The 71,364-nt window shown below is 50.0% G+C and overlaps 1 protein-coding gene and 1 long non-coding RNA gene across 2 annotated transcripts in view; one reads left to right on the top strand and one right to left on the bottom strand.

Moving 5' to 3' along the window:
• Positions 1-842, top strand: part of LOC132658829 (uncharacterized) — an 8,060-nt gene extending 7,218 nt beyond the window's left edge. The window contains exon 3 of the long non-coding RNA XR_009598896.1: positions 1-842. This exon is cut by the window's left edge and continues 1,569 nt beyond it. This is a non-coding gene — a long non-coding RNA (uncharacterized LOC132658829).
• Positions 843-41,920: 41,078 nt separating this feature from the next.
• LOC101116543 (matrix-remodeling-associated protein 5) lies at positions 41,921-71,060 on the bottom strand. Its single transcript, XM_060407623.1, has 7 exons — positions 70,933-71,060; positions 67,335-67,553; positions 64,180-64,309; positions 63,105-63,495; positions 56,739-61,733; positions 51,572-52,472; positions 41,921-45,285 (listed from the first exon to the last, which is right to left on the bottom strand). The coding sequence occupies exons 1-7, from the start codon at positions 70,977-70,979 to the stop codon at positions 43,377-43,379; spliced, it is 8,592 nt and encodes a 2,863-aa protein (XP_060263606.1). The 5' UTR covers positions 70,980-71,060; the 3' UTR covers positions 41,921-43,376.
• Between the last annotated feature and the right edge of the window lie 304 nt (positions 71,061-71,364).

The following is a 71,364-nucleotide window of genomic DNA, read 5'->3' as shown; positions in this document are numbered from 1 at the left end:
CCTAAGTGAAATAAAGGGTGATTGAGACTTTCTGCTGCTTTTCTAAACGTTCATGGAATGACTCGTTTCTGTGAATGATTACCAGCCAGTCCATCCTAAAGGAGATCAGTCCTGAATACTCACTCACTGGAAGGACTGATGCTGAAGCTGAAACTCCAATCCTTTGGCCACCTGATGTGAAGAGCTAACTCACTGGAAAAGACTCTGATGCTGGGAAAGACTGAAGGCGGGAGGAGAAGGGGACGACAGAGGATGAGATGGCTGGATGGCATCACCGACTCAATGGACATGGGTTTGAACAAACTCTGGGAGTTGGTGATGGATAAGGAGGCCTGGCGTGCTGCAGTCCATGGGGTCACAAAGAGTCAGACACAAGTGAGCCACTGAACTGACTGAAGTGAATGTTGGGTTTACAGAGCCAGGACAGGTATGTTTGGGATTTCTCCTCTCTCTGAAGGAAAAAAAAAAAGTTAATTTTTTGATCTGAAATGAAAGCATTGAGCCTTTCAGCTCAAGAGGAAAAATATACATGGAGTGAGCCAGACGTCTTTGGTGTTGGTCCGGTTCATCCTTGAGCCCTTTGCAGCAATATGGTGGCCATATTTTCCTAACTGGACGCACCCACATAGACCAGCAGGAAGCGGGGGCAGGCACAGAGAGAAGAATGGACTTTGAGGCCAGGAAAAAAACTGTCTTCAAACTGACAATTTCCGTCTTGTCCGCTCTGTGCTTACCTCACCAACCCATGTCGGCTCGTCGATGGAGTGGACACCATGCTGTCTGCTTTCTGTACTAAGGCTGCTGTGAGTTTGGCGTCAATAAATATGTGTCTCTGCTCTTGAGAGTTTGGGGTGGACACTTTTTTTTAAAGCATGTATGTGAATCGGAGACAAACTTAGGATTTAAAAATTCATTCAAAGAGATAACGGAGTTTGAGATGAACATGGACACACTGCTGTATTTAACATGGAGAACCCACAAGGATCCGCTGGACAGCATGGGGAACTCTGCTCGATACTCTGTAATAACCTTATGGTTCCCAGGGGGAAGGAAGGGGCGAAGGGATAGTCAGGGAGTCTGGGATGGACATGGACACACTGCTGGATTTAACATGGAGAACCAGCGAGGACCTGCTGGACAGCACAGGGAACTCTGCTCAATCCTCTGTAATAACCTTATGGTTTCCAGAGGGAAGGATGGGGGAAGGGATAGTCAGGGAGTCTGAGATGGACATGGACACACTGCTGTATTTAACACCGAGAACCAGCAAGAACCTGCTGCCCAGCACAGGGAACTCTGCTCAGTGTCACACGGCAGCCTGGATAGGAGGGGAGTTTCAAGGAGAATGGATACATGTGTATGGATGGCTGAGTCCCTCCGCTGTCCACCTGAAACCATCACGTTGTCAATGGGTGATATCTCAAGGCAAAATAAAGAGTCTAAATTTTGGGGGTGGGGGAAACAAGACAGACGCTATGGAATTACCATCAGGTGAAGAAAGGAAGCTGGGCCAGCCGTGCTGGCCTCTCCTCTGTGCGTCCCACCGCAGTCCATTTAAGAATATAAATAGGGTGTTGATGGTGTCGGGGCACATGGCACTCCTCACCCCACATTCCTGAGCATGTCTCCTGCTCATGTGCCCTGTTCATGGACTGAAGATTTTTTTTGGCAGATATTTGTAAAAGGACTTTGGAGATGATGCCTCTTCTTGACGCATGAAAATCCTTCCCAATGGTTTTTAATGAATATAGGCATCTTCATGGCTTTCCCTAATGGCTCAGATGGTAAAAAAGAAAGAAAAAATCTGCCTGCCGATGCAGAAAGAGCCCCTTGGAGGAGGAAATGGCAACCCACTCCACTATTCTTGCCTGGAGAATCCCATGGACAGAGGAGCCTGGTGGGCTACAGTCCAGGGGGTTACAAAGAGTCGGACAGGACTGAATGACTAACACTTAGACTTTTTGACTTGATTAAAAAAAAAAGTTGGGCACAACCGAGCGACTGAAATGAACTGAACTGAACTGAACTGAACTGTAAATTTGGTCAAACGCATCCTCTTTCGTTTTTCGATCATTTAAGTCGTGTCCGACTCTTTGCGACCCAACTCAAGGACTGCAGCACGCCAGGCTTCCCTGCCCATCACCATCTCCTGGAGCTTATTCAAACTCATATCTGTCCAGTCGGTGATGCCATCCAACCATCGCATCCTCTGTTGCCCCCTTCTCCTCCTGCCCTCAATCTTTCCCAGCATCAGGGTCTTTTCTGGTGAGTCAGGTCTACGAAGTCAGGTGGCCAACGGATTTAAAGATTCACATTTTCGTGTCTTCTTTTTTTTTTTTTTTAACAAAAATCTCCTTGGATTAGAATGAGTGAAACAAATATTTTTTTCTTGCAGAAGTTAACTTCAGACCGTCTGAAAGTATATGAGTGTGTGTGTGTATCCAGATGGTTTTCATCTTTTTTCCATATAGGAAGCCAGGGATTCCAGTGCTTTTTATCAAAAGCTCTTCGCTTACTAAGCGGTGAGTAATCTCTCCTCTCCTGATAAGTTAGCATGTGCTGACCCAACCGTTTCCAGCTGTAGGTCTTGCGTCTGTTTTCCTGGGGTCTTTATCTGACCGCCGCAGCCAGATGGACGTATTGGAGGCAGGCCACAGTGGGCTGCAGCCTGAGGGTCCCTTCAAAGCAGCCACTACGTAAAGAGTGACTAGTTTCGGTGGTCAACACTTCACCTCCCTCACCCCGCAACAGGGAAGCTTCTGGGGCATTTCCCACAGCCTCTGCAAAGCTCACAGCTGGATTAAACCCAGTCGTCCATGCTGGCTTGCTATTGTCTGTTGTTTCAGTAGCTAAGTCATGTCCATCTCTTTTGGGACCTCACGGACTGTAGCCCACCACGCTCCTCCGTCCATAGGATTCTCCAGGCAGGAATACTGGAGTGAGTTGCCATTCCCTTCTCCAGGGGATCTTCCCAATGCAAGGATCGAACCAGTGTCTCCTGCACTGGCGTGCGGATTCTTTACCACTGAGCCCAGTGGAAAGCCATGGTTGGAACATGCTTGATAAACACCCCGGTCATCGGCCTCATCATTTCCCTGCTTTTGTTTTATTGTTGACGTTTGTCTGTTTTTACATTTCATACCTGAGTGACAACCCAGAAATTCAACATTGTCTTATTAATGCTATTTTGTATTTTTGTACTTTTATTTTTTTACATGATCCTTTAAAAAAAAAACTCTATTCAATTAAATTTTTTATGAAATTAAAAGACACTTGCTCCTTGGAAGAAAAGCTATGACAAACCTAGACAGTGTATTAAAAAGCAGAGACATCACGTTTCTGGCAGAGGTCTGTATAGTCAAAACTATGCTTTTTCCACTAATCATGTATGGATGTGAGAGTTGGACCATAAAGAAGGTTAGCCCCCCAAAACTGATGCCTTCAAAGTGTGCCGGAGAAGACTCTTGAGAGTCTCTTGGACAGCAACGAGATCAAACCAGTCAATCCTAAAGGAAATCACAGCTGAATATTCATTGGAAGGACTGATGCTGAAGCTCCGATACTTTGGCCAGCTGATGTGAAGAGCCGACTCTCTGGCAAAGATTCTGATGCTGGGAAAGACTGAAGGCAAAAGGAGAAATGAGGTGAGAGAGAATGAGATGGTTGGATGACATCATTGACTCAATGGAGTTGAATGTGAGCAAGCTCTGAGAGAAAGTAATGGACAAGGAAGCCTGGCGTGCTGCAGTCCATGGGCTCGCTAAGAGCCAGACACGACTGAGCGACTTCCCTTTCACTTTTCACTCTCATGCATTGGAGAAGGAAATGGCAACCCACTCCAGTGTTCTTGCCTGGAGAATCCCAGGGACGGGGGAGCTTAGTGGGCTTCCGTCTATGGCGTCGCACAGAGTCGGACACGACTGAAGCGACTCAGCAGCAGCAGCAGCAGTGTATAGAAGAAGGCTAACCCTGGTATTGGAGTCCATCAGGTTAACCTCAATGCTGAGACCTACCACATACTTGTGTGACCAGTCGTGTCCGACTCTTTGCGGCCCCATGGACTGTAGCCTGCCAGGCTCCTCTATCCATGAGGATTCTCCAGGCAAGAAGACTGGAGTGGGATGCCATGCCCTCCAGGGGGTCTTCCCGACCCAGGGATCGAAACAAACAATGTAAACTCGGTTCCTGAGTGTGCAGAGCGGCTCAGAGCACTGGATACGCACCGAGTGAATCCGAAGCGCTTAGACCTTTTCAGACCAGCACGTGTGTGTCGCTGGAGCATGAGCTGCTTCTTGGAGTGAGTTCAAGCCCGGTTCCCAGCCAAGTCACATCCTCAGGGCTCTCGCAGACTCCACAATATCTCTTCTGTCCTCAGATCCCAGATTCCAAGACGCCCTGGCTTTGTAGACGCACAGCTGAGAGATAGGCCTGAGCCAGCTGAAATCTGGAGAGGTTGAGTGGGGGCGGGGGGTGGATTCCAGGGAGAGACGGAAAATGATGCAAGTCTTGCCCAAAAGGCTACGTCGAAAGAGAAATAAAAGACAACCTTCAGGGGACGGGGAGCTGATTAAAGGAGTCGCCTTTCGTCCAAAGTCGTCTGAGCGAGTTGAGCGGAGTCTGGGGTAACGTGCCATACGTTTGCAAATTAAAAGAGAGAGAGAGAGAGAGGAACAAAAAGTCTCAGGAGCTCCATGAACCTCTCCTGGGAGCTGTTGGCCTGGAAAAAATGGAAGCGTGTCTGCCGGAGACGGACCATCTCTTCTGGGCTTGGTGACGGTGTGGAGGAGGATGAGGATGAGACAGTGAGGAAGGCGAAAGGGTGGGTGTCAGAGGATTAGAGACTCGCACTGGACGTGGCTCCAGCTGCCTGACCTGAGTACCCGGGCGGGGTGGCTTACTCACCAGACGCTTGGGAGTTTTCCTTTCCCGCAGTCTGTTCCATCTGAGGTCAAGGGTGCCCTCACGGTTGGTTCCTGAGGACAGGGTCCTTCGCGGCGTGCAGGTGGCGTCCTCTCCCTGGGCCCGCGCATGGCGGTCCCTCTGGGCACATGCAGAGAGACAGAGTCTGGGATGGAAGGAGACACACAGCGACAGGGGCAGGTACATGGGCCTGACGACGGGGAGCCAGAAAGTAACTGAGGCCCCTGCGTGTTGCTGGTGGCAATACAGACTCTGAACACAGCTTGGCAACATCTTTAAACAAATTTATTTATTTTTTTTTTAGCATCACTGCTTTATTTACAACGCTGTGTTAGCTGCTGCTCTAAGGCACAGTGAATCCATCATATGTACCCATATGGGTGTGCCTGTGTGCTCAGGAGCTTCAGTCGTGTCTTTGTGACCCCATGGACTGTATGTAGCCCACCAGGCTCCTCTGTCCCCGGGATTCTCCAGGCAAGAATACTGGAGTGGAGTGCCATGCCCTCCCCCAGGGGATCTTCCCCACCCAGGAATGGAACCGGCGTCCCTTCTATCTCCTGCATCGGCGGGCAGTTTCTTTTTCCTCTGGGCTTCCCTGGTGGCTCAGATGGTAAAGAATCTGCCTGCAACGCAGGAGGACCTCAGTTCGATCCCTGGGTTGGGAAGGTCTCCTGGAGCAGAGGGCATGGCAACCCACTGCAGTATTCTTGCCTGGAGAATCCCGGGGACAGAGGAGCCTGGCGGGCTGTACTCCGCAGGGTCGCAGAGAGTCGGACACGACTGAGCGATTAACACACACTTCTCCACCACCAGCACCACCTGGGAAGCCCACGTGTATACATACATTCTGGTTTTTTTCTTTTTAAAATTTTCTTCCCATTTAAGTAACCACAGAGCAGTGAGTAGCCGTGAGGTACACACTAGCTTCTCATTAGTTATCCATTTTGCATGCGGTATGGATGCAGCATGGTCTCATATATACCATGCACAGTGTACCATCTATACGTGCGCAAGGCGTCACCTGTACACATACAGTGTACGCATGTCAACCCCAATTGGCCTCTTCATCTCATCCCCTTCTCTCTTGGTGTCCCTATGTTTGCTCTCTCTGTCTGTATCATTTCTTCAAATGACCGCAGACCAGCTGGATCCAAACTATGGAAATTCATCCTCGCCCAGCCCTGGAGACTAGATGTCTGAGGTCAGGGTGTCCCAGGGCTGAGCTCTCTGCAGAGGCTCCAGGGGAGGGTCCTCCCCGCCTCTTCCAGCCTCCGGGGGCTCCGGGCGTCCGTCCCTGGGCTGGTGGCCGCCTCCCTCCCGTCTCCGCCTCCACCTCCATGTGGCTTCTCCGCTGTGTCCGTGTCTCTCTTCTTCCATGTCTTATGAGCACCCTCACATTGGGTTTGGGGCCACCCCCACCCAGGAGGAACCTTATCTCAGACCCTTCACTCGGTCAGCTCTGCAGAGACCCTTTGTCCAAATAAGGTCCTGCTCTGAGGTTTTAGCTATTTGAAGTAGACACATCTTTTCCAACTCAGTCCAGTAAGTAAAAGCAGAGACAAAAACTCAAAACATTATTAATAAGGATCTGTTTGTAGCAAGTTTTTTTTTTTCTCCGCATGGAGCCTTTTCCAAAAAACAGTGCTTATAAAATACTTTCACCAGGATAAGCAGATATAGATCGTGTGTCTCATTTCTACACCCAAAACATGAGTTTGTTTGCACAAATATAACTTTGCAGGGGGAAGAACTTTTCTCAGAGTCAAATCATCAGACTTAGGGGTACTTAAGATGACTTAGCATGGTTCAGCAGTGAAGAATCCGTCTGCCAAGCAGAAGACACAGGTTTGATCCCTGGGTCGGGAAGATCCCCTGGAGGAGGAAATGGCAACCCACTGCAATATTCTTGCCTGGAGAATCTTATGGACAGAGGAGCCTGGTGGGCTACAGCCCATGGGGTCACAAAGAGTCGGATGTGACCGAAGGGACTTAGCACGCACGCACACAACTCTGAATTTTACCTATATTCTTTGCAGGGATCAAGGTATAAGGAAGGTTGGGAAGTGCTTGCAAACAAGACTCTCAACCAGGGCTGAACATTCTTGCAAACGAGTTGTTCTGCCCAGTGTAGGGAACTACGTATATTCTCAACCTTCCTTATGCCTTGTTCCCTACATTCTTAGTCTGCGTTTGTCATCCATTTATGAGGTTTGATGTTGGAGATTGTTATTCAAGGCAGCAAGCCGGTGGGTCAGGATGGTGACCTTCTCAAAAGCCCTCAATCTCCAAGAGGCTCTGAAAACAGAATCTGTATCCCATCTCACCGTGTTCCTGCTGCGTGCGTGGATGAAGTCACCACGTCATCACGACTGGGAGATGCTTCTTTGCAGACATGGGTTGCAAACAGCTTCTCCTGACAGAGAAAACCTGTGTTTGGAATTTTCCTTGCAGTACGAGGGGATGTTACTGGGCTGGCAGCTTATGGCAGCTTAAGCCACGTGAGCATGAGGTTTGCCTTTAAAGAGCTTTTGCTTCATTTGAAACAGGAGATGGAGACCCCCTCCCCCTGCCTCCCCCCTGCCTGGGGGAGTGAGAACAGGTTGTTTTTGGAGGGGTGGGGGAGATGACTCTTTATTGCAGTTGGGGAAAGAGCACCCTGTCCAAGCTTGCCCGTGAATTGGGTTTGAGCAAAAGCAAGTCAGTGAACTTGTACCAGGAGACTGGGCGTAACTGAGATATTGCCACATGAGTGGAAGGTGTTTTTAGGCATCCAGACAATCGAGAAGGAACATTTGTGCATTTCTGCAGACAGACACCCCCTTACTTCACGCCGAAGACATCATTCAGTTCAGTCCCTCAGTCGAGTTCGAACCCGTGGGCCGCAGCACGCCAGGCCTCCCTGTCCGTCACCAACTCCCGGAGCTTCTTCAAACTCATGTCCATCGAGTCGGTGATGCCATCCAACCATCTCATCCTCTGTCGCCCCCTTCTCCTCCGGCCTTCAATCTTTCCCAGCATCAGGGTGTTTTCCAATGAGTCAGCTCTTCACATCAGGGGGGCCCAAGTCTTGGACATCACATCAAGGTGCTTGCATTTATTATGTGTTCGGTTAGGGATGCCAAACGTATCCTGTGGGCGTTCAGTGTTTAAGTTTTTTGAGGAACTTCGATTCTGTTCTCCATAGGGGCTGCACCAACTTACATTCCCATCAACAGTGTAGAAGGGGTCCCTTTTCTCCACACTCTGTCCAGCATTTACTGTCTGTAGATTCTTAAATGAGCTCTCCTCCAATCAAAATTAATTTAACAGGAGGAATGCCAAATGGTTTTTCTGCCCTCGTTTTCAAATTCCTTTGTTGAATAAACATAAGTAGGATTCTCTAACTGGGTTGAACCAGAGGGATGGTTAGGAATGAAAGCAAACGATTTGGAAAAGTTCTGATACTTAACAGTGTAGGTCGCTTCATCACTCTCTTGTTCTTTGCGACCCCATGGACTGCAGCACGCCAGACTTCCCTGTCTTCCACCAACTCCCGGAGCTTGCCCAAACTCAGGTCCATCAGGTCGGTGATGCCATCCAACCATCTCATCCTCTGTCATCCCCTTCTCCTCCCGCCTTCAATCTTTCCCAGCATCAGGGTCTTTTCCAGTGAGTCAGTTCTTTGCATCAGGGGGCCAAAGGACTGGAGCTTCAGCTTCAGCATCAGTCCTTCCGATGAGCATTCAGGGTTGACTTCCCTTAGGATGGGCTGGTTTCACCATTTTCTGGAACAGAATCTTTGGAAGGAGCACACTGTTCTTACTTCATATCCTGCTAATACATCATGTCTAGATTATGAGGTTAATACATCGTCTCTAGATTATGCTAGACCGCCCACTCATCACAAAAGCGAGAGTATGTTTCTGCAATAACTCTCTCTCATCTTGTTCTACTGTTATTTTATTTTCACTGTTGAAAACAAAAATCGCACACTGTGAGAGTTGTGAGTTTAGTTTGATTTGGGGCAAAATGCAGAGCTCAGCCCAGGAGACAGGGTTTCAGACAGCTATGAGAGAGACTGGTTTGAGAAGGTGAGGGGGTCGGGGAGGGGGGCACAGTGCCATGTTACACAGAAGTTTCGCAACAAAGGGCAGGTAGTCTGAATGTCAAAATGTCCCTGTATCCTGCATCGAACATAGACTGGCGATTCGCTTCTTACATGATAGTATCCATGTTTCAGTGCCATGCGTGGGGCTGGTGCACGGGGATGATCCAGAGAGATGATATGGGGTGGGAGGTAGGAGAAGGGTTCAGGATGGGGAACTCATGTACACCCGTGGCGGATTCATGTCAAAGTATGGCAAAACCAATACAGTATTGTAAAGTAAAATAAAGTACAAATAAAAATTAAAAAAACAAATGTTCCTGTGAATTCAGGAAAACCAGGTATCCCAAGCTAAGGACTTTAGTGCTTTCCTGTGTACGGGGAAGACGCCCCCATCTGGACTTTCTGAAATCATTGCTTTCATCCTCATCTCAGCTATCTGGGGCCAGCAACCTGTGTGTCACATCCTGGATGTCCTCAGGGGTCTCCATGGGGAGTTGGCTACCGTCTGATGGCTGCAAGATGGCAGGGGTGCTTTCTTCCTGAGTTCCCCGCAGGGCTCACGAGCGCACCACCTGCCCTGGCTGCAGTCGCTGATGAGTCTAACGTCCTTTCTTTACTGATACGGCAGGAAATATTCCATTTCTTGGGCTTCCCTGGTGGCTGTCAGCTGGTAGAGAATCCGCTTGCAATGCACGAGACTCTGGTTCGATTCCTGGATCAGAAAGATCCACTGGAGAAGGGAGAGGGTACCCACTCCAGTATTCTTGGGGTTCCCTGGTGGCTCAGTTGATAAAGAATCCACCTGCAATGTGGGAGACCTGGGTTCGATCCCTGGGTTGCGAAGATCCCCTGAAGAAGGAAAAGGCTACCAACTCCAGTTTTCTGGCCTGGAGAATTCCATGGGCTGTACAGTTCATGGGGTCGATAAGAGTTGGACATAACCCAGCAACTTTCAGTTTCATTCCATGTCTCAAGACACAAATAAAGATGTACATCCTAAAAAAAGAGGGGATATACATAAACATAGCTGATTTTTCATATAGTGAAAAAGTTGGCTTAAAGCTCAACATTCAGAAAACTAAGATCATGGCATCTGGTCCCATCACTTCATGGGAAATAGATGGGCAAACAGTGGAAACAGTGGCTGACTTTATTTTTTTTGGGCTCCAAAATCACTGCAGATGGTGACTGCAGTCAGGAAATTAAAAGACACTTGCTCCTTGGGAGAAAAGCTATGTCCAACCTAGACAGCATATTAAAAAGCAAAGACATTACTTTTTCAACAAAGGTCCGTCTAGTCAAGGCTATGGTTTTCCCAGTAGTCATGTATGGATGTGAGAGCTGGACCATAAAGAAAGCTGAGCTCCAAAGAACTGATGTTTTTGAACTGTGGTGTTGGAGAAGACTCTTGAGAGTCCAATGGACTGCAAAGAGATCCAATCCATCCATCCTAAAGGAGATCAGTGTTCATTGAAAGGACTGATCTTGAAGCTGAAACTCCAATACTTTGGCCACCTGATGAGAAGAATTGACTCATTGGAAAAGACTCTGATGCTGGGAAAGATTGAGGGCAGCAGGAGAAGGGGACGACAGACGATGAGATGGTTAGATGGCATCACTCAATGGACATGGGTTTGGGTGAACTCCAGGAGTTGGTGATGGACAGGGAGGCCTGGCGTGCAGCAGTTCATGGGGTTGCAAAGAGTTGGACGCGACTGAGTGACTGAACTGAAATGAACTTATAGCTGATTCAGTTTGCTTTACAGCATAAACTAATAAATATCATAAAGCAAGTATACTCCAATAAAAATAAATTTAAAGAAATGCTAAAAACGGAGGTTAAAAAAAGAGATGGAATTAACTGGAGGGCTTCTGATCACGTGAAACACTGTTTCTGTGTTATTATGTCTGAAGAGGCTATTTCTACCCCTCAACAGGGATTGCCAGGTAGAGATTTCTTTAACTTTTGAAAAGACAAATTTCCCCCATTTTCATCCAAATATTCCATTTCTCACCACCACGTGATCCCAGGCTTATGAACAAGATTGAGAACATAGGCTGACCATGCTCTTTAAAAATTTGTATGTTAAACATCTTTTCCTATTAAGCAAGTGTACTATAGTGAGATTTGTTACTTTCAAATTGCGGTGCTGGAGAAGACTCTTGAGAGTCCCTTCGACTGACAAGGGCATCAAACCAGACCATCCTAAAGGAGATCAGTACTGAATATTCACTGGAGGGACTGATGCTGAAGCTGAAAGTCCAATCCTTTGGCCACTTGACGTGACGAGACTTCTCATTGGAAAAGACCCTGATGCTGGGAAAGACTGAGGGCAGAAGGGGACGGCAGGGGAGGAGATGGTTGGATGGCATCACCGACTCGACGGACATGAGTTTGAGCGAGCTCTGGGAGTTGGTGATGGACAGGAAAGACTGGCGCACTGCAGTTCTTGGGATCACAAACAGTCGGATATGACTGAGCGAAAGAACAGCAGAATTAGAGTGAAGCCTGCAATATGAAGAGCTGCGAGCTGACGTCTGGCTTCAAGGCAGCTCAGAAGATGAAATCTCCCTCATTTCTTGCCTCGGAGCTCAGAGGGCTGTGTCCTGCCAAATGTGTAATGTGGGCAGATAAAAATAAATTCAGTGTTTCAGACACGTGTCAACAGACTTTGGAACCAGATAAGTTAAAAAAAAAAAACAAACAAAAAAACAAAAAACAAAAACAGCAACCCACAAGAGAAGGTCAAGCAACCATTACGTGTGGGAGACCAGTTCTGAAGTCCGTCCCTCGTGTCTCTCCAAGAGGTCAGGTAACAAGCAAGGGCTCCTTTGGAAAGGGACAGAGCAAACTGAGATGGAAGGAAGGAGAAGAACAGTTCCGTAGAAGAGAGGATGATTTTTATTTTTTACTTTTTTTTTCAAGATTCAGTGGGTTTTTTTTTTCTTATTTTAATTGGAGGCAATTACTTCACAATATTGTAGTGGTTTTTGCCATACACTGACATGAATCAGCCGTGGCTGTACATGAGTTCCCAATCCTGAACCCCTCTCCCACCTCCCTCCCCATACCATCTCTCTGGGTCATCCCAGTGCACCAGCCCCAAGCATCCTGTATGCTGCATTGAACCTAGACTGGTGATTCATTTCTTACATGGTATTATACATGTTTCAATGCCATTCTCCCAGATCATCCCACCCTCTCCCTCGCCCTCTCCCACAGAGTCCAAAAGACTGTTCCATACATCTGTGTCTCTTTTGCTGTCTCACATACAGGGTTATCATTACCATCTTTCTAAATTCCATATATATGTGTTAGTATACTGTACTGGTGTTTTTCTTTCTGGCTTACTTGACTCTGTATAACAGGCTCCAGTTTCATCCACCTCATTAGAACTGATTCAAATGCATTCTTTTTAATGGCTGAGTAATATTCCATTGTGTATATGTACCACAGCTTTCTTATCCATTCGTCTGCTGATGGACACCTAGGTTGCTTCCATGTCCTGGCTATTATAATCAGTGCTGCGATGAACACTGGGGTCCACGTGTAAGAGGGTGATTTTTAACGAGGTTAGTGTTTCCACTGTCAACTTTACAAAGTGCAGGCAGAAGCCAGCATGTTCTTTCAAGCCTTGTTATATCCACTTAGGAGTCTAGGATTCTGTCTGACTCCCTTAGACTCTCAGCTACACCCTGTCATCCAGGGTGTAGGCGCCCTGGATGTGGGCACCTGCCGTCCATCTCTACAAGGATTAAATCAGCTGCTGCTGCAGCTGCTGAGCTTCAGCACCCCCTGAAGGGAGTTCTGGGTGGAGAGCAGACCTCCGGCATCTGTGTCCTGGGTTAAAAACGGGCAGGACAGGTCTTCAGGTGGTGAGATAGTCTCAGGAGCCTATTTCACGAGCCCAATTCTCGCATCTCCTAATAGCTAGAAAAGCCTGAAAATCCTTCACGGTGTTGACTTTCCCTCCTGACTAGGAAAGGCTTTAGGAGACTAGGAGGAACGTTTTCGGAAGCTTTGTTTCTTGCTGGCATGAGCTCACTGCTTCACCAAAATCGAATATTTATATTGACCTTCCCCGCTGCCGCTTTGGACGTCCCAGGTGGTTCCAGGGTAAAGAACCCACCTGCAATGCAGGAGACACTGGTTCGATCCCTGGGTCAGGAAGATCCCCCTGGAGAAGGAAAGGGCACCCCACTCCAGGACTCTTGCCCAGAGAATCCCATGGACGGAGGAGCCTGGTGGGCTGCAGCCCACGAGGTTGCGAAGAGGCTGGCATGGCGGAGTGACTAACACACACGTCTTTGGAGCAGACTCCCAGAGCCATCTGAGGTGCTGTCTCTTGGGCTCCGGTCCTCATTTTGCCCCCAAATAAAACTTGACTTGCAATTCTCACCACATGCTTCTTTTTTTTTTTTTTTTTTCCAGTTAACAGACTCTTTAAACAGTCCCAAGGAGGCCATGCCTGTTAAGGCCCCAAATGGCAAAACCAAACGCGCTGAGCGGACATGCGTGTTGAAAAATCTTTCCCACGATCTTGACTCTGATCTCACCTTACTTCAGCGGCCATTTCAGACAAGGGGCTGTCTCGGTTTCCTTGACAACCAATTACAGAAAGCACACCTTCCGGGCCTCGGTCCTGCTAGGAAGCCTGTGCTTTACGAGAAAAATGTGACTCGGTTTCCCCAAACGTGCACAGAGATGAAACATCGTGCTTTCTTTTTCTTTTTTTTTCTGTATGTCCAAGGATTTTTTTTTTTTAATTTTAATTGAAAGCTAATTACTTTACACTACTGTGGTGGTTTTTGCCATGCATTGACATGAATCCGCCACGGGTGTACACGTGTTCCCCATCCTGAACCCCCCTCTCAGCTCCCTCCCCATCCCATCTCCCAGGGTCATCCCTGTGCACCGGACCTGAGCGCCCTGTCTTATGCATCGAACCTGGACTGGCGATGTGTAATATATGATAATATATGATAATATGATAATATACATGTTTCAATGCTATTCTCTCAAATCATCCTACCCTCGCCTTCTCCCACAGAGTCCAAAAGACTATTCTTTAGCTCTGTGTCTCTTTTGCTATCTCACATACAGGGTCATTGTTACCATCTTTCTAAAGTCCGTATATGTGTGTTAATATCCTGTATTAATATCCTTTGCTCTGTATAATAGGCTCCAGTTTCATCCACATCAGTAGAACTGATTCGAATGCGTTCTTTTAGTGGCCGAGTAATATTCCATTGTGTAGAGAAGCAGCGTGCTTCCTTACAGAGACTTGTCTCAGCATCTTTGCAGATGGACGCAGGGACTGTCCTGGGGGTCCAGTGGATACGAATCTGCCTACCAATGCAGGGAACGTGGGTCCGATCCCCGGTCCAGGAAGATCCCACACGCCGCAGGCAACAAAGCCGTGCATCACCGCTACTGAGCCTGTGTGTCATAGAGCCTGGGGACCTCAACCTGAGAGGCCGCTGCAGTGAGGAGGCCCGCCTGCCACCCCCAGAGTCGCCCCCTGCTCTCTGCAATGGAGTGCAAGCAAAAATAAAATAAATAAAATTAAAAAACAAAGAAAAAGAGGGACTCAAGTTTTCTTTCTTGGTTCTTCTGAGTTCTCACGGGGCCAGGACATCTCAGCAGGCTGTGTCTCTCACTTTGGGTCTAGTGGGCACCCTCCTCTGCCCCAAGGCTGCCGGCACCAGCAGCTCAGAGGTGCTGTGGGTGCCGAACCCAGCCTCCCAACCAGCACGGCCATGGAGAACCGCAAGCCACAGAGCCTCACCGGACGCAGAGAGGGTCCCCGCCGGGCACACGTGTGCCCGAGAATGAGGTCCGGTACACCGGAGGGTAACATAGCTTGTAAATCAACTGTGTGTTAGTTGCTCAGTTGCCTCCAGCTCTTTACAACACCAGGGACTGCAGCCCGCCAGGCTCCTCTGTCCACGGGATTCTCCAGGCAAGAATCCTGGAGTGGGTTGCCATGCCTTCCTCCAAGGGATCTCCCCCAGAAAAGCCGTATATCCCCAGCAGCTCAGTTCAGTTCAGTCCCTCAGTCGTGTCCAACTCTTTGCGACCCCATGGACTGCAGCACGCCAGGCCTCCCTGTCCATCACCAACTCCCAGAGTTTATTCAAAATGAAGTCCATCAAGTCGGTGATGCCATCCAACCATCTCATCCTCTGTCGTCCCCTTCTCCTCCCACCTTCAGTCTTTCCCAGCATCAGGGTCTTTTCCAATGAGTCAGTTCTTTGAATCAGGTGGCCAGAGTATTGCAGTTTCAGCTTCAGCATCGGTCCTTCCAATGAATAGTCATGACTGATTTCCTTTAGGATGGACGTTAGCATATCCCCCTGGATTCTCATAAGATACCCAGGGGTTCCCTGAAAAGTAGATGACTATGGTGGAATCTGGGCTTCCTTGGTGGTTCAGATGGTAAAGAATCCACCTGCAATGCAGGAGACCTGGGTTCAATCCCTGGGTCAGGAAGGTCCCTTGGAGGAGGGAATGGGCACCCACCCTAGTATTCTTGCCTGGAGACGCCCATGGACAGAAGACTCATGGGATCACAAAGACTTGCATTCGACTTAGGTACTAAACTCAGCAACACACCATGGATGAATCTAACCAGTTAACCGTAAGGAGACAAGGCTTCGCTTCCTGCACATTCTTTCTTGTTTTCTTCTTAGTAAAATCCTGATTTTGGGGGGCATGTTTACACATATACAACTGATTCCAAATGGAAGGCAAGACAGTCTTTTTTATTTTTCCTTAATGATTAGCATTATTTTATATTTTAAATCGCAGATCCTACCCGGTTGTGAAATGTCGCCTCTCAACAGCGCTTTCCCTTGGCATTAGGGAAAGGTCCTTTGAAGTTTGTTTATTCTGAAAAAGACGCCCAGCATTTGGACAGAACCTCCTGTACCACAAAGGAGCTCTTTTCTTCTTTGCTGAAAAGCCTGTTTCCTGCATGGTCTCTCTTTAGCTGAAGTTGAAAGCAGTTCTGTGAACATTTGCGATTAAAAAAAAAAAGACAAAAAACCCTTTGCATCATCCTTCAGGCTGAGTCCTTGCAGACTCTGTGGTCTTGCTGGCAGGCGGGCTGAGCCTCTTGTCTCCCCTATACTCTGATAACCTCGAGCTAAGTTTCCAGGTCCGGGTGCCAGGAAACAGCTATGTTGTTCAAAGATGTCTGGGCGGACTGATTGCAAGATTCCTGACCTCTGAGTCCTGCTCTGTGTCTCTCTCCTTCTTTCAACGGGGTGACGTCTGTGTAGCATCTAAGGACAGGATACGATTAACCTAGACGTTTCTACGTGCGCTTTAAGTAACCTGAAGAGAGGTGAGTCTGATCATTGATAGACATGGTCCTGCTGAGTGAAGCAAGATGGAAAAAGAGAGACAAACATCATGTGATATCGCTTATGTGCAGAGTGTGAAAGAGAATGACGCAAATAAGCTTATTTACAAAGCAGAAACAGACTCACAGACGTAGAGAATGCAGTTATAGTTACGGAAAGGGAAGGAGTGGGGGATAAAGCCGGACTGTGGGATTAACAGATACACGTACAGCTAGATACAAAACAGACAACAAGAAGTTACTGTGCAGCACAGATGCTATGTATCTTGTAAGAACCTATAAACAACAGAGTCTAAAACATATTTACATCTACGAATTACATATATAGTCTGTATATGGGCCCAGATATAGTTTATATATAGAACTGACTCACTGGAAAAGACCCTGATGCTGGGAAAGACTGAAGGCGGGAGGAGAAGGGGGCGACAGAGGATGAGATGGTTGGATGGCATCACCGACTCAGTGGAAATGAGTTGGAGTCAACTCCAGAAGCTGGTGATGGACAGGGAGGCCTGGCGTGCTGCAGTCCATGGGGTCGCAAAGAGTCGGACACGACTGAGCGACTGAACTGATAAATGGGCTTCCCAGGTGGCTCAGTGGTAAAGAATCTGCCTGCCAATGTTGGAGACATGGGTTTGATTCCTGAGTTGGAAAGATCCCCTGGCAAAGGGCATGGCAACCCACTCCAGTCTTCTTGCCTGGAGAATCCCACGGACAGAGGAGCCTGGTGGGCTATAGTCCATAGGGGTCGCAAAGGGTTGGACATGACTGAGCAATTAACAATACCAATTTTCATATATACCTACAGACATGAATCACTTTGCTCTACACCTGAAATTAACACGCCATTGTCAATCAACTACACTTCAATACAAATAAATGCAGATCAGTTCAGTTCAGTTGCTCAGTCTTGTCCGACTCTTTGCGACCCCATGGACTGCAGCACGCCAGGCCTCCCTGTCCATCACCAACTCCCGGAGCTTGCTCAAACTCATGTCCATTGAGTCGGTGATGATTAAACACAGACTTAAGACTAGCAGTTGAGAGCTCTTTTACCGGAAAAGTGTTTAAGCTGGGGTTTCTCCCCCACACCTAACATTCCCAAGGGGAGAAATTCTTAAGCATGAACTCATTGATAATTTTTGTGACACAGAAGGCTGATCTGGCATTCTCTTTCCTGCAAAGACTGGCATTTGTTACCACCTGTTGAGGAGAGTTGTGTGAGGTTTGTGGACAGAGCGGGCTTGCATTTCTGGGGAGGGTTTCATATGCCTGGCTGAGTCCCTTCGCCGTACACCTGCAGATATCCCAACATTGTTAATCAGCTATGTGTAGCATGTGCGTGATAAGTCACTTCGGTCGGGTCTGACTCTTTGCGACCCCTTGGACTGTAGCCCACCAGGCTCCTCGGTCCATGGGATTCTCCAGGCAAGAATACTGGAGTCGGTTGCCATTCCCTTCTGCAGGGGATCGTTGCAACTCAAGAGATTGAACACCCGTCTCTTATACCTGCTGCGTTGGTAGGCGGGTTCTCTACCATTACAGCCACCTGCAAAGTAGCTTTCCATCAGCTATACCTCAATACAAAATTAAAAGTTAAAAAGCAAAATGAACATTTGAAAATATATAGAGAGATCGAACCCTTGTAAACATACAGATTGGTTTTAAGGGCGTTTTTATACATCACACAATGAAGAACAGAAGATTCCAGCAAAGAAAAAAAAAAAAAAAAACTCTTCAAAGCCTGTAAGGGTATGGAAGGAATCCCCAGGGTTTCAGTTGTGTGCGTTTAAGAGGTTTTAAAAGAATGAGATGCAAATTCCTCCAGGTGCCTGGGAAGCTCAGGGGCTCTCTTGGTCTCACACCTGCTGGGCCTTGCCCTGTGTTTAGCTGGACGACCGGGCGGGGCTGAGTTCATCGGAAGCCAGCTCAAATCCCTTGATCCCGCGGGGAAGTAAGTTGGAGTACAAATCACGTCGAAAGTGGCTGGCATTTGGCCGTCGCAGGAGGTATGTTGGTTTGCGGATGAGAACGGCTGTGTGTGTGTGTGTGCGCGTGTATGTGTGTGTGTGAGGTTGTGAGGATGCAGGAGCGGACGTACAGCCTGGGATTGTGGCATGACTGTGTCTTTAGTTTCGGGACCTTGCAAAGATATGATTCAACTGTAGAAGGTGTTAGGACGAAGAAGAAGATGAAAGAGAAAAAAAAAGCGAGCAAGAAAAAGTCAGGAGACCGCCTGCGATTCCCTCCAGATGTCTCCAAAAATCCCCCTTCTCACCCTCCGAATATATTTGAAAGGGAGGGTTGTTGTTGTACAAAGTCGTGTCGGACTCTCTGCGACACGAGACTGTAGCCCTGCCAGGCTACCCTGAACATGGCTTGCTCCAGGCAAGCATCCTGGAGTGGGTCTCCATTCTGTCCTCCAGGGGGATCGTCCCGACCCAGGAATCGAAAGCGGAGCGGATCGTCAGTATCCGCAGGCGGGTTCTTTACCTCTGAGTCTCCTGGGAAGCTCAGAAAGGCATGCTAGGAGACAAAACAGAATTGCTTTCTGCTTTCACCCCCGTGAATCATGCTCGTCCAACACGCCGGTTATGTACGCTGCCCCCAGAAGAGTCCTCAAGAAATACCAGGCGTATGCTGTAATAAGTTGGATTTCACCGAGACTGGTGTCGGGGCGGGAAAAAGGCTGGTAGAATCGTAGACTTCCCCACGCCCGACTCCCCTCCCCCCCAGGCACTGTGATGAAACGGCAGTGGTGAAAGCTTGTCTGGGAGAAAAAAAAGCGACAAGCTCAAACCTGGTGGGCTTCAGAGCCCATTTCTGTTTCATTCGGTGGGGGCAGCCTTTGCTGGGCGTGTCCCTAGTGGCTCAGCAGTGAAGAACTTGTCTGCCGTTGCAGGAGTTCCTGGGTGGGGAAGATCCCCCTGGAGGAGGACAAAGTAACCCACTGCAGTCTTCTTGCCTGGAGAATCCCACGGACAGAGGAGCCTGATGGGCTACAGAGTCAGACACGACTGAGTGATTAAACCACAACAGACCTTGCTGGGTCACCTTCGTTTGGGAGGAAACGGAAGATGCTTCAGAGATGATTTCAATCCCGTGGTGGTGGGTGTGGGTTAATGATTGGGTTCCGTTGAGGTGGTGTTCCTGCTGACTGTGGGTGGTGATTAAGGGTTTATCCCCTCGTGAAGGCCATCCAAAGGGTACAATTCATGAGATTAAGCTGGAGACAACCAGACAGGATGGTCCGCGGTCTAGCCCCGACGCTGGGCATATATCAGATTCGTGAGGAACGCGTTCAGGTGGAAGCTATGCAGGCAAGATGGCATTTTAATTACCTGTCGCAGACTAAATATAACCCAGAGGAAGCCGAACTTCCTCGGGACAGGCACCGAGAACCTAAAACCTTTGCACACCCTTCTTGTTTGACACCATTCCTTTGGACGCTGAGAGCCATTTTGCTTACGTTTCACTGAATTTTCTGATTTAGTGTATCTGAATCTGTAACATGAAGATATTACAGATGTGAACATTAGCTCTGTAACGTTAGAAGTCTGTGTCTGTAACGTTAGAAGCAATGCTTTCTCAGGGAACAGTGTTTTTTTTTTTTTTTTTTTTCAGGGCCATCTAGAGACGTTTCCCTGAACGGAAGAGTGACCCGGGAAGAGCAGGCTGCATTTCTGACGACCCGTGGTTGCTTTCAACTCTGGAGTTCACGCTGCGGTTGCTGTCTCAGACGCAGTTGAATCCGTAACCCGTCTGAGACTTCCTGTCCATAAAAGCACATTCAAGTCCCTTGCTTCCAGCTCTTGAAGCTAAGCAACCTTAACTACTACATGGCTTGTACCATACCAAGCTGGATTTTTTTCTTTTAAAAAAACAAAACCCATATTGCAATCAAGTTGTGGTTTTCAAAACAGAGAATAAGAGAGATGTGATTTTTTTTATTTGCAGTTTGAGACACCCCATCATATCCGTCATCTATGTATCATGTCTGTCTTTCCATAATCTCTGTCTATTGCCCTTATCTGTCTACCTTCCTATCTTTGTATATAGATCTATCATCTATCTTTGTGTCTATCTATCATGTATTTCTTTTTTTTTTTTTATCTATCATGTATTTCTATCTTTGTATTTTCTGCACCTTTCTACCTACGTATTTGCTGCTGCTGCTGCTAAGTCGCTTCAGTCGTGTCCGACTCTGTGCGACCCGATGTATCTACCTGCCTATTTATCTGTATCTAGCAATGCACATTCCTATTATTTATACCTTTCTACCAATCATTTATATCTACCTGTCTATCCATCCTACCATCTCTATCTATCTATCTGCCTGTCTAAATATACTGAAGTAGGCGGCCTTTCTCTTCTCCAGAGGATCTTCCCAACCCAGGGGATCGAACCCAGGTCTCCCGCATTGCAGACGGATTCTTTACCAGCTGAGCCACAAGGCAAGTCCAAGGATACTGCAGTCAGTAGCCTTTCCCTTCTCCAGGGGATCTTCCCGACCCAGGAATCGAACCGGGGTCTCCTGCACTGCAGGCAGATTCTTTACTGACTGAGCTATCAGGGAAGCCTGGACATCTATCTACTGAGTGTATATGAGTATGTATTTTTTTCTTGCATTAAAAAAAGAAAAGCATAGCAAAAGAATGGGCAGCATGATTAGGGGTAGAAAAATGATTTTATTTGATGGAATAATGACCTGCTGGGATCCTGGGCTTTTTTAAAGAAACAACACACCAGTTTTCTGAGGAACAATCGCTTTTATCAGCTTACCGAGCATCGGAGTAACCCAATGGAAAAAAAAAGGGGGGCGGTTTGTTTCCCTGTTGGGTGGATTCTCAACGGATGCTTCTTCACTTAAGCTAAATTTGTAGAGATATAATGAGGAAGGGTTGTTTCTCACCCAGAGCCCCTGAATTATCAATGCATCCATATCGTAGACTTCGTTTGTGAAAGAGTAAGTGAAAGTCACTCAGTCGTGTCCGAGTGTTTGCTAGACTATGGACTATACAGTCCATGGGATTCTCCAGGCCAGAATACTGGAGTGGGTAGCCTTTCCCTTCTCCAGGGGGATCTCCCAACCCAGCCATCAAACCCAGGTCTCCCACATTGCAGGCAGCTTCTTTACCAGCTGAGCCACCAGGGGAAGCAAAAAAAAAAAAAGAATCAGACCACTATTAAAACTCAGATTCAGATCCATAAAACGGAGATCATACACATGGGCATTTGAGAAGGAAAAGGCCAGGCTGTTAAACTGTAGCGGGGATTCCCTCTGGCCTTATTGCTCGGTTTGCTGAATCGTCCAGGTCAGTGGCCCAGGGTGGGTTACCTAGAAAATTGCCAACTCGCCAATGCCCTTGTTGGTCCATACTCAGGCTCAGGGGTTTGGTAGCAGCATTGCCCCCTGGGTTTACCCATAGGATTGAGGCAGATCCCATGCCTTTCTTTCATCCTGGCAGAAAGGAGTTCAGTTTCAGGGCTGAGCCAACATCTGGAGTTGGGTTTGTTTAGCCCTCCTGAAAGCCTGTTCTCCTGGCAGGCAAAGAGAGGAGCTATATAATGAGTCTGAAAATCTTAAGGAACTTGGATCACGCCACACGGCCGTGTCGTGCCTGTGAGCTTTGTCCGATGTGGTGAAGCAAAGCGTTCGTACTCCCCTCAGAAACACACATGCAAAGGTGGGCCCCGTTTAGATGTGTTTGTGGTCACGTGCGTGAAAGCTCAGTCGTGTCCGACTCTTTGTGACCCCCGTGGACTGTAGCCCAACAGGCTCCTCCGTCCGTGGGGATTCTCCAGACAAGAATGCTGGAGAGGGTTTGCCATTTCTTCCTTCCGAGGGGATCTTCCTGACCCAGGGATCGAACCGGCATCTCCTGCATTGGCAGCTGGATTCTTGAGCACTGAGCCCCGTCTGTGGTCACACAGAATCAAAATAGGGGACCCAGAAAACTTTAAGGAGGGGCGAGAGTTCACCCCGTATCAGCCTTAGGACGGCGGGCGTGTGAAACCCTCACGAGGACTCTGACGAGCTCCATGCAGCCCGTGGGGTTGAGCCGGTCCAGGTTGCAGTTCTGAGCAATAGAATGGAGACGGTCAGGCGGAGCGTGTCTACGGCTGCAGAAGAGTGCTCTGGCGTCTCAGAGAGCAGCCGTCAAGCAGGAGTGATTCCGCGGCATCTCCACGTCCCTGAGGCCTTTGACTGTCTGGATGCTCCCAGCTGTCACCGCTGTGGGAAGGGGCTCCCGGGGGGGGGGACCTGAGATGCCGCTCCACATCCACAAAGCATGGGACGCCCCACTTCAGAGAGTCGTCCAGCCCCGAGATGTCAGCAGTGCAGAGGCTGGGAATCCCTGGCTTAGCGTCAGAGATCACATCTGTCTGTCCATCTCTCATCCATCTATGTCTCTCTGGCTATATCATCTATCTATTATTTACCTATTTATCTGCCATGTATCTCTGTGTGTACCTATCAATGTCATCTGCCTAGCGATCACCTAACTTTTTATCATCTCTGTATGTATCATCCGAGTCACAACACTCTTATCTGTCGCTGTCTCTTTTTTTTTATCATCTATCTTCCTACGTCATCGCAGAAATAACAACAACCTCAGATACGCAGATGCCCACCACCCTTACGGCAGCAAACAAAGACGAACTAAAGAGACTCTTGATGAGGGTGAAAAGAGCAGAGTGAAGAAGCCGGCTTAAAACTCAACATTCAAAAAACAGAGATCATGGCATCCGGTCCCATCACTTCATGGCAAATAGGCGGGGAAACAGTGGAAACAGTGAGAGACTATTTTCTTGGGCTCCAAAATCACTGCAGATGGTGACTGCAGCCACGAAATTAAAAGACGCGTGCTCCTTGGGAGGAAAGCTATGATGAACCTAGACAGTCTATTAAAAAGTGGAGACATCACTTTGCCAACAAAGATTCATCTAGTCAAAGCTATGGTTTTTCCAGTAGTCATATACAGATGTGAGAGTTGGACCATAAAGAAGGCTGAGTGCTGAAGAACTGGTGCTTTTGAATTATGGTGCTGGACAAGACTCTTGAGAGTCCCTTGGACTGCAAGGAGATCCAACCAGTCCATCCTAAAGGAAATCAGTCCTGAGTGTTCATTGGAAGGACTGATGCTGAAGCTGAAACTCCAACACTTTGACCACTTGATGCAGAGCTGACTCATCAGAAAAGACCCTGATGCTGGGAAAGACTCAAGACAAAAGGAGGAGAAGGGGACGACAGAGGATGAGATGGCTGGATGGCATCACGGACTCGATGGACATGAGTTTGAGCAAGCTCTGGGAGTTGGTGATGGATAGGGAGGCCTGGCGTGCTGCAGTCCACAGGGTCACAAGGAGTCAGACTCAACTGAGCGACTGAACAAGAACAATGTGACTGATAAACAATGTCATGATAGTTTCAGGGGGACAGCAAAGGGACTCAGGCATACATAGACATCTCTTCATTCTCCCCCAAAGATGCACTGTGTTTAGAAAGCAAACAGAAAACATCTATAAACCTCCAGTCCATCAACTTCTGTAAATACACATGGTTAATTCTTTGGGTCGGTAGTCAATTCTACACCTTTGAAGTGTTGCTGTGTTTCATTATTTCCTGAGAAGCGAGTTGTCTGACAGTCGCGGTGCTGAGCGTCTTGCATGCCTTATTTTCTACGTTTCTACTACATGCCTTATTCTCTGTATTTTTACTCACTCCACACAGACCCTGTGGAAGAGTTGCTACCATTGTTTCTTTCTGTTCTTGTTTTCCCAAAGACGACGCTTGAGCGAATTAGGAAATTTTCCAGCCTTGAAAGCGGTTCTTCGGGGACTTGATTCCCAAGTCAGACAAACACAGCCAAAAGTTATTATCACCGACTCCATGGACGTGAGTGTGAGCAAGCTCCGGGAGATAGTGGTGGACAGGGAGGCCTGGCGCGCTGAGGTCCATGGGGTCCCAGAGAGTCGGACACGGCTGAGTGATCAGACTACAACTGCAACGGATGAGAGGGTCATTGACCTGCGTCTGCTTTGGCGGGTTTCCCGCCCGCTGTCTTTCCCCCTTGTCTCACGTCTACAAGTCCTCCGGGTCCATCTGCTTTTTCCCCTCATCCCCTGCCTCTCTCTGACCACACTCTCGCCTCCGACTCCCTCTCTGCCTTCTCTGGGTGACGGACTACTTCAGTGAGAAGCCCCCAGCTTCCAAAAGTCATTTTGCCCCTGACACCTTACCACGTTCCCCCGCCCCAAATGCAGCTTCCCCTCCTTCCTTCCTGCCTATGCATCACTCACGTTATTACCTGCCGTTTCCCGTTCTCTCTGTCAGTTACCTGCCTGCTAGTGACTACAGCTTCCCCATGCAAGTGTCTGCAGAGACCCTGGTTGTGTTGTCTACCCTTGGATATGTTTGCACGCATCACCATGCACCTCCAGCCCTGCACACTTGTTGCGTTAATTGAAACTGACGTGTCCGACTCTTTGTGACCCTGGGGACTGTAGCCCGCCAGGCTCCTCTCTTTGTCCACGGGGATTCTCCAGGCAAGAATACCGCAGTGGGTTGCCATTTCCTTCTCTAGGGGATCTTCCCCAACTCAGGGATCCAACCTGGGTCTCCCGCCTCGGTAAGCAGATTCTTTACTGATTGAGCTGCCAGGGAAGCCTCAGGATATGTGCAGTCTTGACAGGTTTGATTTTGATGCAACTTTTTGCCTGAATAATGCCAGTGTATTCTTTTCTTGCCCGATTTTTTTTTTTTGATGTGAATTGTTTTTTCAAGTCTTTCTTGAATTTATTACAATATCGTTTCTGTTTTGGGCTTCCCAGGTGACTCAGTGGTAACGAATACGCCTACTAATGCAGGAGACCCGGGTTCGATCCCTGGGTCTGGAAGATCCCCTGGAGGAGGAAACGGCAGCCCATTCCAATATTTTTGTCTGCAGAATGCCATGCACAGAGGAGCCTGGCCGGGCTACGGTCCACAGGGTCACAGGGAGTCAGACTCGCCTGAGCCTGCAGGCACACATTGCTCCTGTTTTATGTATTGGTTTTTTTTTTAATTTATTTTTTTTTTGCCTTGGAGGTATATGAGATCTTAGCTTCCTTACCAGGGATCAAACCTACATCCCTCGCATTGGAAGGCAGAGTCTTAACCACTGGACCCCTAGCCAAGCCCCACCCCGCCCTGCCCCAGGTAGCCCTTTAATGACAGAATTCCTTTTATGTTGCACTTAAACTCCCCACTCTGTGTCCCAGGACCTTGGTTTAAATGTTTCTGCCTCCCTGGTGTATCTGACTTCTGCTATTTTTCCACCACGTTGCTCTCAGAGTAAAACAAAACCAAACAGAATTATAATGGAGGGTTTCCCGTAACTGACGGCAGTGTTAGCAGTTGTGCCTGACCCTTCCTTCTGGGCTGCCACGGTTACAGTCAGTGAAAAAGAAAATACAAGCCTAACAGACTTAACCGCCGCTGCCCACGCACATAATTCACGCCGTTCCTCCCCCGGTGCGTTTACCGAGATTCTGGCCTCAGCGTGATTCATTCTATAGGCATGTGGCTTCAGTGAGCTCTTGGTCAAAGCCCAAGCTTTCCTAGGCACCACCCTTAGCAGAAAAGTGGTTCTCCAAGCCAGGAGGGGTCCAGCCGGCTTTATTTATCCTGGCAAATTGGCTGGCAGTCGGCGATGGTTTTGTTGGCTCGGAGATGGCATCGAAGTCGCTGAAACGTTTAGACTAATGAGATTTCCATTCGCCGCACTGAACATTCGCGCTTTGAGAGTCTTCTGTGTGTACCCACGGGGTCTTTCCAGGAGTCGTGTACAGATGTGGGAGTTGGACCATAAAGAAGGCTGAGCACCGAAGAACTGATGCTTTTGAGCGGTGGTGCTGGAGAAGACTCTTGAGAGTCCCTTGGACTGAAAGGAGGTCCAACCAGTCCATCCTAAAGGAAATCACTCCTGGGTGTTCATTGGAAGGACTGATGCTGAAGCTGAAGCTCCAGTACTCTGGCCACCTGACGAGAAGAACTGACGCATTTGAAAAGACTCTGATGCTGGGAAAGATTGAAGGTGGGAGGAGAAGGGGACGACAGAGGATGAGATGGTTGGATGGCATCACTGACCCGATGGATGTGAATTTGAGCACACTCCGAGAGTTGGTGATGGACAGGGAGGCCTGGCGTGCTGCGGTCCATGGGGTCACAGAGTTGCACGTGACGGAGTGACTGAACAACCAGAACTGGGTCTTTTCTCTTTTGCCTGGTTTTACAAAGGAAACTTGGGCCTGTTTTTTCTTTCTGCGTCTTCTGCCTGTTTCCCCTTGCCGGCTTCTGCAGTCAGGAGCAACAGCAGCAGCGTCTGAATCACTGCCCTGTTCTCTGTGCTCTAGGGTTGTCGTTTTCTGCGTCTGCGATTTTTTCTTGCTGACTCCCGGGTGGGATGTGGCGGGCCCTGTCTCTGGCTGTCCTTGGTGAAGAGCCAAGGTCCTCCCGGGCAGCCACCTCTGCGAGCAACCCCTGGGGGTCCCCCACGTCCAGACACGTAGCTTTGCAGGCCAGCCAGGACTTTGCTTCTGTATGTTCCTGGCTTTTGTAGTAAGGGACGGTTTTTCTGGGCGGGGGTCTTTATGGCCTCCAACTCGGGCCAAGTGAGAAAGATTTTATAGGAGGCTAATAAACCTTTCCCCAGTCTGCAAGCAGCGTATGTTTGGGGTTGTGACGAAGCCTCTTGAAATCAAAATAAGAATCTCCGTTTTATGACTTTGTATGTATCAGCTAGCCTGGAGGAGGGCATGGCAACCCACTGCAGTCTTCTTGCCTGGAGAATCCCATGGACAGAGGAGCCTGGAGGGCTGCAGTCCATGGGGTCCCACAGAGTCGGACACGACTGAAGAGACAGCATAACATGGCATAGCATGCTTTGGTGATCACTGGAAATTCTCACTGAGCCAGCTACAGTTTGATTTTTGCCCTCAAAATCAAACCTTTCTTTTGGAATTCCCCCCCTCCCCAATGTATGCATTTTTATTTTTTTCCATTTTATTTTATCAAGGGCATGTATCCGTTTTAGCTTCCTGATCAGTGGTAAAAGAATCCACTCGCCAAGGCAGGAGATGTGGGTTCAATCCCTGGGTCGGGAAGATCCCCTGGAGAAGAAAATGGCAACCCACTCCAGTATTCTTGCCTGGAGAATCCTACAGTCGGAGGAGCCTGGAGGGCTACAGTCCACGGGGGTCGCAGAGTCAGGCACTCCAACAGAGCATGCATAGATGTATCCATTTTATAATTGAAACTTTGTGTTTTGTTTTGTTTTTTTGCTGCACTGCAAAGCACATAGGATCCTGTCCCCCAAGCAGGGCTCAGACCCTCAGCCCGACCCCCTGCATTTGAAGTGCAGAGTCTTAACCGCTGGACCACCAGAGAAGGCCTTGAAAACATTTTTATTGTGGTAAAGTGCAGCATACAATTTACCATTTTAAGCATTTTTTTTTAAAAGCACACAGTTCGGTAACATTTAGTGTGTTCGTATTGCAAAATCATCACCACCATCCATCTCAAGAGCCTTTTCATCTTCTTAGGCTGAAACTTGGTACCCACTAAACAATCCATCCCCACTCCTCTCTACCCTCAGCCCCTGGCAACCACTGCTTGACTTTCTGTCTATGAATGTCAGCGGCATGGTTTTAAGGTGAAGTATAGTTGATTCCCGGTGGGCTGCAGTCCATGGGGTCAGGAAGACTCGGACACCACTGAGCGACTTCACTTTCACTTTTCACTTTCCAGCATTGGAGAAGGAAACGGCAACCCACTCCAGTGTTTGTGCCTGGAGAATCCCAGGGATGGGGAAGCCTGGTGGGCTGCCGTCTATGAGGTCACTAAGAGTTGGACACGACTGAGCGACTTCACTTTCCCTTCTCACTTACATGCATTGGAGAAGGAAATGGCAACCCACTCCAGTGTTCGTGCCTGGAGAATCCCAGGGATGGGGGAGCCTGGTGGGCTGCCGTCCATGGGGTCGCACAGAGTCGGACACGACTGAAGTGACTTAGCAGCAGCAGCAGCAGCATAGTTGATTCCAGCTCAGTTCAGGGACTCAGTCATGTCCGACTCTGCGACCCCATGGACTGCAGCACGCCAGGCTTACTTTACAGTGGAAATGTAACCCTATTCATTTCTACTCTATGGCAAAGTGATTCAGCTCATATATATGTATTCTTCTCAGTGATGTTTTATCATGGGGTATTAAATATAGTTCCCTATGCTCTGTAACAGGGCCTCATTGTGTATCCATTATTCTTTTGGTGTCTTTAGCTCAACTGAAAGTTGCTCAGTCGTGTCCGACTCTTTGCGACCCCATGGACTATAGCCCACCAAATTCTCCACGCCAGAATACTGGAGCGGGTAGCCTTTCCCTTCTCCAGGGGATCTTCCCAACCCAGGGGATCGAACCGAGGTCTCCCACATTGCAAGTGGATTCTTTACCAGCTGAGCCACCAGGAAAGCCCAAGATTCCTGGAGTGGGTACCTTCTCCAGGGGATCTTTCAGATCATATCGATAAGTATCTAATAGTCAAAAACGTTAAACTTTGAAATAACAGAAAAGACACATTTTTTTAAATGTAATTATTTCGGAATCTGGTGATAGTGAGCAGAATCTAGTTCATTTCTGATGAAATCGGCCTAATGGTATCAGGTCAACATCTGGGAAAAAAATAACGACTTCATCTTTCAACTTCCCCCTTCTTACTAAAGGGCGTGCCTGTGCGTACAGGCTAAGTCCATCCAGTCGTATCTCTTTGCGACTCCATAGACTGTAGCCCACCAGGCTCCTCTGTCCATGGGATTCTCCTCAAGAATCCTGGAATGGATTGCCATGCCCTTCCCCAGGGGATCTTCCCCACCCAGGGATCAAACACGTGAACCCCCATTAACTTTTCCCAACGGGAATCAATCCAATTTATCATGTTCACATCAATTTTCTTTCTTTTTTTTTAAAGATTTTTTTTTAATGTAGACGGTTTTAAATTATTTATTAAATTTTGTTACAATGGCCTTTATTGAATTTGTTACAATACTGTTTCTGTTTCCTGTTTTTTTTTTTTTTTTGTGGCCATGAGGCATGTGGGATCTTAGCTCCCTGACCAGGGAATGAACTCACACCCCCTGCTTTGGAAAGCAAAGTCTTAACCACTGGGCCATCAGGGAAGTCCCTCCCCACCCAATTAATTTCCTTGAAGGCTCTTAGTTGGCAAATAATTGATGACATGAAGTCTAAAGCAAACAGAATAGCCCGCAGCTATTCTGTGCTGACTATGCACTTCTTCCTATTGGGGCATTTCGCCAAAACTCAGCACACAGGCTCCGTCAGAGTCCTCTTCCACCCCACACTCCGTGAGACTCAGCTCTAAGCTAAATTGCACCATTCACTGTTTCTCAAAGACCCAGGATCCACATCCTGTCTCTTCCTCAGGATAATGTTCTGGCAGGGATGTTTGCCCGCCGTGTATACTTCCTGTGTTTAGTCGCTCAGCTGTCTCCAACTCTATGCAACCCCATGGAGTATAGACCACCAAGGTCCTCTGTCCATGGGATTCTCCAGGCAAGCGCACTGCAGTGGGTTGCCTTTTCCTCCTCCAGGGGAATCTTCCTACCCTGCATGGGACTGAATCTTCGTCTCTTGCATCTCGTGTGTTGGTGGATTCTTTACCACGGAGCCCGCTGGGAAGCCCCATCTCTGCCTGACCAAATCGCAACCCTCTGGGACTGACCCTTCTTCTATGAATCCTTTCTCACCCAATTTGATTCCCACTTTTAGTCTGGGGCTAGCACACGCAAACTTGCTGAAGCTGAAACCCCAATCCTTTGGCCACCTGATGCAAAGAACTGACTCACTGGAAAAGACCCTGATGCTGGGAAAGATTTAAGGCAGGAGGAGAAGGGGACGACAGAGGATGAGACGACTGGATGGCATCACTGACTTGATGGACGTGAGTTTGAGCAGACTCCAGGAGTTGGAGATGGACAGGGAAGCCTGGTGTGCTGCAGTCTATGGGGTTGCACAGAGTCAGACACAACTGAGCAATTGAACTGAACATACGCAGGATGGATAAATAGCAAGGTTCTCCTGTATAGCACTGGAGAAGGCGATGGTACCTCACTCCAGTACTCTTGCCTGGAAAATCCCATGGTCGGAGGAGCCTGAAAGGCTGCAGTCCATGCGGTCGGGAAGAGTCGGACCCGACTGAGTGACTTCCCTTTCACTTTCCACTTTCATGCATTGGAGAAGGAAATGGCAACCCACTCCAGTGTTCTTGCCTGGAGAATCCCAGGGACGGGGGAGTCTGGTGGGCTGCCGTCTCTGGGGTCACACAGAGTCGGACACGCCTGAAGCAACTTAGCAGCAGCTGCAGCCTGCATAGCACAAGGAACTCTGCCCGACATTCTGATAAACCGTCACGGATAAGAATATGAAAGAGGATGTTTATATGTGTAGAAGTGAGTCACTTTGCTGCAGGGCAGAAATGCACACAAGTGTAGATCAGCTGTACTTCAATAAAATAAAGATTAAAAATTCTCTCAGGAGAGTTTGGGGGAGAAAGGATCTGTGTATACGTATGCCTGAGTCCCTTTGCTGTCCGCTTGAAACTATCAAACAACTATCAACAACTATTTTTAACTCGCGATACTCCAGTATAAAACAAAAAGTCTTCAGAAAAAGAAAACTCAACTACTCCTCTTAATGAACACTCAGTTGGTGGTCTATTGCATCCCCGGGGTCACTGGTATATGTCTCACTCATTCTTGCCACCACATTGTGAATTGATCGCCAATAGTAAATCTTCACAAAGCATGGGAAGATGCAAATGAAGGGATTTGATGTATATGTAAGGGCACAAAATTCTCATGTCTAAGAACTCCATGCAAAGCGGACCACTGGTGGGACTCTACAGCTAAGAATTTGTAACGCAGTTCATAAACGTGCTGGCATGCCGTCTCCTCGGCTATTTTAACAGCAAACACAATAAAAACGGCACTTCGGTCGGTCGCATGAAGCTGACGTAAACAACGCTGGATAAGAGCAAAACCTATTGCTACCTTGTACCTTATAAACCCAAGCCATTTAGAGTCAGAGGAAAACAAAAGTTTCCAAGTTCCTAAGCACAGGCACATATGCAGGGTTTGGGTGGGAAGTGAGAGGCTATGAATTATTCCAAGGTTTGCTTTTATTATTTTGTTTTTTTTTTTCAAACCCATGTGGAACTCGTTAAGAGTTCTTTTCCATTGGAGTTCTCTGCTACACAGAAACAATAATATAATCTGGAAACCAAAAGGCCCGGAATTGGAGGAAAAAAAAACAGAACCTGGGAAGCTTCGACCCAGAGAATGTTTCCGATGAGATTGGTGGGTTCAGAGGCTCTAGCGTAGATTCCACTATAAATCATATATCCTGCGCTTTCATCTCAGCCTTCTCTCATCCGAGTGAATCTTTATTACTCAATTCTGAGGCTTGGCTGTTCTTCCTGAAGCGGCTTCTGTTTATTGTGGCATGCTGGCTGTTTAAAGAAAAAGTGGTCTCTCTGCATTTGCTGTGGGGAATTTCAGTTAGGAAGTAGTTGTTTATATCTTCACAGGGTCCCAGGAGAGTCCTGGGTGGGTGACTCGGTCACGGCTGAGGTTTCACGTCCTCGGGGAAATCTTGGAAACTCGGGTCTTTAGAGACAGCTCCCTTAGAGACGCTGATCCCATCTAATTCCAAACTCTCAGCCCCCTCCACGCTCCAGCTCCCACCCCCTCGGCAACCACACGTCTGTTCTGTGAGTCTGTTTCGGTTTCACAGAGAACTTTATTTGTGTCATATTTTAGTTCCACATATAAGTGATATCATATGGTATTTGTATTTTTCTGTCTGAATTATTTTGCTCGGTATGACCATCTCTAGGTCCATCCGTGTTGTGGCAGATAACATTCTCTTATTCTTTTTCATGGCTGAGTAATACTCCACGGCATATATATACCACGGCTTCGTTATCCATTCTTCCGTTGCTGGAGACTGGGTTTGGTTCCACGTCTTGGCTATTGCGAATAGTGCTGCTATGAATATTAGGGTGCATGGATCTTTTTGCATTAAGACTTGTATCTGGATATATGCCCAGGAATAGGATTGCTGAATCATAGGTTAGTTCTCTTTTTACTTTTTTTTTTTTTTTTTTGCAGAACCTTCACACTGGGCTTTCCTGGTGGCTCAGACAGTAAAGCGTCTGCCTACAGTTTGGGAGACCTGAGTTCAGTCCCCAGGTTGGGAAGATCCCCTGGAGAAGGAAATGGCAACCCAGTCCAGTGTTCTTGCCTGGAGAATTCCACGGACAGAGGAGCCTGGTGGGCTACAGTCCATGGGGTCGCAGAGAGTCGGACACGACTGAGCGATTTCACTTTCACTTTTCATAGTGTTTTCTGAAGTGGCTGCACCAATTAACATTCCCACCAGCAGTATAAGAGGGGTCCCTTCTCTCCACACTCTCTTCAGCATTTGTTATAAGTAGCCTTTAAAAAAAAAAGATGGCCATCCTGACTGGTGTGAGGTGATACGTCAGTGTAGTTCCCCCCCCCCCACATTGTAGTTTTGATTTGCATTTCTCTAATAATTAGCAAAGTTGAGCATCTTTTCCTGTGCTTATCGGCCATTTGTATTTCTAGAAAGATTCTTCTTAACGTTTGCTTTGTGGGGCCAGGGGCAAACTTTCTTGAGTAGAAAAGTCCTTGTTTCTTTGTTTTAGAGCGTCAGCCAGAATGAGAAGCAGAAGCAGAATTCTGAGCTCCACGTAGGTAATGCTCCTCCAGACACGTTATCCTCCCATTAAGCATCAGAATTTTTGTTGTCAGCCACGACTCTGGGATGAAAAGCCAGTAGTGCGTGTGTGCTAAGCTGCTTCAGTCACGTCTGTCTCTCTGTGACCTCACGGCCTTGCCCGCCAGGCTCCTCTGTCCATGGGATTCTCCAGGCAAGAGTACTGGAGTGGGTTGCATGCCCTCCTCCAGGGGATCTTCCTGACCCACGGCTCGAACCCCAGCCTATGTCTCCTGCATCAGCAGGTGGGTTCTTTACCACTAGCGCCCATCTGGGACAACCAGCGGAGTGGGACATGAAACGCACAGAAGAAGCTGAACAACTGAGGAAGAGAAGAAGCTATGTTTTGTCTCAGACCATCTGATCGATGAAGTAACTACGCTGAGAACTAGGTGTGTAAAAAAGACCTCTAGGAGAAGACTTAGCAGAAGTGTTCAAGACTTCCAGGAAGAAAAGGTTCTGGTAAATATGCCCCGCCGCTGCTGCTAAGTCGCTTCAGTCGTGTCCGACTCTGTGGGACCCCATAGACGGCAGCCCACCAGGCTCCCCCGTCCCTGGGATTCTCCAGGCAAGAACACTGGAGCGGGTTGCCATTTCCTTCTCCAACGCATGAACGTGAAAAGTGAAAGTGAAGTCGCTCAGTCGTGTCCGAGTCTTCCCGACCCCATGGACTGCAGCCTACCAGGTTCCTCCGTCTATGGGATTTTCCAGGCAAGAGTCCTGGAGTGGGGTGCCATCTGGTAGATATGAAGATGCTTGTTATCTGCTTCTATGGATACCAACACATCGAAGACATGTGATATCAACACATCACTCTACTTAAATTTTTAGCTGCTCACTTCTTTAATTAGCTCAGTGATTTTTTTTTTTCTTTGTTTATTAGACTCCATCTGGCTGTAGTTTGGGCATAAGGTATCTCTCCTTGCAGCACGCTGTCTAGCTTTGGAACACGGGTTTAGCTGCTCCACAGTATGTGAGAGCTTAGTTCCCCGATAAAACTGGCATCTCCGGCATTGCAAAATGGATCCTTAGCCACTGTGCTACCAGCAAAGTCCCTCTGATTCTCTCATAAAGAATTTTTAATTCCTTAATAAAGGAAGAATAATAAATAAATAAATGCTTTTAAAAATGTGGGAGGTGCAACTCATGTCCTGTGGAAAGATTCAACCTCAAATATATATATATGTATATATATATTGCAAAATTAATCTGCATTTTTAAAAAAATTCCAATTGAAATGCTGATGACTTTTTGTTGTGAGATCTTGGTCCTTGAAATTTATCTCCAAGCAAAATTGGGCAAGAATGCGGACGGCAGTATGGAAAATATTGGGAGACTTGCACTGCCATATTAACATATGAGATTTGCACTGCATTAAAATATGGTATAAAACACTCTACGATAAGCCAGAGAACAGACGCCTGCGGGTGTATTTAATGTGGGAAGAACTTCTGATTGCTGGGGAAATAACACATCAATACCTGATGTTAGAAAAAATGGTTTAATTGGTCAAAAAAACTAGATTTTTCATCTCATGCCTTAGAGCTATGTGAGTTACAAATGTTCTCAGTTTTGATATTTGAAAGTGAAAAATATCTTAGAAGCTCGGAGGAGAATATTTCGTCTCAGAATGAAGCACTTTCTCAACGTGGCAAAAGAATTTTTTTAAAAAATGAAAAAAATGAAAGCAAGAGGAAGAAAATGAGAGATGTTTTCTTATTTCTCAACCTACAAACAATTTAAAAATGCTGTCGTTTCAAAAACTGCTGTTCTGCAAACAAAACTGGAAAACATGAGGACTACAAGAAACACAAGTATTTGTGACGCTTAGAACAAGTATTAGTGCCTTGCTGAGTATTTGCAGTATTTAGGACATGCGGGTGCCTTGTTATGTAAATCACTGTCATTGCTCAGACAGCAACGTGTAAACAGCTCAAGAGCTCATAAATAATTCCATCGTGAAACAGACAAGTTTTGTATTTTGACTTGTTAATGAAGAAGCATGAAAGAGAGAACTACACGGGTATCTTTGAGCATGAAATTAGGGGTTCTTAAAATGGGAGAAGACTCTTGAGAGTCCCTTGGACTGCAAGGAGATCCAACCAGTCCATCCTAAAGGAAATCAGTCCTGGGATTTCTTTGGAAGGAATGATGGTAAAGCTGAAACTCCAGTACTTTGGCCACCTCATGCGAAGAGTTGACTCATTGGAAAAGACTCTGATGCTTGGAGGGGTTGGGGGCAGGAGGAGAAGGGGACGGCCGAGGATGAGATGGCTGGATGGCATCCCTGACTCGATGGGCGTGAGTCTGAGTGAATTCCGGGAGTTGGTGATGGACAGGGAGGCCTGGCGTGCTGCGATTCATGGGGTCGCAAAGAGTCGGACACGACTGAGCGACTGAACTGAACTGAAATGGGAGCAGTTCTTTGGCAGAATGTGCAGAAACATAGTATCTTTCTATGCCAGTACAGTGGCAACAGAAATTGGAAAGCCTTGTAGGGTTTTGTAAGGCACTTCCAGAATGCTTGGCAAGAACCTTACAAATGTTCACACCCTTCAGGGTTGCAGTGATCTATCTCGGGACTCAGAGATTTATGGGAGAGCCTTTGCAGAGATGGCCAAACATGGAACACACCATGAACGGCCACCAAGAGAGGATTCAACTCTTCACGGCATGTGCATTGAATGGGGTCTTAGTCTGACTGACGACATGGGGAAAAGCATTCATATTGTTAATGTGGGACATCAATGTGCCGATCACTACGCGTGCATGCTGAATCGCTTCAGGCATGTCCGACTCTCTGCGACCCCATGGACTGCAGCCCGCCAGGCTCCTTTGTCCATGGGATTCTCCAGGCAAGAATATTGGAGTGGGTTGCCATTCCCTTCTCCAGGGGAATCTTCCTGCTCTAGGGATCGAACCCAGGTCTCTTATATCTCTTGCATTGGCAGGCGGGTTCTTTACCCCTACTGCCACCCGATCCCCAGCCTCCCTGTCCATCACCAACTCCCGGAGTTCACGCAAACTCGTGTCCACTGAGTCGGTGATGCCATCCAGCCATCTCACCCTCTGTCACTCTCTTCTTGTGCCTTCAATCTTTCCCAGCATCAGGGTCTTTTCCAGTGTGTGCGTCTAATTTTTGCATACACTTACCAAAATCTGAGGCTGTTCAGAGTATTTTTTTTTTCTTGGTCCCTGGTAGCTCACACGGTGAAGAATCTGTCTGCAATGCAGGAGACCCGGGTTCATTCCCTGGGTCGGGAAGGTCCCCTGGAGGAGGGCATGGCAACCCACTCCAGTATCCTTGCCTGGAGAATCCCACGGACAGAGGAGCCTGGCGGGCTACAGCCCATGGGGTTGCAGAGTCTGACATGACTGAGCGACTAACACAGAACACAGTATGATTGGGGATTTTTGCGTTTTATGCTTTCCATTTCTTCCTATATTTGTTGTTTATAGTTATTTATACGTGAGTCTGAGTGACCTCCGGGAGTTGGCGATGGACAGGGAGGCCTGGCGTGCTGCAATTCATGGGGTTGCAAAGAGTTGGACACAAAGGACTGAGCGACTGAACTGAACTGATACAACGTTTACTACAGAATAAGGATTTAAAAACACTCAGGAGAGTACGAGCTTGCTGCCTGAAAACATTAGAAGCTTGGTATTCTCCTCCCAAAACGCCCCTCACCCCCGATTGGATCTGTGTTTCGTTGTTACTGTTGGTTAGTTGCTAAGTCCTTTCCGAGTCTTTGCGACCCCATGGACTGTAGCTCACCAGGCTCCTCTGTCTGTGGGATTTCTCTTTTCTGGCTAAATTCTTTTAGTCTCTCCAGCAACCTGGCCTCATGGTGGGTGGCCTTGTGAGCACTTTCCTGGTTTCTGCTGAAAAGATATCAAGAAAGATCACTTTTCCCCCCATTTTGAAATGGACTCAGTGTGGTATTTTCTGTAGGAAAAAATCTCGGTGGTTATTATTATTATTTTTTAATTATTAGTTTTAAATCCCGGCTTTGACAAAGAGTCTCACTTTCCAGAATCAACAAAAAGAAAATGAAACAGCGGTGGATAGTAATCCTGTCCCCTGAAAATTGTACTTTTAAGCTCCTCTTTCAAGTAGTCATTTAAAATAGACCTCTGGCTACTGCCATTGTCCAGGAAGAAAAACAGAAAAAAAAAATGCTTTTACACAGAATCTATTTTTATAATCATTGAGAGAGAGATCTTGAGGAAGTCCATAAACTCCCAGCCTTCATCCAGACTCAGAAAAAGTATCACTGAATTATCGTCACTTATTTCACAGATGCTTATATACCATAAAGCAATAAAAAAGAGAGAGAGAGACTGCAGGAACCTTTACGGTACACAGGAAGTCTCTTGGATTTGTTTTACCATTATTTTTGAAATCACGTTGCCAGATCTTAATGGAAAAAATGTGTCAGTCGCTCAGGCATGTCTGACTCTTTGCGACCTCATGGACCGTAGCCCTCCAGGCTCCTCTGTCCATGGGATGCTCCAGGCAAGAACACGAGTGGGTTGCCATTTCCTTCTCCAAATGGAGAATACTTTTTTCTTCCAAAAGCCGTGTGTGTGCGTTTGTTTTTTAAATAATGGAAAGTTGAATGAGGTTTCTCACTAACAGTGCATCTCTGCTCCCTATCTTTTTATGATTGTAAAAATAAAAATACAGTATATCCGTTGTGTTCTTTTAAAAATGTTTGTGCATCTGGCTGCACGGGGGTCTTAGCTGCGGCACACGGGATCGTGACTTGCAGTACCCACACTTAGTGGCAGCATGCAGAACCTAGTTCCCCGACCACGGATTGAACCTGGGGCCCCCTGCTTGGGGATCGTGGAGCGTCAGCCTTTCCAAGGACACTGTGGAAGTCTCAGTGGTATACAGTGCCTGAAAATGCTTTGCAAACCATAGCCATTTTAAACCGGAGGGGAATAACAGCAAGAATTCTGGAAATAGCAATGCGTACTTGCATTTGTGTGCACGTGTGTGAGTCAATTCAGTCATGTCTGACTCTTTGCGACCCGGTGGACTGTAGCCCCTACCAGGCTCCTCCGTCTCTGGGATTCTCCGGGCGAGAATACTGGAGTGGGATGCCATGCCCTTCTCCAGGGGATCGATCCTGACCCAGGGATCGAACTCACATCTCCTCTATCTCCTGCACTGCAGGCGAATTCTTTATCTGCGGATCCAGTTTTGAAGTATTTAAGTACGTCTCACTGCAACTGTCTTTACTAGAAGATTTTTAAGAGCTGAGTTTTTCAGGAATGCTATAACGAATTACACCAAACTGGGTGGCTTAAAACAAGGAATTATCCATCCTTGATCATAGATACCCATATGTAGCTAGTTAGCTAGCTGGTATCTATCTATCTACTGTATAGGTATGTATCAATCATCTGTCTACATAGCTACTTCCATAATTCATCCATGCATCCATCCACACATCGCTCTATATCTGTGTATCAGACATTGTCTATGAATCATATGTATTGTCCACTATATATTCATGTATGCCCTTTCTATACATTCTGGAGAAGGAAATGGCAACCCACTCCAGTATTCTTGCCTGGAAAATTCCATGGACAGAGAAGCCTGGTAGTCTACAGTCCATGGAGGCACACAGTCCATGGACACGACTGAGCAACTTCACTTCAGTTTCTGTACATTCATCTATCCACATACCTATTTATCTCCTCTATCATTTAGCTCTTATCTGTCCTATCTACCTATTTTCTGTCATCTCTTTTATCATCATCTAGCTAGCTAGCTATTACCTGCTATATACGTATGCATCCGAGCTTCCCCGGTGGCTCAGCTGGTAAAGAACCCGTCTGCAATGAAGGAGCCACAGGAACTGTGAGTTTGATCCGTGGGTGGGGGAAGATCCCCTGGAGGAGGGCATGGCAACCCACTCCAGTATTATTGCCTGGAGAATTCCCATGGACAGAGGAGCCTGGGAGGCTACAGACCGTAGGGTCACAAAGAGTCAGACATGAATGAAGTGACTTAGCGCGCAGGCACGCCTTTATGTATCTAGCAATGATTTGTCCACCTATCCATCCATCCATCCACACACCTCTCTATCTTGTATATCATCTATGTCTCTATGTATCATCCATCTAGGTATCTACATACTGTCTACCTATCAATCGTATCTATCTATACATACCTATCTATACATGTACCTATCAATCATCTATCCATTCGTCTATCCACATACCTGTTTATCTCACCTATCATATCGCTGAGAGGGTCAGCTCCTAGGCAGGTTGATAAGAAGTCTCGGGGTCCCCAAGGAGAGAGGGGTCTGGAATTCTCAAGGAGGAGGAAAGGACAGACTTTTTTTTTCTTCTACATTCCTTAGCATTATATCACAATACTGTATCCTACTTGAGGAGAGTTTCTGGAAAAAAACCTTCTGGCTAATTCTGTTATCTTAAAATGTAAATTATGGGAGTGGGTCTAGTAAGGTCTTTGCAACGTCCAGACATTCTTTTGATTCACTGTAACAGCTAATTAAAAAGTGTAAAACTGGATTGCTAACACTAGACTTTCTTTTGATTCACAGTTCAGTTCAGTTCAGTCGCTCAGTCGTGTCCGACTCTTTGCGACCCCATGAATTGCAGCCCACCAGTCCTCCCTGGCCATCACCAACTCCCGGAGTTCACTCAGACTAATGCCCATTGAGTCAGTGATGCCATCCAGCCATCTCATCCTCTGTCATCCCCTTCTCCTCCTGCCCCCAATCCCTCCCAGCATCAGAGTTTTTTCCAGTGAGTCAACTCTTCGAATGAGGTGGCCAAAGTACTGGAGTTTCAGCTTTAGCATCATTCCTTCCAAAGAAATCCCAGGGCTGATATCCTTTAGGATGGACTGGTTGGATCTCCTTGCAGTCCAAGGGACTCTCAAGAGTCTTCTCCAACACCACAGTTCAAAAGCATCAATTCTTCAGCGCTCAGCCTTCTTCACAGTCCAACTCTCACATCCATACATGACCACTGGAAAATAGCCTTGACTAGACGGACCTTAGATTCACTGTAATAGCCAATTAAGAAGTCTAAAACTGGATTGCTAACACTAGAGAGGGTACTCTTTCTGCCCTCTTCTGATGTCTATGTCTTTCTCTATCTCCTTTATACTTTAATGAAACTTATTACACAAAAGCTGTGAGCGATCAAGCCTCATCTCTGCCCCGGATTGAATTCTTCTCCTCCACAGGCCAAGAAACCCGGCGTCTTTCATGGTTCAGCAACAAACTTTCATCATTGAGCTATTTTCTGTCATCTGTGATATACTTATACTATATACTGACTTGATGGACATGGGTTTGAGCAGACTCCGGGAGTTGGTAATGGACAGGGAGGCCTGGTGTGCTGCAGTCCATGGGGTCGCAAAGAGGCGGATATCACTGAGCGACTGAACTGATATTTGCATATATCTATCAACGATCTATCCATCCATCCATCCATGTATGTATCATCTAGCTAGCTATGTATTATCTATCAAATTGTATCTCAACTGAACTGATATTCACATATATCTATCAACCAACCATCCACCCATCCATCATGTATGAATCATCTAGCTAGCTACCTATGTATTATCTAGCAAATTGAATCTACTTAAGATCGCTCATGGTGGTTCTCAACTAAGGGCGAGAGGGGGGCCATTGAAAACATTTAGAGCCATTACTTCACTGACACACACCTGGAGTGCAAGACGCTACTGGCGCTCCATGAGTACAGCCTACAGATGCTGCTAAACACCCCATGATGCCCACCACAGCCCCCACTCCAGAAGATGACCCAGCCCCCACTCCAGAAGATGACCCAGCCCCCACTCCAGAAGATGACCCAGCCCCCAAAGTCCATGCTGCGAATGTTGACAAACCCTGTCCGAGATAAAAGCCTTTTGTCTCCGGAGCATGAACGCCTCAAGCAGGACATGTTTCCAACATATCTGGGTACCCCCCAGTACCCCATCCTGGTACCTGGCACATCCTAAGGGCTGTGGACTTATCCTTAAGCCCATAAATGGATTCATGCCTGAGACAGCATCCACGCTTCCCAGAATGGTGGGAAGCCAAGCTCTCTTTTGCTTCAGTGACTGCTATTTCTTTCCAGACTGGTGGCATGGTGAAAACTCACCTTCTTCCCAAACACTTATCTTGCTTTTTACCCGCTTCTCGGCGCAGAAAGCCAAAAATTGTGCACGGGGCATGCACCCAGGATGTCTCTTTCCTAAAGAAAATTAACTGACACCATTATTTCAGCCTTAAATTATCTTGGTTCAGATCGGAACTGTTTCCACCCTTTCTTCCAGTCAAAGGGGTCGCCAGAACCACTCCCCTTGGACTCAAGTTTCTTTGTAATAAAAAGAGTTTCAGAGAATGGAGTAATTCCAGTGCGGTGGATAAAAGCAATTTTTAACCAATCTGATTTATTAAGATTTTTTTGTTTTGTTTTGACGTGGCCCACCATTTTTAAAGTGTTTATGGAATTTCTTACAATTCTACTTCCATTTTAGGTTTGGGTTTTTTGGCCCCGAGGCATGTGGGATCTTCACAGTCTTAACCCCTGGATCACCAGGGAAGTGAAAGCAACCCATCTGATTTAAAACTCAGATGTAATTCATGTGCTTTTGCCCTTGAAAAATATCACTGTCATGACTGCTTGGCTCTTTGGGAAATATTATTTTATTATCCAATGTACATTATATGGGTCTTAAAAATACAGGAAAGCAGTCATGGAAATAACAGATGAACTTTCAGTGGACACAAATGGACAGGAAGAAAGCGATTTCCGGGCCTGTCCAGAAGGCAGGGGCTTTATTCTCCGGGGGCACAACTTTGCTTTCTGCTCTGTCTCCTCTCATCTCCCTGCAGCTTTCATGGGATAAACTTTATTACAAGCAAGGAAATTCAATATGTCACTCCCCTCCCCCCACCACAGGACTCCCTGGGAACAGTAATGTCTTCGTGGTTCAAGAATTTGAAGGAAGTTGAGGAGGAAACTTGCTTTGAATTTCCATGCCTGCTCTAATGTATCCAAGTCTTGTAAAGACCAATAATTTATTATTTTTAAATGAGACAGAAAGTACATGTTTTGCTTTCTACTCTCATCGTCTGATTAGAAAGAAAAAATATATATATATATATAAAACACTATATAAAAAGTGAGTTCCAGGAAGAAAGCATTCTTATAAAACGAGATGTATTGTACGACACTGGTACGTGGGGGGGGGAAATTCAATCATTGTGGTTCTCAGCCCTTGTTGGGCAAAGCGGAACGTTGAAATAACAGAAAGATGGATACTCGTTCTAGAAGGTTCTATTGTGTTGAAACTGCAGCAGGTTAACTAGGGAACGCATTTTGCAGGCGGGTAGCAAGGCACGGTGAATCTCTATGATTTGTTTGCAGTGAGTGCTCCTTAGGGATCCTACAGACGCTCGTTCAAGTGGCAGGGTGGTACCAGCAACTCAGAAGTTGCGATCCGCACCCAAGTCCCGTGAAAAGCAAGACCAGAGCACTTGGCATTCTGTAAACATGTCACAAAGTCCCCCGGCAGCGGCAGACACCTCCTTACAGCGTTTGCGGTTGTTTCCCCTCATCATCAAGCATGGGTCAAGGTCAACACGAGCCTGAAACCCACCGACCTGGAGAGGGGCCGCCGCTGTGGTTTGTTGTTGGGTTGCTCGGTTGTGTCAGAGTCTCTGCAACCCCGTGGACTGCAGCTCGCCAGGCCTCCCCTGTCCTTCACCATCTCCCCGGAGTTTGCTCAAACTCATGTCCATTGAGTCTGTGATGCCATCCACCCATCTCATCCTCCGTCACCCTCTTCTTCTTTAGCCTTCAGTCTTTCCTGTCACGCCACTGTAGCAGGAGACAAACCCTTTTCGAGCTCTGACCTTCTGGCCCCAGCTGTGACCCTCCCCCCCAAAGCAGGCTTCATTTTAACTTCCTAAGCGATCACAACCCACTCCAGTATTCTCGCCTGGAGAATCCCATGCACAGAGGGGCCTGGCAGGCTACAGTCCAGGGGGCGTGGGTTGCAGAGAGTCCCGCACGACTTAAGGACGAACACTTTCGCTTTCAGGCGAGGTAGGTGGAGGCCTCGCCGCCCAGCGTGGCGGTTCAGTAGATGTGGACGTAGGTGGTCTTGGAGTCGCTGCCCAGGAGGTTTTTCGCAGTGCATTTGTAGAATCCAGCGTCTCTCTGGGTGGCCTGCTGGACGGTTAGGGACCCCTGCGGGTGCAAGAATCTGTTGCCATAGAGACGCGGCTGCGTCCCCGCGGTGAGATGAGACTTGTCCGGCAGCTCCCAGCTTATCTCGGCTTTGGGGATACCCATGGCCATGCAGTTCATCTTCACGGCGCTGCCGGGGCGGGCGTAGATGACCGGCGTGGGCTCGCTGGTGATCCGCGGAGGATAGGCGATGACGATCACCGGCACGCTCACGACGGAAGGGCCGTGTTCACCGTCCGCGTGGCACACGTAGGTGCCCCGGTCGAAGACCGAGGCATCCTGCACGGTGAGGGTGCCGTTCTCCCAGAGGGCGAAGCGTCCCCGCACCTGCGGGCCATCCAGCACCATGCCGCTGGGCAGCGTCCAGGAGGGGCGCGCCCCCCGGGCGCCCGGGGGCACGCAGGGCAGCCGCAGGGTCTCCCCATTGACGATGCTGACCAGGTTGTGGTAGCGCTTGCTCGTCTCGGGCTTCAGCCCCACCTTCAGGGACACCAGCCTCTCCGTGTGGCCCGCCGCGTTGCTGGCCACGCAGCGGTAGGCGCCGGCGTCCTCGGACGAGAGGCCGCTGACGTGCAGCCGGCCGTCCCCCTTGTGGAAGAACCTGTGTAGCCGCTGGCCGCTCCGCAGCTCCGTCCCGTTGGGCAGGGCCCACAGCAGCGCGGGCGTCGGGGTGCCCGTGGCCGAGCAGTTGAGGCTGATGGTGTGGCCGGCCATGGCTGTGATCTTCTCGCTGACCGGGTCGTGGAAGACGGGCTTCTCCAGCGGCTCCAGGACGGTGAGCTGGACCACCAGGCGGGCCTCCCCGCCCTCGTTGCGCCCGATGCACGCCAGCTGCACCGAGTCGCTCATCCGCACGCTCTTGATGTCCAGGGTTCCGTTGCGATGGATGGTGATGCGGTTTCCGTAGTAGGGGGCGGGGAGGACCACGCCCTCGGGGAAGGCCCAGAGCACGCGCGGCGCGGGCACGCCTTCCGCCCTGCAGTCGATGAGCTTGCGGCTCCCGCCGGGGGCCACCTCCCGCACCGTGGTGATGGCCTCGGGGTAGCCGTTGATGGTGGGTGGCTGCACGTGGACATGGATCCAGACGGTCTTCCGGTCCTCCCCGGCGCTGTTCCTGACCAGGCACGTGTAGTTGCCGCTGTCGGAGCGCTGGGCCTTTTGGATGAGGAGCGTGCCGTCCTCGTAGACCTGGTATTTGTCGGACGAGGCGGGGATGAGCCGGTGGGCGGGAGACAGCCAGGTTACCCTGGGCGCGGGCTCCCCTCGAGCCTCGCAGGCCACGGAGACCACGTCCCCGTAGGGCACGTGGATGACCGAGTACGTCTTGTTGCGGATGGCGGCCGGCTCGCTCACCACCTTGACGCGCACGCGCATCTCGTCCTTGCCGACCTGGTTTTCGGCAAAGCACGTGTAGTCGCCTTCCTCCCGCGGGCCCACCTCGTTGAAGTAGAGCGTCCCGTTGTGGAAGACCACGTAACGCTTGGCCCGCCCGCCGCTGTCGTCCGCCTGCATGAAGGAGTTGACCAGGCTCCCGTCCGGGAGGCTCCAGGAGATCTCGGGGTTGGGGAGCCCCGTGGCCAGGCAGTCCACCTTGAGGTCGCCCCCGTACAGGACCTGGTGGTCGTTGGCTTCCTTGCGCTGGATCTTGGCGGCTTTCATGACCACGTTCACCTTGAGCGCCACGAAGTCGTCGCCCACCTTGTTCCGGGCGACGCACAGGTAATCCCCCGCGTCTTTGTCGGTGACCGATTTCACCACCAGTGTCCCGTTGGTGAACGCCTTGATCCTGGTGTCGAAGCTGATTGGGAGGGAGAAGAAAAGGAGGAAGAAAGTCAGTCTCCCAAATGCTCCCTCTCGCCTGGCTTGAGAGCATCAAAGCCTGACAAAAACTTGGGGTTCTGAGAATTACCGATGCTCAGGCTGGTTGTTTATAGTCACTGAGTCATGTCCAACTATTTGCGACCCTGTGGACTGTCACCTGCCAGCCTCTTCTGTCCATGGGATTCTCCAGGCAAGAAGACTGCAGGGGGCTGCCATGCCCCTTCTCCAGGGGATCTTCCCCACCCAGGAATCGAACCTGCCTCTCCTGCATTGCAGGCGGGTTCTTTACCTCTGAGTCGCCTACTCTGTGGGGTTCTCCAGGCAAGAATACTGGAGCGGGTTGCCATGCCCTTTCTCCAGGGATCTTCCCCACCCAGGGATCCAACTCGCATCTCCTTCACTGGAAGGCGGATTCTCTACTGCTGAGTCACCAGGGAAACTCCATCAGTACACAAGGCTGCCACTCAAAACGTCAGATGGTTTTTGCAGCCGAGAGGGGACACGACCCAAACACAGAAGCAATTTATTTACCATGAATAAGAACTTCCCGGTGGAGCCTGCCCTCTGGCTGGCCCAGCCACGGATTCAAAGATGTGAAATGCAGCCTACGACATCAACCCTATTAGTGTGTGTGTGTGGATCAAATATTTGCATGCTGGCCAGTGTGGTGCTTAGGGTAATGATAAAATCAGATCAAATGCTACAATCACAGACAGAACGAATATGCATTAACCTTAGGAAGAGGTGAAATTTTTCCTAAAGAAAGCACTTTACGGACGATTTCTACCGTTGACAATTCTTATGCTGCTGGACTGAACTGTGAGGCAAACGGGGAAGCAAGGCCGCAACACCATGGATCACGGAGGTGTGGTGATCTGAAGAGTTTCGACGCTAAGGTAGGATGCTTCAGCACTTGATGCTGTTGGTCTGTGGTTTCTTCTCTACAATGTGTCAGTGTGAAGTGTGCTCAGCGGTTCAGTCATGTCTGACTATTTGCAACCCCCAAAGACTGTAGCCCGCCAGGCTCCTCTGTCCATGGGATCTTCCGGGCAAGACTACTGGAGTGGGTTGCCATTTCCTTCTCCATAAAGCTTACAGACCCTCACCAGCTCTCACTCCCCTATATTGACATGCCATTTCTCCACGCAGTAGGCCTACATTCACACGCTGCTGAGTTATTATGCAAGAAAAAAATTTTTTTCAGCATAAAGGGGCAACATGGAAAGAAAGACGGAAATAGTTACCCTAGGTACAGGACATTTTTATAAACATATATTGGCATCTCCGCCAGCAGTGCAAAGCTAATGCTACGAATAACGGGTTAAGACATTTGGGAAGTTGCTACTTTAAAAGTGTCCAGCATCCGAATTACTTATAAATGACCATTCTGGCTTCTGTAGGGGGAACTTGTACATTCATCCTTAAATATTTCCTGTACACTGCCTCATTCTCATAGCATGTATGGAATGGTTCATTTAAAAAAAAAAATGCCTATGATGGAATTCAACCTGATAACCTCATTGGTGCTGTTGTTAAGTCACGGCTGACTCCTTAGAGACACCAGGGACTGCAGCCCGCCGGGCTCTTCTCTCCATGGGATTTCCCACGGCAAGTATACTGGAGTGGGTTGCCACGCCCCTTCTCCAGGGGATCTTCCCAACCCAGGGATCAAACCCAGCTCTTCCTGCACTGCAGAGAGATTCTTTACCAACTGAGCTAGAAGCACCTATTGACAAGGACCGAAACAACTGTTTTTTTCTGGCCATGAGAAAGAGAGTCAAGTCTCCGTGAATTCGTCGGTCACTGGAGAGCAGTGAAGACAGAGATGTTTTAATGTGTCTTGGAGTCAGACTCCAGAAATGTATACAGTAGCACATGGCTGAAAAACATTTAGAAATGCCTATGGCAGCAAATCCTAGCCTTGGTCACAATCAGAATTAACAGGGCAAGCCTGAAAAAGGCGCCTGGCTCCACCGCACAGGAGACTTGGCTTCAAGACGCCAAAGTCCAATATCTCTCTTTTTTTTTTTTTTTTAAACAATCCCAGTGTGTAGGCAGGGCAGAGAGCCTGCTCCTTTCTAAAACTCCCATGGGCTGTTTAATGACACTTTTTTTTTTCTTCTGAGAATGTAATTAGCCAGAAGCTGGGAATAATGAAGCTACAGAGACCGCCGTTTATGATTTACAGCGAGAAGCTCCAGAACGGCCCCCGTCGACGTTGGAATGACCATCCTTCATCTCAGCGTCCGTTCCACACTTGCCTCAGCCTTGCCAATGTCAATGGAAAACAGGCCTCCGCGTGGCAGGACACCGGCCCAGCTGGAAGATGTTCTGCAGAAAACTGGGTACGTGGTATTCCGGATTGACTGCAAAAGTTCGCGAGGTACCACCCAGCTGCCTGAAGTTAAAATATACAGGCTGGGAGAACGCGATGGCAACATTTTCCTGCACTGGAAGGAGACTGGATGGCTGCACAGAACCCTGCATGCTGCTTTTTTTTGGTCCTGTCCCCGGGGAGGAACCCACACCGAGCTGCCCGGCTCTGCAGGCTGAAGAGCCGGGGAAGGGGGGGGTTTCAACACGGTGTCATGGGCGTGGCTTTGCCTCCCTGCTGCCAACCACTGTCTCTCTCCTCTGCAGCTTGAAACACTGAACAAAGAGACGGTGGCTTTGGGAGGAGCTAGCCCAGGACTTTGCAGCTTCGGCACTACTGATATCGGGGCCGGGTGCCTGCCCACGGCAGGTGTCCTGCGCACGGCGGGGTTTGGGGCAGCTCTCCTGATCTACACTAATTAAACAGCAGCATGGATGGATGGATGGATGGGTGGAAGGATGGATGGATGGATGGATGGATGGATGGAGGGATAGATGGATGGATGGATGGATGAATAGATGGATGGAAGGATGGAGGGATAGATGTATGCGTGTATGCATTGATGGACAGATAGATGTATGCATGGATGGATGGATGGATGATGGATGGATGGATGGATGGATGGATGGATAGATGGAGGGATGGATGATGGATGGATAGATGGAGGGATGGATGATGGATGGATGGATAGATGGTGGGATGGATGATGGATGGATGGATAGATGGAGGGATGGATAGATGGATAAATGGAGGGATGGATAGATGGATGGATGGATAGATGGGTGGATGGATGTATGCATGTCTGTATGGATAGATAGCTGCATGGATGGGTGGATGCATAGATGGATGTATGTATGCATTGATGGACAGATAGATAGATGTATGCATGGATGGAGGGATGGATAGATAGATAATTAGACAGCCACTTAAGCTAGGTCAGGGTTTCTTAGCCTGGTTTTCTCCCCACTCTCTGATGTGGGGCATCCTCTGCACTGTGGGGCGTGGAAGAACATCCCTGGTCTCTACTCAGCAGGTCCAGGAGCACCCCCGGCAAGTTGTGACAACCAGAAATGTCTCCGGATATTGTCAGATGTCCCTTCAGGGCCACAGTATCCCTGGTTGAGAACCACCGCTAGTGATGGATGGGTGGATGGGTGGGTGGGTGGATGATGGATGGATAGACAGATGGGTGGATGGGTAGATGCATGTATGTGTGTATGTACGGATGGATGGATAGATGGATGGATGGACAGATGTATGGATGGATGGACAGATGGATGGATGGACAGATGTATGTATGGACGGATAGATGGATGTATATATATATATGCATGTATGGATAGATGGATGGATGTATGGAAAGATGGATGGATGGGTGGATGGGTGGATGCATAGATGTATGCGTGTATGCATTGATGGACAGATAGGTGCATGCATGGATGGATGGATGGATGATGCATGGATGGATGGATGGATGATGCATGGATGGATGGATGGATGGATGGCTGGTTGGGTGGTTGGATGGATGGATGGATGGGTAGACACACATATGGATGGATGGATGGATAGATTATGTATGGATGGATGGATATATGTATGGATAGATGGATATATGTATGGATAGATGGATAGATATATGTATCCATATATATAGATAGATGTATGTTTGTATATATGTATGGATAGATGGATGGATGGACAGATGTATGTATGGATGGATGTATATATGTATGCATGTATGGATGGATAGATGGATGGATGTATGGATGGATGGATGGATGGATGGATGGATGGATGGATGGGTAGACAGACATATGGATGGATGGACGGATGGATGGATAGATGGATGGATGGATGGACAGATAGATAGATAGATGTATGTATGTTTGTATGTATGTATGGATAGATGGATGGATGGATGGATAGATGGATGGATGTATAGAGGGATGGATGGATGGATGGATGGATGGATGGATGGGTAGACAGACATATGGATGGATGGACGGATGGATGGATAGATGGATGGATGGATGGACAGATAGATAGATAGATGTATGTATGTTTGTATGTATGTATGGATAGATGGATGGATGGATGGATAGATGGATGGATGTATAGAGGGATGGATGGATGGATGGATGGATGGATGGATGGGTAGACAGACATATGGATGGATGGACGGATGGATGGATAGATGGATGGATGGATGGACAGATAGATAGATAGATGTATGTATGTTTGTATGTATGTATGGATAGATGGATGGATGGATGGTTGGATGGATGGATGGGTAGACAGGCATATGGATGGATGGACGGATGGATGGATAGATGGATGGATGGATGGACAGATAGATAGATAGATGTATGTATGGTTGTATGTATGTATGGATAGATGGACAGATGTATGTATGTATGGATAGATGGATGTATATATGTGTGCATTATGGATGGATAGAGAGATGGATGGATATATGGATAGATGGATGGATGGATGGTTGGACGGATGGATGGGTAGACAGGCATATGTATGTATGTATGTATGATTGTATGTATGTATGGATAGATGGATGGATGTGTGGATAGACGGATGGATGTGTGGATGTATAGATGGATGGATGGATGGATGGATGGTTGGACAGAGAGATGTACGGATGGATAATTAGACAGTCTCTCGTGCCAGCTGAGGGTTTCTCAGCCTCAGCCCACCTGACACCTGGACTGGACAGCTCTCTGATGTGGGGCATCCTGGGCACTATGGGGTGTGGAGGAACGCCCCTGGTCTCCACCCACCCTGTGCCGGGAGCCCCGCTTCCCCGCTGCTGAAGTCACATCAACCAAAAATGGCTCCCCAAATTGCCCAGAGTTCCCCGGGGGCACAAAATCCCCCTTGGGTTCAGACTCATCTCTCCAGATTCGTACATCTGGGGCTCGAAGACAGGGCAACAAGGCACGGTGCGTTTCCCTGTAGCCAAAATGAACTTTAAGGATTTCAAAGGCGTGACCTTTGTGCTGACACGATGCCTTTCAATCTTTCTTCCCCTCCTTTCCTTCTGTTGATACATTTTAACATAACATCTAGCGCTTCTATGTTTTGTTGAAATTCGATTATAGAAAAAAGAAGGCAAACTGTTTTTTATCTGTTCTTGGGTGGTTGCTATTTAGTCGATCAGTTGTGCCCAACTCTGGAACCCCATGGACTGAAACTCGCCAGGCTCTTCTGTCTGTGGGATTCTCCAGGCAAGAAGACTGAACTGGGTTGTCACGCCCTTCTAGGGGGAATCTTCCCGACCTAGGCATTGAGCCCAGGTCCCCTGCATTGCAGACGGATTCTTTACCAGCTGAGCCACCAGGGAAGCTCAAGGATACTGGAGTGGGTAGCCTGTCCCTTCTCCAGCGGATCTTCCTCACCCAGGAATCGAATCCGGGTCTCTCCTGCATTGCAGGCAGATTTTTCACCAACTGAGCTACCAGCGAAGCCCATTCATTCCAGACAAGGAGTTGTTCGTTTTTCTGTCCGACCCCACAAAAAGGTGTCTCCCCAGATCCCAATCATTGAAAGAGACCCTGATGCTGGGAAAGACTGAGGGTGGGAGGACAAGGGGACGGCAGAAGATGAGATGGCTGGACGGCATAACCGACTCAATGGACTTGAGTTTGAGTAAATTCCGGGAGTTGGTGATGGACAGGGAGGCCTGGCGTGCTGCGGTCCATGGGGTCGCAAACAGTCGGACACGACTGACCGACTGAACAACCAAATTCCAACTGGAGATGGAGGGAGGCGTCCCAAGAAGAAAACTGCAAGGAAAGCTGCGCGTAGCTGTTCCCGGGAGCGCGCGGAGGTGCCCGGGGAATGATGGCGAGCCCGGAGCGCCCCCGTACGTACGTACCTGAAAAGTGCGTCGATCATCCGCTTGGATGGCAGCCTCCAGACGATGCGCGGCCAGGGGTCCCCGGAGGCGCTGCAATCCAGGCGGAGGGTGCCGCCGTAGCGCACGTCGGTCCTCTGCGGGGAGGTGCCGGTGATGCGCGCGTTGGCGGCCGCACGCTGCACCAAGAGCTGCACGGTCCGGCGCGCCGAGCCCACCAGGTTGGCGGCCACGCACTCGTAGCGCCCGCTGTCCTGCGGCGCCAGGTTGCGGATGTAGAGGGTCCCGTTGGGGAAGACGAAGAGGTTGCCGTGGACGAACTGCGAGGGGCGGATCTGGGTGCCGTCGCGGAGCACCCAGCGCACGCTGGGCAGGGGCGCGGCGCGGGCGGTGCAGTGGATATGGATACTAAGGCCGGGCGGGAGCGAAATGTTCTCGGCCTTCTCCTGGTGGATGACCGGGGGCAGGGCCGCCACGTGCAGGCGGATGGCCAGGCTGTCGGCGCCCGCCGCGTTGCTCGCCACGCACTTGTAGACGCCCCTGTCTTGGAAGGACGCCTCCTTGATGCTCAGCGTCCGGTTCTCGTGCAGCGTGACCCTGCCCTCCACGGGAGACACGGTCTGCCACACGCGCCCGTCGGGGAAGACCCAGGAGATCTGCGGCGCCGGCGTCCCCTTGGCCAGACACTCCATGGCGATGGTGTCGCCCAGGTAGACGGTGACGTCCTTGTAGTGGGAGGCCAGGATCTGGGGCTGCTGCACCGTGACCGACAGGAGGACCACCCTGCGGTCGGCGCCATGCAGGTTTTTGGCCGTGCACATGTACTGCCCGCGGTCCTGCACCTGGACGCCCCGGATGACGAAAGTGCCGTTCTTCAGGACCTCGAACCGCTGCAGTCTGGTGTTGGGCGTCATCAGAGCGCCTGGAATTCAAACAATAGCTGCCGTCACATGCCATGTACAGCCAGCCCTTTCCACAAGGATGGAACAGAGTGTTAGTTAACGGATCTGTGCGTTGCAGCTGCCCAGGCGCTAAGTCGTGTCCAACCCTTTGCGACGCCCCCACTGGACTGTAGCCCGCCAGGTTCCTCCGTCCCTGGGATTCTTCCAGGTAGGAACACTGGAGAGGGTTGCTATTTCCTTTCTCCAGGGGATTTTCCAGACGTACGGATTGAACCTGAGTCTCCTCCATTGGCAGGCATGTTCTTTCCCACTGAGCCGTCAGGGAAACCCTTTAATCTGATGCTTCTCTTTATGTCCAAACAGCAAAAAAAAAAAAAAAAAGCAAAAAGGCCCAATCCCCAGGACTTGCTCTAATCTCATTTCTGTGTGTGTGCTAAGTCACTTCAGTCGTGTCCAACTCTCTGTGACCCCGTGGACTGCAGCCCGCCAGGCTCCTCTGTCCGTGGGATTCTCCAGGCAAGAAGACAGGAGTTGGGTTGCCGGGCCCTTCACCAGGGGATCTTCCCGACCCAGGGATCGAACTGGAGTCTTCTGCACTGGCAGGGGGGTTCTTTACCACTAAGACACGTGCGCAGCCCTTTAATTTATGGACTTCTCCCGTTTAGGTGCACACAGCAAAGAGCAAAAGACCCACCCCTCCAGAATGCACGCGATTGTGGAGGTACTGGGGGTGGGTCTTTTTGCCTTTGCTGTTTGGTGTCGCAGAGAGTTGGACACGACTTAGCACTACTATGCCATCTATTTCTTTCCCCCTTAAAATGTGCTGCAGTCCATGGGGTTGCAAAGAGTCAGACACGCCTGAGCGACTGAACTGAACTGAACTGACGGATGATAAATCCTGGAGAGGGTGTGGAGAGAAGGGACGCCTCTTGCACTGTTGGTGGCAATGGAAGCTGATAACAAGCAGTATGGACAGGAGCATGGAGACTGCTTAAAAAACGAAACACAGAATTAGCATATGACACAGCAATCTCGCTCCTGGGCATATACCCAGAGAAAACCATAACTCAAAACAAACAACAACAAAAAAACACATGTACCACAGCCTTCACGCAGCAGTGTTTACAGTAATGACATGCAGGCAACCTGAGTGTCCATCGACAGATGAACGGATAAACAAGACGTGGTACACACACACACACACACACACACACACACACACACACACACACACAATGGGATATTACTCAGCCATGAAAAGGAATGAAATCGAGTCCTTTGTAGAGAGGTGGACGAACCTAGAGTCTGTCACACAGAGTGAAGTAAGTCAGAAAGTGAAAGTCACTCGGTGGTGTCCGACTCTCTGCGACCCCATGGACTATGAAGTCCAAAGAATTCTCCAGGCAAGAAGACTGGAAGTGGGTAGCCTTTCCCCTCTCCAGGGGATCTTCCCAACCCCAGGGATTGAACCCAGGTCGTCCACACTGCAGGCGGATTCTTTACCAGCTGAGCCACCAGGGAAGCCCAAGAATGCTGGAGTGGGTAGCCTATCCCTCCTCCAGGGGATCTTCCCGACCCAGGAACTGAACTGAGGTCTCCTGCCTTGCAGGCGGATTGTTTACCAGCTGAGCCACCAGGGAAGCCGTTACCCAGGCACCCCGGTGTTCACTGCAGCACTGTTGACAAGAGCCGTGACCCAGAAGCAAGCTAAGTGTCCATCCACAGAGGAGTGCATAAAGGTGTGGTACCCGCAGAATGGAATATTACTCAGCCACGAAAAGGAACAAAGCTGAGCCTGCTGCAGAGATGCAGTGGAACCTAGAGTCTGTCATACAGAGTGAAGGAGGTCGGAAAGAGAAAACCAGATATTCTGATACGAACGCCTACATATGGAATCTGGAAAGGCGGTCCTGATGAACCTGTTTGCAGGGCAGGAACAGAGGTGCAGATGGAGAGAAGCGGCGACAGGTGGACACAGCGGCTGAAGGAGAAGGTGGGGCGAATCGGGAGAGCAGTGCTGAGATATACACACGACCGTGTGTGAGACAGACAGATAGAGGGAAGCTGGGGTGTAGCCCAGGGAGCTTAGCTCGGGGCTCTCTGACGACCTGGATGGAGGGCTGGGGGCTGGGAGGGAGGCTCAAGAGGGAGCGGATACATGGATACTTGTAGCTGATTCACATTGCTGTACAGCAGAAACCAACACAGAATTATGTAAAGCAATTATATTCCAAAAAAAAAAAAAAAAAAAGAAAAGTGGAGCTAACTAGGAACAGTGTTCGTCACTCAGTCGTGTCTGACTCCTTGTGACCCCCATCAACTGTATCCCACCAGGCTCCTCTGTCCATGGGGATTCTCCAGGCAAGAATACTGGAGTGGGTTGCCGTGCCCTGCTCCAAAGGAAAAGCTGGTGCTAAGAAGCAGAATCCCGGTCAGGTAGAAGAAGATGCATGATGGTCTCGGGAGGAGGCGTGGTCCAGGGGCACTCTAGGATGGAACAAGGTACAGAGGACGCTGAGGACGAATGCAAATGGGGTCTCTTCAGTGGAGGGACACGCCTTCCATCCGAGGCAGAGTCCTTTCAGAATGAAAAACCCCGCGGTGTCCCCCGCTCGCTTCCTCCAGCAAATTCCTCATTAAATCATTAGGGAAGCATTTGGCGTCGGGCTGGAGCCTATCAGAGATGTCAGTAATCCGCCTGCGCCCAGCACCTCTTCTCACGACTGGAAAACGTCCAGCATACTCGAGGTTAGCAGAGAACGTACAGCTGTCTCTAGTGTAACAGCATCGGTCACTTCCTGGGTTATCCACATGGCAGATGGAGGGGGAAAAAAAAACAAAACCCAAGCTCCTGAACCGAATCCAAGCCTGAAGGACACAGCTGTGCTCGAGAGAGGAGGAAAGACAAAGAGGAAAAGGGAGGTACGTTCAAGGAGACTGCAGGGCCGAAATAGAGACGCAGATTTGTGGACACAGCAGAGAAATGAGACGGTGGGATGAACCGAGAGAGGAACGCTGACATATATACCCCACACGTGTGAAATACAGACAGTGACTGGGAAGCTTCTAAATAACACAGAGAGCTCAGCTCGGTGCTCTGCGATGACCTAGAGGGGGGCTCATCACTTTTAGTTCCTCGCTTCGCCTAGAATCTGGACATCCAAGCAGATGGGTCGTTTTGGAGGAAGCAAAGTGGTCTTTGCAGCACCCCGGCCTGCCAAGTAGAGACTGTTGTATGGACCCTTGTTATATGGGCTGAATTTTGTCCTTCCACCATCAGTTCCTATGCTGGAGCTGCCCCTAGAAGCTCAGAATGCAGCTATGCTTGGAGATGGTCTTTAAAGAGGGGATGAAGGTAAAAAATGAGGTCTTCGAGGATGTGTCCTGATCCCATAGGGCTGGGGTTCTGATAAAAAGAGGAGATGGGACACAGACGGATGATCACGTGAGGAGAGGCCATTGACACGCCGAAGAGGATTCAGGAGGAATTACCCCTGCTGTCACCTGGATCTTGGACTTCCAACCTCCCAAACAGTCAGAAAATAAGTTGGCTGCTCCAGCCGCCCCGTGTAGGGTGCTCAGTCATGGCAGACGGAGCTGACTCAACGAAATCACAGCTCTAGGTTCAAAGCAAACCAATGCCCGCTGATCTGAGACCAAACTCCAGCGACCTTCCAAGCCAGTGGGAGGATGCAGGGGGCTTCCCCTCACCCTCCCTTCCTGCAAGCCCCTCGTGGCTTGCAGATGACTTCTGTACCGAGCCTCACGGGGATAAGGAAAGAGGTTCCTGTGCGGAATATTTCTAAGCCTTGGTTTCTCATCGTTTAGTCGGTAAGTCACATCTGATGCTTTGCGACCTCGTGGACTGTAGCCCGCCACCCTCCTCTGTGGGATTCTCCAGGCAAGGATACTGGAGTGGGTTGCCATGCCCTTCTCCAGGGGATCTTCCCGACCTACGGATGGAACCCGCGGCTCCTGCACTGGCAGACAGTCTTTACTTCTGAGCCCCCTGGGAAGCCCTAAGTCCCGCTTAGGGATGTTACGTGTTTCCACGGCTGCTTTAAAAATAAAAAAAAAACCCTCACACCCTTGTTCATTTTTTCACTCCCCCGTCTCTGTAAAGGGATACACCCGTTGATAAGATTCTCTGGAGTCCTTTCCCATCACACCTACCTGTTGTCCTCTTCTGAGAGTCTCTGCTTCTATGTGGACTTCTGATGCTCAAGGAACCGACCCCTCTTCACCTACCAGCCCCGCTTAGGACGCCCGACATGTAAAGGCCCTACCTGTGGACAGCTTGGTCCAAGTCACGAAGGGCTTGGGCTTCCCCGTGGCCTCACAGGGGAATGTGACGTCCGTCTCTGCAGTGACGGTCACGGCCTGCGGGGATTTGGTGACGATCTGCGGCTTTTCCCCGAGCGTCCAGAATTTGGACGCAGGTGGCCCTCCGGCAGAGAAGAGCTTTCCGCTGCCGTGATGGAAGCTTCTGGAGGGCGGGGCGGAAGACATCGCAAAGGGGATGGAACTCCGGGTGGAGGAGACTGGGGGGATGGTCCGTACATTGGTGGAAGGGAACACTGTGGTCCTGGGGGGGTGCAAGACTGGAGGCGCTGGGGGCCCCAGGTCCACGTGGAAGATGCTCTGAGAGTGTGTTCTAGTGTAAGGACCTACATTGGCCTTCCTGTCTCTCAACGCTGGGGCTGGAGAGCTGGGTCCCTGAGGTTTTGGAGTACCTCCTAACTGGGGGAAAGAGACGGTCCTGTTGATAAAGAAAGGGAATCTTCCGCCGGGAAGAGGAGGCGCTCTCGAATTTGGAAGCTTGCCCACGGGGTCTCTTCTTAGATCGGGCAGGTGGTTATTTGCAAACGATCTCGAGTTGCCCTGGAATCGGTCAGCTCCTTGGCTGGTCACCGTACCCGGAATGCTAGGTTTGGACCCAGGCCACAAAACCACCACGGGAGTCGTCGGATAACTAGGTGGTCTCGGAGTCGTCATGTGCCTGCCCTCTGGCCAAACCCTCGACGGGTATGCGGTGACTCCCAGTTTGCGGGTCAGGTGATGAGGGGGCTGGAAGGTGACCGAGTATCTGAAGGGGCTTTGTGTGACCTCGTGCGGGGGTCTCACGGTTCCTCTCGGTGGGATCGGTGTGGCAGGAACTCTGGCTGGTTGGTGGAAAACCGGGGCCCTCCCAGCCTCGTCTGGACCGTCTGGAGCACGGGGAAGCACGTTTTTCATTGCACCATCAAACGCTTCCTTTCTTAACGCCTCCTCTGGGGTCAAGGTGAACCTGTCCTGCTTGGAAGAGGGCGTGGATAACTGGTCTGGCTTCACCAGATGCTGAGTCACTTCGTTATTCACGGAAGGCGCTTTGGTTTCTGGGGTCCCCACGTAATGGAAGGAGACGTGGTGTTTGGAAGCTTCCCAGGCTGGGGACGTCCCTGAAGTAAGAGGTGGTGTGGGCTCTGTGGTGGTCTCTGCGAAGGGCATCAAAGTTGTGGGTGGGAATGGTGATTCTAGCTCCTCCACCGGGGCGTGAGTGGTCATGTGACTCTGCGGTCCGATTTCAGAACGGACGGTAGCGTGAGTGGTTTCACGGCCTCTCTGATCACGGACGGTGGTTTCCGCCAGACTCGAGGATGCCTCTACATTTAGGATGGGGACAGTTGTCGAAGGAGCCGCCCGTTGGGGTTGAAACAGCGTAGAGACCGCCGCTGAAGGAGAAAACTCAGTAAGCAAACCTAGATGCACCGACTGTCTCTCAGAGGGTGATTCTGTAAGAGCTTCCAAAGGGCTGGTAACAGGTGGGTCTGTGTGTTCCATCCCAGGCTGGGTTGCCCCTGGGGGATCCCAGCTCGTCGTTTTTGGAAAGGGAGACGTCAGAGACGCCTCCTTAAACCCTCTCGCACGGGAGACCTCGGCCACAGAAGGTGATGCCGCGTGAGTGAGTGAGCCTCCAGGGACCACAGTTTGATAGTCCCCGAGGTCTGTGACACCATGCTCTTTCATTTCCTCTCCGTCTGACGCGGGCTCACGTGTGACTGGAACAGTCTCTCGGAATCTGCCAGGAGATGAATGTGTTTTGCTGATGCTGGCTGTGCTATAAGCTTCCACGCTGGTTATCTCCCGTGGGTCTCCAGTAGTGAAAGAGACGGTGGTAGGGGAAAGCGCAGCTTGGGAACTGGGGGGGAAAGAGGTTTTATGCTTATCTTCTGGAGAAAGGCTGGGCTTGGACACAGACGCCACAGAGCTCAGGGTGGAAGTGATGTATCGGTGTCTGTTGCGCCTCTTGCCCTGTCTCCTGTGTGGGCTGCCCCTGGATACGGGTTCAGCGTGGTCCTCCATGTCCAAGCGTCCGGTGGTACCTACAGCGCTGTTAACCCAGGTCGTAGGAACCAGAGAACTCGCCACGTGAAGGCTTGGAGTCTTCACTTCGGGGACTTGGGTCAGTGGAGTCGAGAAAGCGTCTGTTGGGGCAAACGTCGTATGCGGGGTCTGTTTATGGCGGTGTCGGAATTTGTGGGGTCGGAATCGCCTCCTCCCGTGGGGCCTCTTTCGAGAAGGAAGACTGGTCAGTGCTGATGGTGAAGTGTCCTTTTGGGCTGGTGTGGGCACAGGTGCCGTGGTGGTGTTCTTGCCAAACACGACGCCAAGCGTGGACTCCCCGGGAGGCTGCAAGTCAGTGACGCTGTTCACCACTTCCAGCGTCGAGTCAGGCGGAGTGGTCGGGTCTACGGCTTGCCCATTTCCCTCGACGCTTCTGGAGTCTGTGGGGTGTGTCTCTAGCGTGCCCCCTTCCTGAAGTGTCTGAGAAGTCTCCTCCGTGTCCTCGGGAGTCAGTGGGTGGCCTGGAGTGCTTAAACCAGTTTTCACAAGCTGCTGGCTGGCTGTCTGTTCCTGGAGGCGCGTTTCAGCTGGGACGTCAGGGTCCCCTAAGGTGGGGTCTTCAAAAGGCTCAGACGTCCTGGCCTCAGCAACCCATGAGGCGGGAGTTGGCGTGAAGCGTGTGGGGGCCTGTTCTTTCACGGTCTTAGCTGGTTGTGAACTTGTCCCCAGGTCAGGGTAAAAGTAGGTCACAGTCTCAGACTCAGCCAAGGGTACGGCATCCATCGGAGATTCATCCTCAGGGGATGTGGACTCCGGCACGGATCCAGCATGGAGGGTAGACCAGCTGTCTGTGGCTACGTTTTCCTCGGTGGGCTCTTTGTGTTCCATTTCCAGGGTCTGCAGAGTAGAAGATTCATAAAGTACAGATGCCGGTGTTGTGGCTGGGGTCTGGTTGGAGTCAACTTCAGTGGGAGTTGCACCCACGGTCTTCTCAGAAGAGTCCTCGTCGATAAATTCTTCCGCGAGAGTGCTTGTCACTCTGGGTTCACTATGAATGACTCCGTCGTGGCCAGGTTGGAGCAGAACAGTCCTAGGGGAGGAGACAGCACTGGAAACCTGCTCTTCCTCACCAAATATGGACATATCTCCCGAGGATTCTTCTGCACTGCTTGTGGTCTGCACAGGCGATGCTGAGCCGGGAGTGACGGCAGGCGGAGGTGGAGTCACTTCCTGCCTCATTAGTGAAGGCGAGTGGACTGTGATGACCTGCGGTCCTTCCGTCCCCTTAGGGAGATTTCTCCCACGGACTCTGGCTAAGATATCTGCCCAGCGTTCTGGGTTAATCTGCTTGTTGGCCACGTTTATCCTCCGCCTGGACTCGAAGACTCTGCGGCCTTCAGCGACGTTGGTCTCCGGCTCCTTTGCAGGGTGCTTCCAGGGTTTCAGCTTTCTGCGCCCTTTCCTGGTCTTCTTACCCCCGCCGCCGGCGTCATCCGTTGCTCTGATTAACACCTCTTGGTCCTGCGGGTGGAGGAGCGTCCTTGATGCGTTCTCTTCACCTCCCATGCCGGATCCGCCTTCATCCTCCACGATCCCACCTCGCCCTCCGGGAAGAATCCTGCCTCCTGGGCGCCCGCGTCTTTTCGGAGACCCCTTCTTGCTCACCTGGACCCCCACCGTAAAATGATCTGCCCCTCGCTGGTTGACTGCCACACATCTGTAGTAACCGCTGTCGCTGCCTTGAACCTTGGGGATGGAAAGAGTGCCGTCGGCCAGCACGTAGGCGTGTGAGGCGTTGGCCATCGTGTTCAGCAGCCTTTTGTTTGGAAGGATCCAGCTGATCTGGGCTTCCGGTACGGCCAGCGCCTGGCAAGGCAGCATCACGGGCTCCCCTGGGTTCTTCTGAACGGTCACTGTATATGCGTCAGGCTGAACAACCGGCGGCTGCACCAGGACCCTGTAGAGCATCCGGTCCGTCTCATCCCTCACCCGAGCGACGCACTGGTACAGACCAGCATCCGACGGCTGCGTCGACCTGATCTTCAGCCAGCCGCTGGTGAGGACGGAGAACCTGCCGTCGTGGTCTTCCATCGGCGCTTTCACGACGGACCCGTCCGGGAGCACCCAGGAGATGGAGGGGCTCTCGGAGGCCCTCACGTTGCAGCTCAGGTGGCAGGAGCTCCCCTCCAGGACGGTCTGGGCTCTCTGCACGGCTCTGCCGGGCTCGATCATCACCCAGCTTCTGCTCCGAGACAGCCTCGCGTCCTTGGCAGACAGGACCAGGGAGTGCTGAGACGAATAGGACAGCACCACCAGTTTGGCCGAGCTCAGACGCCGGTTGAGCTGCAGCTCTATGGACGGCTGCGTGACCCACTCCGGCTCGGCGAGGATGTGCGCCCTGACGCCCGTGTAGTACAGCGTGGTGTCATCGTCGGCATCTTGCTTGTACTGGTAGCCGAGCCTGGGGTCTTTGCCGAGCGCGGGTTCCCGGTGGAGCTTCACGGGGACCTCGCTGTAGTAGGCGATCAGCTTCCAGAGCTTCTCGTAGCTCTGCCGCGTCATGGGACACTCAAAGTCCAAGGCGACCGTGGCATTGATCTCTATCTCCTGGGGGTCCGTCTGGTTCAAGTGCAGCCTGTACACGTCAGTGGGCTTCTTGATGTCGCAGACCAGGTGGACCGTGTTTCCGTGCTCGTCGCTCATGTTCACGGACACGTTCCACCCGGGGAACTGGAGCCCGTCCGGGGAGAAGGGGTGGTCAGCCTCCTCGTCTTCGTCCTGATCTTCCTCGCTACTCCGGCTCTGGTTCTGTCTCAGCGGGGACTCGATAGAGGGCTTCTGACAGTGGACGTCCTGCAGCTTCTGAAGCTCTTGTCGGTGCCACTTCTTGGGACTGAAGCACGTGGAACACAGCTGACCCCCTTCGTACGCTTTGTCCTTCTTACACTTCAGGACCCCTGAAACACAGCAGCAGACGAATGAACTCTAAGTCAGTGGCCTGAAGATTGGGCACAGGATGAAGCCTCTATTTCATCTTTATCACCTGGGTGCATCTCAGCCAAGATTCAAGACGTTACCTACCTGGTGTCCCTGATGTCACCTAGGAGCTTAAATCCATTTAACCCTGTGTGTGCTAACTAAGGGTCTGGGAAGTTCTTGACAGGGAGTACTTTTTAAAAAGATATTGTTAGGGACTTCCTTCGTGGTCCAGTGGCTAAGACTCCATGCTCCCAACGCAGGGGGCCTGGGTTCCATCCCTGGTCAGGGAACTAGATCCCACATGCGGCAAGGAAAAGACATTTTTAAGCTGACAAGGAATCTCTCTTTGTACACAGGATGCAATTTTCCTTTTATGAAGGTTCAGGAGAACCTATGTAAGTCTCTGCAAGCCATGGACCTATTTCCAGGTGCTAGAACCAACTGTGGGGCTTTCCTGGTGCCGCACGTGGTAAAGAATCCCCCTGCAAAGGCGGGAGACTGGGGTTCGATCCCTGAGTCAGGAAGATCCCCTGGAGGAGGGCATGGCAACCCACTCCACTATCCTTGCCTGGAGAATCCCACGGACAGAGGAGCCTGGTGGGCTACAGTCCACAGGGTTGCAAAGAGTCGGACACGACTGAGTGATTAACACTTCAGAACCAACTGCTGGCATACCTCATTTCATACCGGCCTTTCATAACCACATTCTCTTTTGCAACACTTTTTCATGTCAGGCAGAATTTTCTTTTTTGGACTCACATTCTTACTCTTGGCTTCCTGGACAGTCAGTCCTCCAGAGTTTTGTCCTTCTCTGGCCAACACTGACGCTTTCAGCGATTCTGTGCCCAACTCATTATGGATGAACGATTCCTGGACTCGGTCCAACACCCCTCCCTTCTTGCCCTGCCCTGTCACTGAGGGTCTCGCCCACGCGGGTGGTTTCAATTACCGTCTACTGGCCGACGATGAGTTCCGTCTATGCTTCTCCATTCCAAACCCATCCTAGGAGAGGCACACGGACGCCCTACTTGACAAGCCCGTCAGATGGTACAAATGCTCCTCAAACTGATGCCTACAGAATCTAACTACATTTTCCTCCCTGCTAAACGTCTCTCAGCTTTTCTGTATTCATCCGGGCCAAGTCGCTTTAGTCGTGTCTGACTCTTTGCGACCCCATGGACTGTAGCCTCACCAGGCTCCTCTGTCCATGGGGATTCTCTAGGCAAGAAGAACTGGAGCGGGCTTCCCTTTTCTCCTCCAGGGGAATCTTCCCGACCCAGGGACTGAATGCAGGTCTCCCGCGCTGCCGGTGGATTCCTGACCGTCCGAGCTGCCTGCGCGGTCCCTACCTTTGGATTTGGCGTCCCACTGCAGAAACCAGGTCATGTCACAGTCACAGGCCCACGGATTGCCGTGCAGGTAGAGGTTCTCCAGAAGCGGCATGTTCTGGAGCATGCCGGCGGGGAGAGTGCTCATGGCGTTCTCGGCCAGGTAGAGGTGTCTCAAGGTGGAGAGCCTGAAGTGGTCCAGGAAGGCGAAGGTGGAGAAAGTGGCGGGGTGCAGCTGGTGAAGCAGGTTCCCCTCTAAGTGGAGGAGCCTCAGGGAGGTTAAGCCCCTGAACGCTTCCGGGTGGATGAACTCGATCTGGTTGTGGTCCATGTGGAGCCTCACCAGGTTCCACAGCCCCTGCAGGGTCTTGCCCGTGATGACACGAAGCTTATTGTAGCTGAACTTGAAAACCTACAAAGACCAGAAGTGGAAAATGTCGCTCAGTCGTGGGACAGCCTTTCCCTTCCCCAGGGAACATTCCCAACCCAGGGATCGAACCCAGGTCTCCTGCATTGCAGGCGGATTCTTTACCAGCTGAGCCACCAGGGAAGCCCAAGAATACTGGAGTGGGTAGCCTATCCCTTCTCCAGGGGATCTTCCCAACCCCAGGAATCGAACCGGGGTCTCCTGCATTGCAGGTGGATTCTTTACCAGCTGAGCCACCAGGGAAGCCCTGTTTATAATTTAAATAAAACACCACAAACAGGAACAGAAAGCAGAACAAAGGTCACGGAAGGACAGACAGGAAGCTCGTTTTTCATGTTTAGAAAAAGTGGCCGTTTCATTCATTGTGAAGGAGGGTTTTAAAGCTTTCCCTCTCCACGGCTGGTGGTTAGAGGTTGCAATTAGTGCTGGTCTTATTTGCCCAGGCTGTTTGTTTTTAGCAGCTAAGTTGTGACCGACTCTACGACCCCATGGACTGTAGCCCACCAGGCTCCTCTGTCCATGGGATTCTCCAGGCAAGAACACTGGAGTGGGTTGCCATGTCCTCCTCCAGGGGATCTTCCCGACCCAGGGACCAAACCCGTGTCTCCCACACTGGCAGGCAGATTCTTTACCACTGAGCCACCTGGGAAACCGCCACGCCTGATTTACCTGGAGTGAAATGAGGTCTCTCAGAGCCCCATCGGGGATGCTGGGGATGTCATTTCCATGGATCATGAGGAGCTCCAGCTTCGTCAGTCCAGCAAACGACGTTTCCGACAAAGCCTGTATGCTATTAAACCTAGAAAAGAGAAAAGGAGAAAAAAAAAAAAAAAAGGAAAGTCATTTCTGGAAAAAAAAAAAAAAATCGTTGGGGCTGTCCCAACAGGAAAGAACAACTCTTTCTTTCAAAACAGGAAAGAGCCACTCTTTTTCTTTCAATGCTGAATGAGAACCCTAAAAAAACATCTGTGTGGGAATGAAAATCAGGAGCGCTCTGCCAATAATTGGTCATTCCCCGAGGGTTTTCAACCCTTTGCAGACTGCTAACAGGCAACGCAGACCCTGGGTTCTATCTGCAGTAGACACTGCTGTTTTCTCTTTTGCTTTTTTTCCCAACAAAATGCACCATGCCAGCCTCGTTATCTCCTTTGAGGCTGGACTTCCCTGGTGGCTCAGACGGTGAAGAAGTCACCTCCAGTGCAGGAGACCCGGGTTTGATCCCCGGGTGGGGAAGATCCCCTAGAGAAGGGAATGACAACCCAGTCCAGTATTGTTGCCTGGAGAATCCCATGGACAGAGGAGCCTGGAGGGCTACAGCCCAGGGGGTCACAAGAGTTGGACACGACTGAGCGACTGACACTACGGAGAAACAGCGCTGTGATATTATGAGTGATATTCTCCTACTATGTGTACTTAATTTTTTTATTTAATTTTCAATTGGACGATAATTGCTTTACAATATTGTACTGGTTTCTGCCATGCATCAACACGAATCAGACAATAAAACCATGGTACGCTGAATCCAGTTACACATTAAGCCAGAGGGAAGTATGTGTTGGTGCCGTGAAACTAGTCCTGGTCTTTTTATTTTTTCTTCTTCGGAAGGACTGATGCTGAAGCTGAAGCTCCAATCCTTTGGCCCCCTGATGCGAACAGCTGACTCGTTGGAAAAGACCCTGATGCTGGGAAAGATTGAGGGCGGGGGGAGAAGGGGACGACAGAGGATGAGATGGTTGGATGGCATCACTGACTCGATGGACATGGGTTTGGGTGGACTCCGGGAGTTAGTGATGGACAGGGCGGCCTGGCGTGCTGTGGTCCATGGGGTCAAAAAGAGTCGGACACGACTGAGCGACTGAACTGAACTGAATATTACAGAAAACCATCTCAAGGTACTGTTGGCCAAAGGAGGAAAAAGAGTCATTTTGATATCTGTCTTTGCTTCCGCTGGCAAAGTCTTTGCGTGCTCATTTGCTAAGTCGTCCCACTCTTTGCAACTCTATGGAGTGTAGCCCTCCAAGCTCCCCTGCCCATGGGACTCTCCAGGCAAGAATACTGGAGTGGGTTGCCCTGCCCTCCTCCAGGGGATCTTCCCGACCCAGGGAATGACCCTGCGTCTCCCGCGTTTCCTGCACGGCAGGCAGATTCTTTACCGCTGAGCCACTGGTAAACCCCAAGAGACAAGAGTGATCCCAGATCAACTCTGTTTTCCTTTCTACAAACTCGCAGCGCCCATTCTACCCCGATTCAAACAGCTTTAGTTCCTCTTCTGCATAAATCGGAAGACTATGAAAAGGAAGCTGGTTTTAAAATTGTCAAACGATTTAAAGATTATAAAAAGGAAACGGTTACTATTCTCTCTTCTGGCAAAGCCAACGTCTTTTCCCTGTGGAGTGATCATCATCGTGGTTAGATTTTTTTTTTTTTTTTCAGACAGTCGAGTTTGCCAAGTTCTTTTTTTTTTTTTTTTTGGAGAGAGCTATTTCATGGTCCATTGCTATGGATTTGCAAAGTGTTTATCTCTCTCTCTTAACTGCCCATTCCTTCACCCTTCTACTAGACCTTGTAATCGGTAAAGGCAAGAATTTCCGAGGCTCCGTACTCAGAGAGGACTTTGTCTTACTAAAATGTCTATTCGTCAAACCCTAAATAGTTGTGTTGTTTTATACGTGGGAGGAAGTAGCTAGCATATTTTGCTGAAGAACTCCAAGTGATTGTTTACTATTAGAATTGTGCACATGAGGGTTTAGTATGAAAATTTTATGAGTACCTATAATTCACGGAAATGGACACTTAGGTATAGAAAGTATATATGGGGATAGAAGAAAACTGAAACATAAAAATTCTCCCTGAAATGCTGTACTGATGTCTGTTTAGGGGGCTTCCCTGCTGGTCCCAGGTGCAGCTAGTGGAAAAGCACCCGCCTGCCAATGCAGGAGATGTAAGAGATGGGGGTTTGATCCCTGGGTTGCGAAGATCCTCTGGAGGAGGGCAATGGCAACCCACTCCAGCATTCTGGCCTGGAGAATCCCCATGGGCAGGACAGCCTGGTGGGCTACAGTGCATAGGGTCGCAGAGAGTCGGATAGGGTCGCAGAGAGTCGGACACGGCTGAGCAACTAACACTTTCACTTTCTGATGGTCCAGTGGTTGATACTTCATGCTCCTCCCAATGCAGGGGGCTCAGGTTCAACCCCTGGTCTGGGAACTAGATCCTATATGCCTCAGCTAAGACTTGGCCTGACACAACTAAAGATTCTGTATGTTGCCACTAAGGCCTGACGCAGCCACATAAATAAATATATTTTTTAAAAAACGGCTTAAAAGACATCACTATTTTAAATAGGCAAAACCTTAAAGAACTCTTATTTCATCAGAGTCACGATTGAGTCATACGGATAATTTACAGGGTCAAAGATGTCTCCCTCATTCTATTTATCACTTTGTAACAACTGCTGAAATCTATTTAAAGGCTATCAGCATATTTATGCACACGTCATATATTCCGCATCTGCAGTGTATTAAAGAACTGTTATTAATGGAAATTTATGAAGGAGCTGAAGCTATCTCTGATGGGTCATAAGCTTTGTGACAGAGATTTGTGCTGATTGATTAATTCAGATACTGGCCCCCAAAGGACCACATTTAGTAGAGTTATACATGTCCTCTTAATTAGGCCCACATCATGCCAGGCACGGTGACCCACAGACGAATACACACTCGCTATCACGTACGTGCTCACACACCCGTACACCAAAGACGAAACCCACCCGCCCGCCCGCTCGCGAGGAGGCTGAGATGGCTCAGAAGGAATGTGGTACAAACCCCAGATTGATTCTTTCCACATGTGGAGAGATCCCAGCGGGCACAGAGGCCAAGGATCGGAACGTGCAGTGGGCTTCGCTGGGGACGTAGCAGGCGCAGGGGTGGGGGCAGGCCAGGGCCACGTGGGGGCGTCCCCAGAGCAGAGTCAGCACCATGGATAGGGCTCGCCACCGCGCCCATGTCATCCGCATCTCGTCCGCGCGGGCCATCCTGGCACACCTGTCGGGGAACCACACAAAGCCAGGTATCAGACAGCGCTTCCGTACTGCCAGCTGGTTTCACCTCCACTGTGCCTCCCGACGCTAAGCTTCGCAAGGCGTCAGCGTGGGACATCTGAGTGACGCGAAGCGTGTGCGTGGAGCAACACAAAACTTTAAAAAATTTCTTTAATCATCGTTCGCAGCTCAGTTTAATACAACTGTAGAATACAGCCTTCACTCCTGACATCGATATTACAACTTGGAAATGTCACTGTGTTGTAAGGGAGGGTATGAAATTGACAGGCCCAGTGGAGTGGGTAGCTGTTCCCTTCTCCAGGGGGATCTTCCCAACTCAGGGATCAAACCCAGGTCTCCCGAGTTGCAGGCAGATTCTTTACCAGCTGAGCCACCAGGGAAGCCCAAGAATACTGGAGTGGGTAGGCTATCCCTTCTCCAGGGGATTTTTCTGATCCAGGAAGCCAACCAGGGTCTCCTGCATTGCAGGCAGATTCTTTATTAGCTGAGCTACTAGGGAAGCCCTGTACATACCAACAAATACACAAATGGGTGTATATATACAAATATATATTTGTATAAATGTACGAAAGGTGAAAGGAAAGGGTTAGTCAGTCAGTCATGTCCGATTCTTTTGCAACCCCATGGACTGTAGCCCGCCAGGCTCCTCTGTCCACGGAATTCTCCAGCCAAGACTACTGGGATGGGTTGCCATTTCCTTCTCCAGGGGATCTTCCTGACTCAGGGATCAAACCCAGATCTCCAGCATTGCAGGCAGATTCTTTACCAGCTGAGCCACCAGGGAAGTCCTGTATACGTAAATATTTATTTGTAAAAATGTATATATACAGACACAAATGTACAAATATATGTATATGTAAATATGTATTTATATAAATGTAGATATAAGAGCTTCCCAGATGACTCAGTGGCAAAGAACCTGCCTGGCAATGAAGGAAAGTCAGGAGACACGGGGTTCAATCCCTGGGTCAAGAAGATCCCCTGGAGGAGAAAATGGCAATCCACTCCAGTATCCTTGCCTGGAGAATCCCATGGACCGAGGAGCCTGGCGGGCTACAGTCCATGGGGTCACAAAAAGAGCTGGACATGACTTAGCAACTGAACAACAATGTATATACACATACAAGTATATACTTGTATAAATGTGTATATATATATATATATATATATATATATTTGTGCTTACATATAGCAGTGAGAAATTCCATGGACAGATGAGCCTGGTGGGCTATATAGATCACGGTGTTGCAAAGAGTCAGACAGGACTGAGCCACTAACACCCACACATACTTGGATGCCAGATACATTCATGTTTCAACTCAGAAAAGTAACTGTTATCTGCCCACCTCGTAATACTCTGTATAACTGAATAACAAGCTTCTCAGGAAATCCATTATGACCAGAAGTATTTCCTTCTTTTAATGCCATTCCTTAAAGTTTTACTCAGACCGTCTTCAAGGGCTTATAGAGATGTTCACTAAAGCAGAACGTATTCCATTGTATGTGAATTTGCCTCCTCTCTTTAATTCCGTGCTCCCCACCCCCCCCCCCACCTTGGAAGAACCAAAATGTTGAGAGGGAAAAACATTATTCTTTACCAGGGAGCAAATTTGGAGAAACGTCTGAAAAATCTGCCATGCGAGAAAGAGGCAAGGAGTAGCCTGATGAAGAATCTTGAGGGAAACAAAAAAGGTCAGTAAGACCCAAAAAAGACACAGAGAGAGGAAGGACAAAGGATAGGAAAGAAGGGAGGTCAGAGGAGAAAAAAGGGAAAGAGAAAAAGAGGGAGAAAGAGAAGGAAAAGATGAGTTACAATATTAGGTTGCATCAGCCGCTATCTCCTGTAGAAAGTCAGTGACTTTCTTCATGCATCAGTAAGTAACAACACACGGAACACGGTCAGAGAAACGCGCCCCTTCCCGACGGTGGCCAACCCTGACTTCTGATCATAAACACTGCATTTGCTCCCGCGCTGTAGGGACACCCCAGACGCACGCACAGCGTTTGCTGCCCCTTAGGGGGACCTGGGAACAGACGTTTTCTGAAGCCTTTACGCGTTTCGTTTTTCAGCTGCTCCTAAAGAGCTGACGGTGCAAGCAGCTTTGCAAACACCGAGCCCAGGCGCCTCCTCTCCGCCTTGGAACCGACCGGCTTCTGCGGAGCTTTTTTCGGTTCTCCAGGCCCCTCACCCGCGCGCTTGACACTCCACACGGGCTCATGCCCAAGCCCTGTGCACGCAGGCGGACCTGGTCCCCGGCGTCCCGAAGCCTCGCTCCCGGCTCTCTACCCAGGGCACCCCCGGAAGACCGCAGGGACGCGTCCCCGCTCCCCTTTGAAGCCCAATCCCGAGGCCTCGCGGGGAAGCCTCCCTGCGTCTGCGCGATCTCCGGGCACGCCCGGCGACCCCGGGAAGCTGGACTCGGGGCGCGAGGCGGTCGGCGGGCGTCCACCCGGCCGGGAAGAGTCTGGAGGGGCCGGGCGCGCGGCCTTACGCCCCTGGCCGGCTTCCAGCGCGCGCTCCGGACGCGCCCGGGCAGGCTGCGCTGTGACTTCACAAAGCTTTCCCCGAGCGCGTCTCGGGTTACCCCGAAGGTCTCCGAGGCCAGAGACTCGGACACCAAAGGGCGTCTCTCCCCCAAAACGATGACTTCCCCAGCTTGCGCGCGGCTCAGACACTCCCCCCACCCCAAACCCCCGTCCCCTGGCAGAGGAAGGGGGTTGCTTTGCGTCTCCCCACTTTGCAGGGCAAAAGAAGGAGGTGGGCGGGGGTTGGGCGTGGAGAGTCTTAGGGATCTGGAGAAACTGGGGAGACGGCCCCGAAACTGTGACTTGCCTCTCGCCACCAACGCAGGAGCGCAGCCGGTTACACTTGAGGGTCTTGTCGGGGGTCCCCGGGGGAGGTGAGCGAGGCCACTTTGGAAAGGGGACCTTAGACCCACTCTGTGCATCTTCCGGCATGATTTCCGTCAGCTTCTGCGCTGGACGGTGCGGTGCTGCGCTTAGCCGCTCAGTCGTGTCCGACTCTTGGAATTCTATGGGATTCTCCAGGCCAGGATACTGGAGTGGGTTGCTGTTTCCTTCTCCAGGGGCATCTTCCCCAGCCGGGGAATCGAACTCAGGTGTCCCGCATGGCGGGCAGATTCTTCTACCAGCTGAGACACCAAGGAAGCCCGTTCCGGATGGTAGCTGGAGCTTTAACGGAGCGCCAGGAAACATTTCCAGAAGCCTTTGCCCTCGCCCCCTGCTCCCCCCAGCGCAACACCGGTCCCGTTTCTAACTCTCTCCACCCCTTGCAGACAGAGCCGCCCCCCCCCACCTTCCCAGCAACCGCCGGGGGCGCCCCGGCAGCCCTCGGTCCTCACCTGTTCGTCGGAAGCCGCGACCCACGGGAGCGGGGCGCGCAGAGCATCCACTGGGCCAGGGCGCGCGAGTCACCGCCGGGGGTCGGCCGGGGCCATGTCCTGCTGCCCGGGGGGCGAGGCAAGGCGGCTCGGCTTCCCAGCGCGGCGCCCTTTTATTCCCGTCGCCGAGAGCCTTCCCCGAGAGCACGCCTCGGCCCAGCCCCACCCTGCCCCACCCCGGGGAGACGGGGCGCGGGGGACCCTGGCCGCGCCGCCGCCGCGCGCTCAGCCCTCCTCTCGGCTCCGCATGGCGCCGCGCACGGCCCGGGTGGGCACGCCTCGTCCACGCCGGTGGGGCGAACCGCTGGTGCCCCGCACACACACGGCCGGCTGGAGGAAGCTGGAGGGGCTGGTGCGGGGGTCGGGGGTGGGGAAGTATCCGGGCCCCTTCAC

This window comes from Ovis aries, chromosome X (assembly GCF_016772045.2).
Source record: "Ovis aries strain OAR_USU_Benz2616 breed Rambouillet chromosome X, ARS-UI_Ramb_v3.0, whole genome shotgun sequence".
Classification (NCBI taxonomy): domain Eukaryota; kingdom Metazoa; phylum Chordata; class Mammalia; order Artiodactyla; family Bovidae; genus Ovis; species Ovis aries.
The sequence above is the reverse complement of the archived record's forward strand: the minus strand, read 5'-3'. Positions and strand labels throughout refer to the sequence as shown.

Excerpts from the sequence above, each read along its gene's own strand:
- LOC101116543 (XM_060407623.1), bottom strand. The coding sequence starts at position 70,979 with ATGCTCTGCGCGCCCCGCTCCCGTGGGTCGCGGCTTCCGACGAACAG. Across the intron at positions 52,473-56,738 it reads TTGGACCAAGCTGTCCACAG|GCGCTCTGATGACGCCCAAC; the intron begins GTAGGGCCTTTA and ends TTTGAATTCCAG. Across the intron at positions 45,286-51,571 it reads ATGATCGACGCACTTTTCAG|CTTCGACACCAGGATCAAGG; the intron begins GTACGTACGTAC and ends CCTCCCAATCAG.